The sequence below is a fragment of the Castanea sativa genome, chromosome 6 (assembly GCF_040712315.1).
Source record: "Castanea sativa cultivar Marrone di Chiusa Pesio chromosome 6, ASM4071231v1".
Classification (NCBI taxonomy): Eukaryota; Viridiplantae; Streptophyta; class Magnoliopsida; order Fagales; family Fagaceae; genus Castanea; species Castanea sativa.
In genome coordinates, this window is record NC_134018.1 from 62,177,112 (window position 1) to 62,249,200 (window position 72,089).

The window sequence follows — 72,089 nt, forward strand, 5'->3', positions numbered from 1 at the left end:
AAAAAAAAATCAAATATTTTTTATTATATTTGTACAAAAATACTTTAACTGACAAAGCTTTAATGATATTATTATATCAGTAGTACAATTATTTATTATGCTAAAATTTATTATTAATAATGATAATTAATAAAATCAATTAAAATTACCATTAGACTATTTATACATCAACATATTTTTATTTTAATCTTACATGATTATTTTCCCTTTATACATTAACGCTTTTCTGTAGCTAGGATGATTAGATCTTTTGCATAGTAATTTTTTAAAAGTAAGTGGATGAAAGAATATAATAAACATCATCTGTTTTGTTATTTTGCTTCAAAAAGCACCCAGAGATTGGTAAAAAAAATACTTGGTTTTCTATTGTATCTTAGTATATATACTAAGATAACATTAGTGTATTACTACATGGAATACAATTGTAAATAAAAAATTATATGATCTTTAAATTTTTTTTTTTAAATGTAAATGGAATGAAACACATATCATATATTGCTAAATATGCTTAATTGTTTTTTGATGAACACTAAATATGCTTAATATACATTGTAAGATCATCATTAGTTATACTGGTATTATATTTCATAGTCTTTTTTTTTTTTTGAGAGTTTCAACTTCTGACGTTTGCTCCAATCAGTTTTTGGTGTAAGCGGAGATTGAATTCTAAATCTCTTATTTCATAGTCTTATCTTTAGTAATGATAATATATTTTAATAGGTAATTTTTAATTTATTATATCTATATGTGTGTGGATAAGTATATGCAATATTTTGAGAATTCCCGAAAAAAGTTCCCAAAAAAATTGTAAATCAATAAATACTAAAAAAATGCATTGATAATTTGTAGAATGAATTCTCAAAAAAATTTATAAATATAAAAAAGAAAATATTTGATAATTCGTCCATATATTTTTAGCTTATATTATCAAGGAATCTAAGAATAGAAAAAATTTCACAAAATTTTTATTTATCATTAACACATTCAATTATGATTAATGTATAATAAAAGTAATATGAAATTGATTTAATTTGTTCTATTCACAAATCCCACATTTAATTTGAAAAAAAAAAAAAAATTGGCCATCCAAATGTAATGTTGATAAATATATGGTGGGTGAGGAAAGGTGATAAGAATCATAGGCATGCGACACCCAAATGATGTCATTAGCACTAGGTATTACTTGATTCCAATGTTGATTTATATTATATATCATTTGCAATTATTTATCCAAATAGAATTGTAAATGAATTTTATGAATAGTTTGAGCTTGAGTTGAGAAAACACTTATTTATGTTCATTTTTTTAGTAAATAATTCAAGTTTAAGCCAAAGCCCAAGCCCAAGCCCAAGTTTAGGCTCAACTTTAAATGAGCCAGCAAACTCAAATATTATAATGTGTTTGTGAGCAAGTTTGTGAACATGAGACTTGATTTAACTATATATAATATATGCATATTTGTCTAAAAATATACTTATGTAGACTTGAGATATAATTGCGTAATTTTGTAAATAGTTCATATGTATTATTTGTAATTTATTGTTAATATCAATAGTCTATTTGTAGTGAAAATTCATAGAATTGCGAAGGGTAAATAAATTTAGTCATGGTTTTATTATATATTGAAAAAGAATAAATTGACCCCCCCAAAAAAAAAAAAAAGCTTGAACATATAATCTTGTTTGGTAATGAGCACAAACTTAACTCACATTTGAAATAAAACTAAATGAATAACCCGGAACTTTTAATACTTGGAATGATATGGCTTGTTTATAGCCCTAAATCTATATGTCTCATCTAATAGCATTTTTATTTGGTAAGGCATATTGATAGATATTACCGTTCACCAAAAAGCACAAAAACAAGCCAACAACCGGTGAGGCATTTTTGTAAAACATTTACAACTTGCTATTGTGCTTATATAAATATACACAAGCATTGTAGTGTAGCAACATGTAAAACATTTCCTCCTTTTTTTTTATTTACCCCCTCTCTCCTCTAAAAAAACCCAAACACTTCTCCCTCTCTCTCTCTTATCTTGCTCTTGATAGTTTGTGACTTTGGATGAGACGGCAGCAACACTCTATGGGTTGCGATGGTGTGGTACATGGCATGATTGTTCAAATCAACTTGAGTTATCTCTTTCATAAACAATGGTTTGTAGTGGGTGGTGGTTGGTGGGTTTGAATTGCGCGGTTGCATTTTGAGTTGCAATTTGGGTTGCAATGATGATTTTTGGGATGCACAATTACATTTTAAGTTGCAAATTTGCCTTACATAGTTGAGTTTTGGGTTGCGAGGTTGGTTTGTGTTAGGTTTGAGTTTTGGATTGAGGGGTTGACCAATTTTTGTGATGGATTGATTGAATTTTATAACAAGTTTTGGTTGTGGTTGGAAGTGTTGGGCGGCGATGGGTTAATTTTTCTGTAAAAAATGGAGAAAAAATTCTATGTAAGAAAGGAGAAAAAGATAATTTTATTATAATATATCTAAAATGAATAATATTAAAATTCAGAATGTGTTGTAAAGCAAGTAATGTAAAATAGATCAAAGTAATATTTTGATAAGGTTTTTTTCTTTTCTTTTTTCGTTCATTGTGAGTACGCTCTTGCTTGCCTTTCTACTAATCTAGATTTTAGGCGGTTTCCCGCTATTTATTAACAAATTATTATATTTTGGTGGACGTAGGAGCAGCTTTTTTTTTTTTTTTTTTAATTTTAGTTGTTCTCTTCCCATTTATTTTATTTATTTATTTCTGACGCACGTGTTACGTCGTGAGAAATGAGAAGCGACCGGTCTTGGATTCTTGTGTGTTTTTTTAATATGAATGTGTCTGAGACCCTATGGACTAAACGTGCTTACAGAGGTGCGTAACAGCCACTTTCCAGTTTCCACCCACTTTGTACTTGTATCACGTTTTTCATAATTGCTATTTGCTGACCAATTTTTTTTTTTTTTTTAAACTATTAATTTCATTTTATAGTCTCAGTTCTCACCATCTGCGAAGCTGAACAAAATCCTTTGAAAGGTATTGACTAGGACTTTCAAGCTTTGGTTTTTTTTTTTTCCCCCTTTTTCTTTGTTTTCTGAATACTTCTCAAGCTTTGGGTGGTTAATGCATAATGTCTCGTTAATTTTGTTATTTTAAATCTTAAATAATTTGTCTATAGGAAGACATTCCATGAATTTTATATTATTTAACCAAATTTTAACAAAAAAATTAGGAAAAATGTACAATAACTTATCTTCGTTTTTGTCAGACTCTAATTCAATAATATGACATATTAATGACTTTTTTTTTCTTCTCACGTGAATTGTAATTTCAAAATATTAAGTCCAAATTGAAATTCATATCTTGATTGGCCTAAGTTAGATCTAGGTCGGAGACTCACTCCAAGGGCTTTAGAGGATGGCCTAATTGTCACTAGCAAAGAAGACACAACCAATTTAGGCCAACTTGATACTCACAATAAAAACAGAAAAAACATTAATGAGGGCTACGAGAGACTCATGAAAGGGGGTGGTGGGTGGGGACCAAAAAGCCTCCAATCGCAATCCCCGATCATACAGACCTAAGTATTGTTTTATGGGTAACATAAGAGTTTTGTGTTACATTCAAAAAAAACTCATAGAGGTTAGTTACATAATTAATAGTTTACACATAAAACAATATTATATTATCACATAACGATTAAGTAGTATACAAAGGAGTAAGTATTAAATTCAAAACCTAAAAAAGGTTCTATGTTTTAGAGTAAAAACTATAAGGAGTTTTTGTGTATTTTTCCCTAATAATAATATTTGCTAACAAAAAGGTCATGCATCATATGTCAGCTTTGAGGCTCTACACAATAGCAACCTTTCCTTTTGGAGGAATGAGATGATCCATCCTTTTTACATGCAACTGTACGTGATGAACAATAAATATACTTTAAGCCGAGCATGAGAGAGTTTGTCGTCCATTATTGTGTGAACAATAAAGAGAATTTTTTCTGCAATGAATATAATAGAGCTCCCTTAAAAACAGGAAATGGTTTGTAAAAGTTTTTCACTCCCATAATCGAAAGCTAGCTATAGCCTATAGTTAGGTTTCTTACCTCTTATGGCTTTATTACTTTTATCTTATTGGTGAGGTTTGCTTTACGTAATGTTTATAAAATCCCATCAAAAAAAGAAGAAGATAATATTTATAAATTATATGGATCCTGCAAAAACCATGTCCTCAAAATTTCCATTTCTGTCAAATTTTTTCAATTGTTTCGCGGGTCAATCGTATCGAGTGAATCGTGGTCCATTATTGTACTCTTCTGCATTATATTATATTTATATATTGCCTTCCAAGTACCAACCAATAATCCAATTAACCTAGCCTTGCTTTTAATTTGTATGCGGAAGAGACTTTTGTTGGGAAGTTTGGTTAAAGTATCGTTTAACGATTCTGAAAAATCAACGTGCGTGCTTCAAAATTCAAATCTCCATTAATACAGACAACTTTTTTTTAAAAACGATAATATTTTCACCTGTTAAATTTTATTATGAAGTATATAGGGATTTTTATAAATGTTATCTTGAATTTTGACCTGACTGCCAATCTAGTACTCTTTGGACTTTCAATTTGAACAATTAAAATTCTGGATTTATGATTTATGACAAATTAAACATTTAATCAATGTAAACATTTTGAAGAAGGAATTCAAAGTGGTAAAGACATCTTTTTGGGGAAGGAAATCTCAATCACAGTGCCTTGTTCTATAATGTGGATTTGGTATATATACCAGCTTGAAATTAAAAGAAGCAAAGATATGCTCCCGAATCTATGGTGAAATTTTCTAACTAAAATTTTTAGGCACCCCACCTGTCATTTCTTCATATCCACTAGTCCTTCCCCATTGTATTCCAATTCCTAATGTCTAAATTGAAAAACAAAAGGGGTCAATCCAAAGCAGTATAGTCTGATGTCAATCTCTTATATGCCTTCTTGCACCATTGGCTTTATCTTCTTAGGCTGTCTATACATGTTATATTCTTGACAAAATTTGATCTTCTTGTGAGTAACAATGAAAGATCAATATTAATTTATCTTCGATCTTCTTCATAGCAAACTCTATATCGAGGAGATATTTGAGAAAATGTTTCTTAGCGGAGCTGTGATAAAGGAAATAAGTCTTGCCCTCTTTGGGTAATCCATGTTTACTCTTTTTACTCTTCTTCTTCTTCTTTTCAAACATGTTTGCTTTTCCTTAATTCAAATTTTTTTTTTGGTTGAAATTATAAAAGGAATGGTATATCAAATATATTTCCTGCATGACAAAAACAATCCGCTAAACCTAACACAAAAAATTAAGAAAGGTTTATTTTAATAAAAACCTAAAAACTTGGGGTTTAATTGTTTAAATTGAAAGTTTAAAAACTACATGTATGGTTTAGACCCCTAAACGGCTTAACAACCAAATTTAATCAGTTGATTCTCAAATATTAACCCGGCAGTTAATTATATAGTCAAGGTTACAATGATGATGGACAAACAAGTCAAACCACAATAAAGAACATAAGCTATAACCGAACACAATCAAAGACAACATATGTTCACAAAGTGAAAAACCCAAAACAATAAAAACACTCAAAGGATGAAATCTAAAAATCAAATCCACTCTTGAAGAATAATGCGGTACAAAGAATACACAAATTAATTCTCTTATATGTAGTCAGACATTGTACTTGACTACTTGAGCTCTCTTGCTCCTGCTAGCAATTGCAAACTTCTATCTTGTGCCTTCTAAGTTATTTATTGTGCAAGACAAAAAACCACCTACAAACCGGTCTCTCAAATAGTCCATTACTTTTTGAAGATCAATTAATGCAGTCTTTGTGGTTTCAATAGCAACGTCTAACACACATATGACGATTGAGAGGTGCTACGTCCACAACATTTTTACAACAAATCATAGGTGGTTAGTTGTTATTGGTTCAAATTTAAACCTAACACTAAGATTACTTTTTTGCCCCAACAATAACAACCAGTAACATCTTGCCACTTAGGATTTGTTGTAAAAATGTTGTAGACATATCATTTCTCTATGACGATTAGGTGTTTGGAAAAATAAAATGCTTTTAATGATGAACAATCAAAGAGGTCAAAAGACAAAGGATTCTTGGATCTAGTTTTTCTTGTGAAAGTGCAGTCTTCTTCCTCTCTTGTGAGTAGGGTTTAATATTGGCTTATAAAGGTTAAGAAGGCTACAAAAGTTGCCATGGAAAAACTAAGTAGGTACTCTCCATAGCAAGCCTCTAACGAGACTTTCTATCTAAATTCTAGTTTTTCTCGACCCATCATGGATTCTTGCTCGACTAAGGTCTTTAGTCTTGCACAGTCAACTGAAGCTTCAAACTTCAATCCTTATACCACCCTTATATATCAGAATTTTACACATCCCAAAATTACAACATAAATTCTGTCATAGAATTAGCTAACATAAAAAAATCCTCACAAAAACTAAATTAACACTCATGTTAAAATTTATACAATGGGGGAGTAAAATGAATTTGTTTACATTATTATTAACCTTGAGATGCTAAAATGAGTTGCATTATCTCAATATTTCTCCACAATACTTTTTTGCTTTAGACCACATAATGTTAAGTTAACATCACACCACTCAAAGTTGCTCCGATCTCATCCCCTCTCCAAAAAAAAAAAAAAAAAACAAAAACGGAAAACAAATCAAATAAAAAAACGTTTATCTCCAATCCCAACTCACATTTCACATCCTATTCCGTATCCCATGCAAGTTAATTAATTGATTCCATCTTTTGTAGGATGATTCCTTTCTTAGACTAGGTGGCCTCATGCTGGTGGCTTTGTTGGTCCAAGAATAAACTAAAGTTTCCTAGTCCATCCTAAGGTCATTTATTTAAATTATCATGATGAGCATTGTTAGGACTATAATTCGACTTTTTACAATCACTCTAAAGACAAGTCTACAAGACATAACGTTGAATGTCATAAGAAATTTAAGTGTTTTTTTCATCACCGATTAATTTTAAGATAGAATGACACAGTTTACCGTCGAACAAGTTTATATTATTTGCCCTCTTTTATAAGAATAATCAGGATTTGTATATAACACTAGAATTATTAAAAAGAAAAAAAAGTTATTTATATTCTAGAATGAATTCTCTGTAGTTTTTTATCTAAAAAAACATGAAGTTAAAGAATAATTACTCAAGCTTTACCTAACTAGTAACTACTCTGTCGGCACAAGCAAATTTGTACACAGTTTTTCTTCATATAATGAAGCAGTTCTAGCTAGCTATGTCAAAAGGAAAATAATAGACACCAGTCAGTACCATTTGTCGGCTAATTTAAATTTCAACCTAGCTCTTTGATTAATTAGCTATAGCTTTAGCTTAGCTAGGGAAAAAACGATCGTGTGTTGCACGCACCATGAGCAAGTATAATACTGGAAGAGAAGCAAGCGGTATGATCATTTGCTTAGTTAATCGGTTACTTTAACTTGGAGAGAATAAACTGTTGAAAACTCCAAGGAAAAGAGGCTCTCCAACTTGCACGTAAGAGGAAATGTGTAAAAAAGGCAACAGACAACGAGATCGTTGTCCCTCCCATTTTCCTTGCCATTTATCTCTCATCTCTGTTTTTTTATGAGAAATATACTGTTGCTTCTCTCTCTGATTCATTACAAGTAGTAGATTCTTTTTTATAATCATTACAAGACTAGTAGTTACCAAACAAAAGTAATAAATAACGCAATATAAATCATGTGGTTCTGTTTTGTTGTACGTGTGTTTGTGTTCGACGTAGTACTGGCTATATATCCTTGTCTCCAAAACTATGAAAAGGGATCAAAACAATTACATGAGCTATAAATTAATAATATGTTGCAGCTTTCGGTGTGCAGGAAAATTTGTATTAATAGAAAGACACAAACTTAATTATAAGAAAGTATGATTAATGACTGGTCTTAATTCAAGAATACTTGTTTGTATGTTTGTCAAAGAAAAATTGGATTCTATCTAGTCAGTCGTATTGATCACTCATTCTGAGGCTTGCTTGCGCAAGTATTTTTGACGTGGATATATAGCTAAGTTTGGTGGGCAGGTTACAGCTTTTCTTTGACAGTTGAAGTAAAATAGGTAATGTATTTTAATGCAAGAAAGGCAGGCTAGCAGAGTAGTAGCATGTAGGCATTTTTGTCTATATTCCAACTACTTCCAAACAGGCTTTTCTGCTTGATTTGAGACTTGAGACATAAAGTTAAATCAGTACATGCAGAGGCTAATCCTCAGCAGTGTAACTAGGTTTTCAACGTTTTGCTTTCTCTGTGTTTAGTCCATTATTTCAGTTCTGCTTTTATGCATGATCACAGTCTTAATTTTCTTGCATGCACTTGCCTTTCATCTCCCTCTCTCTCTCTCTTCACAAGATTCACCCCGGTTTCTTTGAAATTTCTGGAAGGGTAGAGTGAAAATGAAAGAAGATTACTACAAGAGCCAATTTTCAGCAATTCTTCTAACATATTGATATACGTAGAAGAGTTTTCTAACTTGAGGTTATTGAGACAATCTTTGTTTTATGGATACTATTTCTTGACATTGTTTAGCACAAGAACTATATTATAAAAATCTCTCCTTTGTTTATCAAAAAAATAAATATCTCTCGGTTATTGTTATTGTTATTGTTAGGAATGTGTTGACAAATCTATAAGAATTAATGTAATATGTTTTTGATTGAATCTTGATTGATCAAGAATCAAGATTCTCAACAGACCCATTAAGTCGACTATTTAAGTGGGATTCTGAGCCTTAAACTCAAACATATATATAAGGGCATAAGAATCGACTAAATAGAAGTTTTTGCAAAACTTAATCATACCATCTCAAAAGAAACCCTAAACCTTTGTATTCACCACTATCGATTATTTTTCAAGTGAATTGGGCTTTAGTTGTTTGTGTTGGTGATGTAAGCTAAAGCATCGATACCTTCCCTGTGTTGCAACTGAGACAAATCTTTAAGGTGGTCCTTGAAGTCACAAACGCAAGTCCATATTAGAAGAGTCCAAAAGTGATTGTAGCAATGTGGGATCACAGTTGTGACTTCTACTAGAGATAGCAATTAGATATAGAGCTTTATTTCAATTGTATAACTTCAATTCTAATAGTGAATTTTCTTTAGGGTTGGTGGAAACTATTGGAGTTTTTTTTTTTTGGATTCGTCCATTGGTTTTTTACTTCCTCAGCAAATCATTTTGTTATTTATTTTACTATGTTTTACTTTATTAGTGTTATTTATTCTATGTGGCTTGTTAACTAGAAATCAATTAAATAACATAATTGGTTAACTTAGAAAGTTAGCTTAATTTCATAAAATCAATCAACAGGGTCTTAATTGTCCTCTTAATTATGATTAGAAAAGAGGAGAAATGACTCTTTATTTTGCTTGAAAGATGAGAAAGTACTTTAATACCATAGAAAAGATGAGACATGACTCTAATACCATATCTGAAAAGGCAAAACATAACTATGATACCATAATAAAGTAAAACAAATCATTGACAATAAATATATAAACCGAGATTATAATACTTGAACTACAAGTAGGATTAACTGTAATTACTTTACTTGCACTCAAAAAAAATTATGATTATTTTACTTGTACTCCGGATAAAATTCGATATAGAGTTATAGAATAGACTTAGATATTTAAGTAGGGTTGGACCTTGATATTTTTAACAATTATTAATATTACATCTGGTTATTATACATGTTAAATTTAATTCAAAATCTATAAGAGTATTGAGAATATAGGGATTATAAATAAAATTACAAACAGTTCTTAAAAGGAGTACTTCAACTCCCAAGAATAGCCATGGCAACTTATAAAACGGATCATAAAATTAGTTTCACACTAGCTCCTTAGGATTTAGGAATAGGAATGATAATGAATAATGCTCAACTAACTCAAACGTTATGATACTCCTTTCAACCATTGTCTCCTCCATACTTGGCAAAAATAAATGCTTACATGAAATAAGAAGAAAAAAAGAAAAAGAACACACATGCCACAAGTATTACTTAATAGAGTATAAAGTAGAACATTAGCTCAAAATAGGGCAAGACAGTTTTTAATTCGTGTATATGAAATGTATAAATATTATTTTCTCTTTATATTAGCTCATATATTTTTATATTTTTTGGTAAACAGCTCATATATATATAATACATGCATAAACCTCCCTTGGCTTATTGAGTCATTGACAACATCTTTGGAAGCCAATTAATGAATATATCATACAAGTTATTAAGAGTTTTGACCTTTTAATTTCTATATGTTGATCTTTAATGTGTTAGAAATAAATTGGGATGTTTATGGATATTAAGATAATATTTAACGAAATGCTTGGGTACGTTCAACATGTTTCTAGTCTTCCTAGGACTCACAAGTCACAAGTCACAAGTCACAACTAATGTTTTGCTCAAGGCCAAAACAGTTAAAATCAGTCAACGGTAACTTTTACTTTCCCCAAAAAAAAAGTACATGTTAACTTACATTAAAAAAAACATATTTGTTACCCCATTCCAATATAATATTAAATACTAATTGTTTTTATAAAATATGTATACGAAGATACAAACGACAAAGATGTGTGGTTCAGACATGTACTTATAAAGTCGAACATTTCTTTTTGTAGTTTTGCAAAACGAGGTGTTAGGTTTTAAATCAATGCCGTATGCTTCGTCAAACTGTTCGGTGGTTGAAAAATAATAGTAGAATTGATGATTTTCATGGTGGCTATAGTTAAGGGGACATGCTGAATCGATGCATGCATGGAAGAACTATATTGACGAAGAAATGTTTCTCTCCTTATCTTCACTCACCAACATTTGCTAAACTTAGATTTTCTATTTGTCATTGGTTGATCATTTTGAGAAAATATTTGGGATTACGATACACGGCTATGATTGCTACTACATAATTAATTAACGAGATTCTTTAATTATCACATAATTAATGTGTTGGCAATTAATTTTTCAGTAAGATCCTCTTGTTTTTTGAATCTTTGGTTTTGCCTCTCTTCATACCAAAGTTGTTATATATATATATTAAAGAAAAGTTAATAGATACCTAAGTGAATTAGTTTAGAAATTTTTTGTGAAAAAAGAAAGAAAAATAATTTTTTTAATAACTTTTTTTATTTTTCATGAAAGTATAGTCAAAATTTTTCTAAAATAATTTATTAACAATTGCAATATATATTTCCTAAACCAATACCCTTATTGCATTCTCTAACTTTTCCCTTTTATTTTGTATAAAATTTTTTATAGTAATAATGATGAAATTAAGTTACAAATACAACTAATTTATGTAGCTTTTTAAGATAATATGTTATTAAGTATTATATCAACTATTTTATTATACATCATTATTACGAAAGATGTGTAGTAATAACGATTTTTAGAAAAATAATTAATTAGTTAAATTTATCTCCATTACAATCGGGAAAATCACAAGATTTTTGAAAAAATAAGGATATAAAAAAAATTTCAACTAAAAAATTCAAAAAAAGAATTTTCAGTTTTGATTAGAATTTATGTAGAAATAACTTCATCTGACCTTGAAGTAATTAAATATAGGGATAAGATTCATACCCGTTAAACCCTCAATTTCTCTTTAATTTTTAATCAGATGGGAGATGCATGCCATTTATTTAATTTTGTGTAGTTTACTTTGAATATTTTATGATCATTGAATTTTATAAATGTCACATGTCTTACATCTAGATTAGAATTAATTGGAATTAGGGCTTATAAAAAAAAGGAATTAGGAGATTTAAATAGGAAGGATCTTTCTATAAAATATTTAATACATAGAAGTTGAAGGCAGAGAGAACTTAACGGAGAAGAGAAAATCTAGTTGAGAATTTTAATCACGTGGACAAAGCCCATGTTAAAGTTTGATAGGTCCTAATTGAAAAAAAGAAAACCTATTAGTCTAAGTTTCAAATAAATGTGTATTAAATTTACGTTCATAAGTTTAAGATTGAATGTAAGAGGGGTGGTTCTCAAAAAAAAAAAAAAAAAAAAAAAATATATATATATATATATATATATATATATATATATATATATATATATATATATATAAAAGAGGGGTCATCCCTAATAAATAAAAAAGAATATAAGAGGAGCCAAATCAAGGAAAAATTATTAAATACTCTGAAAGTACCATAAATACATACCACTTTCTTATATGAATTGTGGGTTCTACTATAAATTTAATTAATAAGATCTATTATTATGTGAGAGAAGAGATTATGTATTTATGATACTCTAAGAGTAATCTATATTCTACTCCCAATCAAGTTACACCTAACTTAATTTTCTATTGATAATATAATACTTAATAACATATTATCTTAACTTCACCTTGGATTATATATTCTCTTTATTATAGAGGGTACAAGGAAAAATATAACTTAACCGTTGACTTTTTGAAAATCACATTCAATAAAATGTTTTTTTTTTTAGTAAACAGTAATACTTATTAAAACATATAAAAAAATAATAATAATAGTGTTTTAAACCGGGTTTATAATAAATTACATAACCAGAGTACAACTATAAAATGACCTAACCTTTATAGTATTAAGTGATATAATATTTACTAGGGTTGTAAACGAGCTAAGCCAAGTCGAGTATTAAAAGTTCAAGTTTGGTCATGTAATTAAATTCTTTTTGAACACGAGTCAAGCTAGAACTCATCACCAAACGAGATTTTATATTCATACTTGGCTCATTTTCTTGTCAAGTAAGTTTGAGCTTGTTCACAAGCTACTTGATAAACTTATTATTTTCCTAAATATTGTGAAACCATGACTAAAATGTTTTACCTTTTCACAATCTATGTATTTTTACTATCAATAGACTATTTATATCATCAATAAGCTACAAAAGAATAATTTAATATCATGAACCTGTTGAAAAACTTATACAATCCAATTTCAAGTCTATATAATTATATTTTTAGACAAGTATACATATAAAAATATAATATAATATATAGTTAAATCAAGCCTTTCATGTTCATGAGTTTATTCATAAACAAATTATTATGTTTGAACTTGATTTGTTTTCAAAACAAACAAACATAAACAAGTTTTTTTCCGAACTATATATTTAATATTCCACATCTAAAATTGTGGTCGTCTTGATTTAAGGGATCAATACATGGTATTAACAAAACATTAATTATACTATTATTATATACTTTAACATTGTATTTATGTACTTTTGTGCTCATTACTGCCTATATCAAAGTACTCCTTGTACAGTTCTATATATACAGATTAATATACATTCTTTCAATCTTTATTACAGCCATAGTGAGAAGACTTAATCTATTGAAAATCAATATTTAAGAGGAGTATATGTGTTTTTTATTCTCACTTCCAAACCTAAGCAATGGTATAGTCTCTTGAAAAATATAATATACAAGCTACAAAGAGAGTGCCCAGTTACTTCAGCTCCTTATAGCTAAAAAGTGCTTGAATGTAAGCTTAATAGATTATTTCGCCATTAAAATAACATAAATAAATTATGTCTTAGGTTGAAATTTCTCACTAGTGAGAAATTTCAACCCAAGACATAATAGTATTTATAGCTCAAACTTTCAAAGTTTGAGCTATTAGGTTTGAGTAATTTAACCTAAGACATAATAGTATTAAGTACTATTTAATAACATAATAGAAATTTCAACCTAAGCCATAATAGTATTTATAGCTCAAATTTTGAGCTTTAAAGTAAGTAGTACTACTTAATAGCTCAAACTTTCAAGACAGGTGTTGTAAACTATAAATACTATTGAGTCCCACGAGAAGAAGAATTAGTATAAGATAAATAATCTTCCAGCATTCTAGCTTAATCTTTTATATATATAACATGTTAATTTATCATTCTCAACACTACTTTTTAGAAGGTTTACCACCATCATCAATAAAAAGCATTCTTATAAGTTTTTTACCATAGGTAAACATGAGGCAAACTGGCACAAGTACAACCAATTCATGCTTAGTGCCTATAAACACATTTTACAAAACTCTCAAAAGTGTAAAGTCTATATATATAGTCTATACTATATAATTGTAAACTTTCTCATAAGTTTTTTACAATGGGTAAACATGATCGCAAACTGGTACAAGTACAACCAATTCGTGCTCAGTGCCTATAAACGCATTTTACAAAACTCTCAAAACTCTAAAGTCTGTATATAGTCTACATTCATTGTAAACGTTCTCACAAATTTTTCACCATAAGTAACCATGAGGCAAACTGGTACAAGTACAACCAATTTGTGCTTAGTGCCTATAAACACATTTTACAAAACTCTCAAAAGTCTAAAGTACGTACGTCTATAGTCTATACTCATTGTATACGTTCTCACAAGTTTTTTTGCCATAGCTCATAGGTAAACATGAGGCAAACTGGTATAAATACTAGTGAGTCCAACGTGAGGAAGAATTAAAATAAGATAAATGATCTTCCACCATTCTAGCTTAATTTTTATAACATGTTAATTTATCGTACTCAGCATTATTTTTAGAAGGTTTACCACCATCATTCATTAAAAGCATTCTTACAAGTTTTTTACCATAGGTAAGCACGAGGTAAATTGGTACAGTCAATTCGTGCTTAGTGCCTATAAACTATTTTACAAAAGTCTCAAAAGTCTATGCTCATCAGAAAAGTATTTGAAAGTTGAGATGATTGGTACTGAGAGATATAAATGCATGTGAGAAATGAATCAGGAATTTATTTTTGGAAGGCCAAAAGATGAACAAAGAATTTTGATTTTTTTTTTTTTTTTTTGAGAAGGAGAATATTGATCATTTAAGAATATGAAATATTCTAAAATTAAAAACTAAATTGATACATAAAAAATAAAAATAAAAAGCTAATATTTGTTTAGAATTAACAAAATTAAAAGACAAAAATGATTGTTTTTAATACATTTCAACTCAATCATCTATGCTATAGTTAAATAGAACGTGGTGTTCTTTTGAATGCTGACAATAGATAATTTATGATTAGTCTTTTTCTTTTTTGAGAAAATAATTTATGATTAGTTATGTACTAGATTTTGCAATATTTCTTTTTAGATGTACAAAATTAAAACAGTCCATTTTATGATTAGTTCTGTACTAAATTTTGCAAAAATCTCTTTTTTGATGTACAAAATTAAATAGTCCATTAGAATGTCATCTTTTATTTTGTTGCAAAAGCCTATTTTTGAAATTATTTATTATTGAAATTATTTTCTCCATGGTTGCAAAAGAAACTAGAAGAGTAAACAATCTCTCTACAAACAAATTGATCAGCTATTAATTTTCTAGTTCTTACCATCGATTAGCACATTGTACAATTCAAAACTATTTATCAATTTATTTGAATTTCAGGTGCCGAACTATATAATGCTAATAATGAATCAATGATGAAGATCCATTAGGCAGTTGCAAGTTGCAACCAAATCCCAAAGTATGAAATTTTTTATTTTGGGTCTCAAATAAAGAATCACAAAAAATGTCTTTTTTTTTTTTGATAAACAGAATCACAAAAAATGTCATAAACACCTAGACATAGTTATAACGAATAAGACATTTATATTTTTTTTTATCGGAGATTTATTTATTTTTTAAAATGGATTTCTCTTTGCTTTGTTAGTAAGAAATTATTTTATTTTTGTTTTGGAATGGGGCCCTTGGCCACATACTTTTTGTGCGCTATGTTATTCAGGATTTTTATTTTTATTTCCTGCAATGAGGATTGACTAATTGTAACACAACTAGGTTCTTCTTAGTTTGCCACTAATTTTTTTTTTTTTTATATAGAGAATTTCAACGTATGACATTTTCTTTTGATAATAACTCTTTATTATTAGATCAAGATATCAGTCGATTTTTGGTGTAGAAAGAAATTGAACTTCATATCTTTTATTCAACCGTCAATAATTTATATATTTTATTCAACCATAAAAAATTACTTTTTTTTTTTAAAGAATAAACGGCAACCATAAAAAATTACTAATGTAAGTAACAACTTAAAGAATGAAAAATTCTAGTAGCAAAAAGTGGAGGAAGATTTGCCAAGATATCTTAAGTCTATTTGAGAATTGTGCTATTTTTTAATTATTAACCTAAGTTTTGTACATTGTCACCTATTAGTTACAAGCCCATGGTGAAAGGTTGATACTATCCCATCGTTTAAGGTTGCTATTTACTATCCATTAAAAAAAATGTTCGCTATTTACTAAAGAACCTCCACAATTTTTATCAACTTAAAATTGGCAACAAATTAAATACAATCTGCTCCATAATGAAAGTATAATTGTTTTTTTTTTTTGTGTGAAAAGTTTCAACCTATAGCATCTGTTCTTAATGATAGCTCTTTATTACCAGACTAAGACACCAATCAGTTTTTAGTGTAGGCAGAGATTGAACACCATATCTCTTATTCAACCATCAGTTGAACTAACCCGAACCTACAAAGTATAATTATTTTAACTATTAACTACGTGCCTTCCATAGAATTAAACTGTTCGTTCTTCTTCTTGGGCCTGAGGCTTAATTTTTGGTCCAAATTCAAAGTTAGCCATAGATATTTGATATTTCCCACCCTGCAAAAGCTCAAACAGTAACTGTAATAGTAAGCCCAATGACCATTGGACATCTTTAGCTAAAGCCCAAAGAGTAGTACTACACGCATGAATATGATGTAGCTTCAGAAAGTCACGACTGTTTTATTTTGGGTAACATCTTGGAAGGCGTTTCTCACTTCCTCTTATGGAGGTTGTTTTGTCTTTGCCAGTGCCAGATAACAGCGATTTTGTTTAAGCCTTGGTACCAACACAAAGCCAAAGCCACTCAACAACTCTCTTTTCCATTTACCATTTGGTAAGACATCTCTCTATTATATTACATCTTCTCTTTTGGAATTTCACTTTGCGCTTATATGCAATAAAAATCCCATTTCAGTTCCAAGCTATGCAATTTCATCTTCATGCTATATGCTGCATTTATAAGCTATTATCCTCAAGTGAAAAAGAACCTTAATTTGGCAAAACCTTGAAGACCCAGATAGGGAATTGCAAGAAACAAAGAAAAAAAATTTAGGTATGGGGTTTATCACCACTGCAATGGCTGCATACAGATACTTTAGCACCAGTAGTATTGGGAAAAGCACAAAATTTGCACAAAATAGGTTTAGGAGTAAAACCAAGACCAAAAACAGTGAACCCAGAAAACCTAGGACCAGAATCAAGTGGACTGACCAACAAAAACAAATCATATCTGCCATTTCTGAGGGAAATTCAGTGTTCATCATGGGCTCGGCAGGAACTGGTAAAACATTATTGGTTAATCATATTATCAAACTGTTGAAAAAATGTCATCCCCGATCTGGGGTCTTTGTCACAGCGCCCACTGGCGTTGCTGCATGTGCTATTGGTGGACAAACACTGCACTCGTTTGCAGGCATTGGGCCTGGAGTGGGGGATCGCCACACTTTGCTAGATAGGGTTCTTTCAGATAAGAAGGCTTACAATAGGTGGAAAAAAGTTAAGGCATTAGTTGTTGATGAGATTAGCATGGTTGGTGCAGAGTTGTTTGAGAATCTTGAATTCATTGCGAGAGAGATACGTGGTGAAGATGAGGTGTGGGGTGGAATTCAGCTTGTTGTGAGTGGAGATTTCTTTCAGCTACCACCAGTTCTTTGTAAGCGGAATGCATCAGGCAAGGAGTTTGCATTCGAAGCTGACTGCTGGAATGCGAGTTTTGATTTTCAATTTGAGCTTACTGAGGTTTTTAGGCAATCAGATTTGCGATTTCTCAAGATGCTTCAGGGTATAAGGAGAGGGGAATGTGAACCTCAGGACATAGAATTTCTTGAACAATCTTGCTCGGTGACTGAGTCTGAGTCAGATCCTTCGGTGGTACAGCTATATCCATTGAATAAAGATGTGGAAACAGTAAATCAGATGAGGATGGAAGACTTGGCAGAGGAGGGTACTATATATTTAGCTGTTGATAGTGGTAACAATCCTTGGAAGAATCAACTCAAACAGGGAATAGCACCTGATGAGATTTTCCTCTGCGAAGGTGCAAGGGTGATGCTGATCAAGAATCTGAGTACTTGGCGTGGACTAGTGAATGGTGCCACTGGTACAATTATAGGATTTCAGGAGCCAGAGAATATGGATGTGACAGACATGTGTTATGATAACCTGCTACCAATAGTCAAATTTGATTCAGGGCTAACCATGGTGATTACACCAGCAAAGTGGGTTGTGATGGAGGGAGATTCAGTTGTTGCTGAAAGAAAGCAGATACCCCTCAGACTGTCATGGGCTCTAAGTATTCACAAGTGCCAGGGTATGACTCTTGATAAACTTCAAACCAATTTATCCGGTGCTTTTGGCTATGGAATGGTCTATGTAGCACTTTCCCGTGTGAGAAGCTTAGAAGGCCTTAAGTTACAAGGTTTTAGGCCTTCGAAGATTAAGGCACACCCAAAGGTTTTGCAATTCTACAAAGTTTTTGTTAGTGAACGAGATACAGAAGTCAAGCATGATGGTGCCAACAAGATCAGTGATCAGAGCAGTGAGGTAGCTCATGTTACAGACACGAGAAGCAATGGGGCAACAAAATATCATTTTTCTCTTTCTGAATTCCTGTCTTCGCGCCAAAAAAGAAAATGATAGTTTCAGATACTCTGATTTTTTCTTCTAATTTTGAGGTTCTTAGTAGGTTAGTTTAGTTGAGTTTACATGGTGGTAAATAATTTTGAATGCCTGAGTGACCAATTACAGCTTTTCTGTGGGATCTTAAAAATTACCTTTAGTCTTTACCAAGCCTCAGATTGGGGAATGCATCAATGTTTGTTAAAGAATAAGATAAATTGTGATTATTTATCCTTTGCTTTGGCCCTCAACTATTGATTACTCAATCCAATTGCTGGAGCGCATAAGGTATGCAAGGAAAAAACAAAAGGATCCCTCATTGCTACCATGATGAATGTTACTGCACAAACTTTTTAGCAAATACGTACACTGTCTTCCGTCAATCAATATGCAAATGTTGGATGTAATATTTTCATTATTGTTCAACTTGACTGTGCATGCACATAGGTAGTATAGTACAAGTATCTGCACGTATTCATGTGCACATTTATGCATGTGTGTGTTAGGTCAAAGGTGCAGGAGGGGGAGGGAGCCGAGGGACTTCAAAAATGTCTTCTATTGTTGCTGAATATGGTGGATGTCCTACAGTAATGTTACAGCTTAAAACTACAATCACTAGACCTTGATTTATATATATATATATATATATATATATATATATATATATATTTTTTTTTTTTTTTTTTTTTTTTTTAATTTCTCTGTTGCATTTTTCCCCTCTATAAAACACATCGCTTGTGCACTATAACTCATAATAATACTTGGCTACTACTGCAAAACTACTACTATTGTTAATTTATTTGGTGGATTTCCATTAAGTGGTGATCAACTTGCCTTCCATTTGGGTTTGTGAAACATGAAAGTAGTGTATTTCTTTCTCATAATTTGTATGACCTTTAACAAAATAGATTATAGGGTTTGTTATGGCTATCTATTTTACACTAACAAGATATTTGCAATATGCACCCTAAACTTCAAAATTTTACATTTAATACCTTAATTCAACATTAATTTGCAATGTCCACTCTACCATCAAAATCTATGTTTTAATTAGCATATTAATAGGTAACTATTAATCCTAAATTATGAGGGTTCTTTGTAATGTGCAGCTTCAAATATAAATTGATATCTTAATTTGAGACTAATTAACTTGTTAATAGGATAATTTAAAAATGAATAAAATGGTGGATGAACATTGCAAATTAATCTTGAATTGAATTGCTGATTACAAAATTTTATAATTAAATAGGCACACCTCTAATAAACACATAGTTTAGGGAAGAGGGCTTCAATTAACTCAAAATTATAATTCTTTCTTTTTTCCAATTTTCTAAATTCTTGTTGGACTCCGTGGTGCTGCTCAAAAGCAATATGCATTTTGTCTCAAACTTTCCCATTCATCCATCTTCTGCTGACAATATAAGATTAGCTGCACGGTACTTTATACTTTTACATTACCTGACTTTTATTTTTTTGGTTCAAGTGGTAGCCTCTAGGGATTGAAAAAAAAAAAGAAAAAAGATTGAAGCAAGAGCAGAAGTAGGAGCCTGCTGTGTATTTGGTGTATATCTCTATGGGTTAACAAAGGAGGGACACACATACACACCTATGCACGCAGATGAAAAATGGGTCTCTAATCATGTAGCATTTTATTTTCATTTGACCTGTTAGACTATTAGTTAATTGGGATATGGAGAAAATATCCCAACTTTTTGATGACCAATATGCAGAAGATTTTGAAAGATGCCCATTCCAATTACCTATAGGCCTGATGAGTTTGTCTGGCTAGGGGGTAAAGGTGGTGAATTTTCAGTAAAGTCAGCATATAAATTGGACCTACAGCATAGACTCTCTCAAGTTTGTGGAAGAAGATATGAGCTATGGAGCTGGAAGTTTCATAAAAGACTCAAGATGTTATAGTAGAGAGTAGCTTCAGAAATCGGAAGTCCTGCCCCTTGGAGCTGGACTGGCAATTTTATCATAAGTCCTACCCCTTGAAACTAGATTGCAAATTTTATGAGATGAAAGTTAAAGATGTGTGTGGATAGGGCAGACGGCAGTATACAGGAGTTCTCTCCATTGATCATTGAGAGTGATTTTCAAACGGTAGTACCTACTATCATAATCTTGTTTGCAGTTGACATGAAAGATCTGGTTAGAACCCTCTTATCGGCTTGTGAATGCAATTTGATTGTTCATGCCCATTCTAAATGGGGCTTTGTAATAACCATGGTGGCTCTTTTATGCTGTAAGATTTTCCTCAGCGATTGTTGCGCTTTTGAGATGGCTCTTTGCAATCAACCCCCCCCCCCCCCCCACACACACACAAAAGCTTCATTGACACTTGGTTTACAGGACGCATAATGTGGCCTTTAAGTTTGTCACCTGAGCACCTATGCAACCAGACCACCTTAGCATGGATGCAGCCTAAACTTACTATATAGTGTTAATTTACGAAGAAAAAATGTGATAAGATCCCCAAATTCTCAAATTCCCTCCAATTTTTATTTAGATGTAAAACATGTGGTATTTAAAAATCAAATAAATACCGCATGTCACACATGGCTAAAAATAGGAAGGAATTGGAGGGAAATCCTTTCCCCGAAAAATGTCAAACGTTCCTACTTCCCTTGTTGCATTGAAGAGTTGGAGAAACAACTGTGAGACTTGATATAAACTTTATTTATTCCCGAATTGGAAAGCTGACATTATTTAATGACAATTCTTCCAAAAGAAGCTTATATCCATTGTGGAAGCAGGAAGGTATTTAGGTGGTAAAAGTTGACATCCAATCAGCTTAATCAAGTCTTGTTGGTCTGTCACCTATGCGTACATAATATTTCTGGTATAATGCACTGAGATTGGAACGTAAAGGTAGGGCTCTTCATTCCGATATATACTACCTTGGAATTGAAATAGGTAGTTATGAGAACAATTTAGAAGTTCTGAATAAAAAAAGATTCCAATGACATTGGACAGAAGATTTTCTTTTTTCCAAAACAGTGCACATCGACATGAATGTACATATTTAATTTACCAAAGGAGAAAATCAACGACCTGTAGTTAAATGAAGGAAAACTCAATGCCAAACCAGCAGAAAACAATATACAAATTATATATATTGGAAAATCTCATATTATCAACTTATCATACATTCAGCTTTTGAATCGTTCAAGTCACTCATCACTGGGAACACTTATAGCAAAATTGCACCAAAGAAGAAGATTGATAAAGGAACACGCAAAGAAAGTGGGGCTCCTGATGTCCTGTGCTTGACTTAGATTTTTGTACACGGCTCTGCCTTACCATCCAATTGAAGACTCTGTACCAAAGTTGAACAATCAAAATCACCTGAAGCATAAGTTTCATTGGACAGATCTCAGAACTTCTACACCTTAATTAACATCTAGAACCAATTAAAGTAACAAACTTCCAGTCAACCATAAGTTCAGATAGATTCATGAGAACATAAGAAAAGTCGGGTTCTTCAGACAAGTAATCGAGTAGGTGGGATCCAATATGTAACAACTGTGAACCTGTCATGCATCTATGTCTGTCCAAATTGTAGTCCTTGGCCCATAAGAACAAACTCAACATCCGAGAAAGACATTGTTTAACAAGTGAGATGAAATCAAGTCAAACCAGTATGTACTTTTGCACAACAGAAACCTGCCACAGAAAGCTTCCGAGCTTCAAGCTGGTAAAGAACTGAAATTCTGCACACATTAAGGCAATTATTACTCATCTGATTGTGGAGCTAGATGATCGGCTGCTTGGATTTAAACGATTCCTCTTCATAAAGGCCTCAAGATTCCGAAAACAGTTAATATCCCCAATCTGTGGATGATACAGGAGAATTCCAAAAGCTTAAGTGCAATAACCACCAATTCTCAGGAAAAAAAAAAAGTGCAATAATCACCAAGATTGCCTGATAGCCCTGATAAAAAACACACACACACACACTACAAACATGCAAATCCACCACTTTACATGCACCAAGAAAACTAAACATTCCAGAAAATTTTGATAAGGAAACTCAAGCCAAGCCGGATTGGATTTTATTTAAAGAAGAGTTCAAAGTTGTTGGATTTAAATTTTTTATGCTTTTATGTTAACTTGTTAAAAAAAAAAAAAAAAACTTTTTATTAGTAAGTTACACATGCACCTGGTAGGTTTCGAACCCACAACCTCATCCTCTACCTTACTCTTACAAAGGAAGGACGTACTATATGACCTAGAGCTCATTGGCATAACAAAGTTATTTCTATTACAACTATTACAAAAATGACATTGACAGCCTAGTGATAAGAGGGTTTGAATGAGCAGGTTCAAGTCCTCCCACATTTAAATTTTAGCACTTTTGTTCAGAAGTTAAAAGAGGGGCTAACAGCCTTATGACCTGCCACAAGTCATGCAGGTGAGCACCAATCCAGTTTTTGAATCAATCTGGGTATAATGGTATGACCAGACTGGAATTTAGGCCAGTTGACAGTTTGACCAGTACCACCAGCTGGTCCAATCTATTTTCTAAAAGCATGATTGTGGCTCTAGAACATTCACAAGTTCTAGACAAGGAGTAGACCATTTTTAGTGTATTGACTTATGACTTATCCATTGATTAGGAAGACAGTCACAACCAGCTTAATAAGTGCATTTGTAATTCAGATATTCATTTTCTTAACAAGTAGTTCAGGATTTTCCTATTTCCAACAACTCTACATGCGCATTTCAACTTCCATTCGGCAGCAATACATTTTCCTATTTTCATTAAGTCTTTGACACTGCTATGTCAGAAACCTCATAAAGACATCAAGGACCAACCATGACATTTTCCTCATTACAAGAACATCACTAGAAGTTAAGGTAAAGAGCATTTATCATGGTTCTTACTTCTTTTGTTTTCTTTACAATAATGTGTAATGACAAGCTTCAAAAATATTGATAAAATTCAGGCTCACACAAACAGAGATAGATACACACAAAGAGTTCACACCTTCCAGCGCCTATTTTGAGCAAGTTGGTTATTAATGTCATCCAACCTCGCAATTATTTGCCTAAATGTTGGTCTCTTGAATGGTTCGTCTCTCCAACACTCCTGAATTAACCTGTAGACAAATCACAAGACCATGCTATTTCAGAGGAATAGTAAGAGAAAGGGAAGGAAATAAATTATTCCTAATGGAATGATACCAAGAAATCACATGTTCCTTGACTCCGGAACTGACAACTCAGAATTACAAAATAAATAAACAGGAAAAATTTATTTGTGGAGGGGGAAAAAAAGACTACCCCTTTTGGAGGTACATATCAGCAACGAGCGTTGCATACAAGAAGATATTAGAAGATAAGAACAACAATATTTATTGATAATTACCCCTTCTTAATTAGTGTATGACTCAACATCTATTATTTCCTGGAATTCATTCAGCTGTTATCAAATGAACTTGAAGGACTTACTCTTTTAATCCATGTGCATAATTCTTGTTAGGAGCTCTAAATGGCGGGCGCTCATTTGAGACGTATAATTTAGGAACTTCGTTTTCTGGCTTTGTAGAAAATGGTGGGCACCCTTCAATCATCTAGAATAACAGCAGATGATAAATATTACTTTCAAGCCCTAATACTGAAATCCTTTATCAAAATTTGTGTACTTAGATACCACAGATGTTGTTCTTGTGCATTTATCACATTGTGTAGTAAATTAGAGTCCATTTACAATGAACGAAACAAAAATGAATGAAAAGATCCATAAAATTTAAATGAAATGAGGTCAGATTATAATTCTTATGATTGGGAGTCACTAGAGAGCTAATATCGAATGAGTGGTACTTTTGTGTTGTATTCTTCTAGAAGAGTGTGGAGATGAAGTCTCCCAACCAGCTGTCATTTACAATGAACGAAACAAAAATGAATGAAAAGATCCATATAATTTAGCTAAAATCGAATGAGTGGTACTTTTGTGTTGTATTCTTCTAGAAGAGTGTGGAGATGAAGTCTCCCAACCAGCTGTCATTGTCAAGAATATTCCTTATCAATTTGTAACTAACTCTCGTTTATAAGTGGATAGGGGCTAAGGGCTGTATAATTTTCTCAGCTCCTCTCTCTAAATTTTCTTCATTCACGTGGTACCAAATCAGGGGATTTGATATGCCTCTAGCTCTGCTCAATGCTGTCATCTTCTTCTTCAATTCTTAGTTCTGGTCCTGTTCATCAGTACTCTGTTTAGTTGAGTTGGGTTAAACATGTGTTGACCATACTGAGGTTGTGAGGTGTACGCAATCTTCATCACCATCGTCCCTGTCAAGATATAGTGGTGGAAACAGCATACCCATGTTCATGGCGACTATGTAGATTGTTTCCTAGTTGGTTGGTGGGGATTCCCAGCCATTTCCAGTCGTTTTAGGCTGTTTTTTTAATCTATTTTTGGCATTTCCAACACAATCATGGTTGTTCATGATGAGATAGGTTGCATGTTTAGGTGTTTATGGACATTGGTGACCTACATCTAGCACAGTGGTCATCGACACTTGAAGAACTCCAATTCGAGACACATTATTTAAGAAAAATGGTCATCTCAGGGTAGAAGACTTCACTGATGCAAATTGGGCAGGATCATCTTCAAATAGAAGGTCCACCACAGTGTGTTGCACCCTTTTGAGAGACAGCCCCGTAACACGGAAATGTAAGAAACAAAATGTAGTTGCTCAGTCAGGTGTTAAAGAAGAATAATGGATGCATGGCTGTAGGTTTAGATACATATGAAGGTATGTAGAAAGGATACATAAATCCATATCAAGAAGATTAAAGAAAAGAAGTCCTTGAATATGACACAGCTTGATGCAAATTATTAGCAATGCTATTATATTATGTATGTTTTCTAGGGAAGGGAAGAGAGGAAAAGAGAAATGTTACCTCTTGCAAGATCAAAGCAAAAGAGAATACATCCACTTTTGTATCATATTCCTCATTTTTATAAACCTCTGGAGCCACATATCGCCCTGTTCAAGGAGATAGTTACTCCATTAAAAACAGTTATACCTGTCAATTAAAGCTACAACAAGTACTTATGATAGAACATAATGTATTGCATATAACACAAAAGACATCTTAAAGCGCTTTCCATTAGCATAGAGGAACTTTTCAGATTTCAACGCATTAATCTAATTGAATTTGAGATATTGCAAGGGCTTTGGGAATTTTCTGTGTTTAGGGACCATTTGGCAAAACCCAAATGTGTAGCCCTACTCTCTTTTGCAGAAAATGGCAACATACTGAAAAATTTTACACAATTGCCTAGAGATACAATTCACTTTACACTCTTTTTGTAGGGAGACAATTACCAGAGTTACAAACTGGACTCGGCCTTTTTTGGGGGGGGGGGGGGGGGGGGGGGAAGGATACGTTACTCAGCCTTTCTCATTAAAAGCCAAAATTAAATGACTGTAATTTCCCAAACTGCCCCTCCAGACCAATACATAAAAGCAACAAAGGGGGATGCAAAGATTCAGAATTAGAAGAAAAATACATACAAGAAGCGTCTTGACTAGTTATAGGTCGGTTTTCTTTAACAGTATTTGCAAATTTCAGCTGCTTGCTGACCCCGAAGTCTGCAACTTTCAGATGTCCAGAATCATCACGCAGTAGGTTTCTGTTATCTTACTCGTGAACAATCAAGAAACTTTTCAATACTTTTGATATTAATAATGCATATTTTTCACACCAATATTATGGAAAATGCTTAACATGCAAAGCGGACAAGAAGTTAAGCAAACAAAGAGAGAGGGAGGCAGAGAGATAGAGGGGGGTGGGGGGTAGAGAACATACGAAGGCTCAAGATCTCGGTGGATTATTGCTTCAGGTTTATGCTCATGCAAGTAATTCATTCCTCTGCAAAAAATATAGTGTATATTAGGATTCGGTTGTTAAGATATAAGAAAACGTCCAATAAGCATCAGCTAAGTCAACAAATAAGGGTCAGATTCTAAATTCAAACTATATCTATATAGGGAAAATTCAATAACATAATGTTTGCATTTAACAGCAGAAAGAACAATGAACCAATAGCTGAATCTGAATACCAAGGCTACAAAGTTGGCCTTCAGGTACAACCCATGGCAAGATACAGGACGACACTTCTAATGCTGATTTTGTCGGCTTAAGTATGTGGGTTTGCTAATCATATGATGGTGCCTAACATTTTACTTCTTTCACTATTTGGTCTTCCAATAATTCCATTTCAATCAAGAATTATGGGTCACTTTACTAATAATAGATTAACCAGCTTGTCTAGGCTGCTCTTGCTATTGATACCTCAGCAAGTAGAGGCTACTATGCTTAGGTAGGGTTCCACAATTGTTCTCCACCCCTCACTCTTTTTTTCAAGAAAAAATAAAATATTAGGTCAACAAGCTTTTCTTTTTCTTCCTTTAGTTTAGAAAGGGAAACACCACTTTTCCATTGTATTATACATCTCTCCTGCTCTTATATAAGTATCCTACAATTTATTAAACAGATTATTTAATTACTTCTTTGTTTTTAGTTTATTGAGAATAGGGCAATCCCTGGGGCAAATAAAATCTTTAATCCTGAACATCCTTGTTCGTAAGATCTATAAGAGTGTCTACAAATAAAATTGGTTTTTGTTTTGTGATATCAATTCCCAATAAAATTCTTGTAAAATCCAAATTCAAATTAATCGGAACATCAGATTCCATGTCAATCCCTGGGGTCACAAATCTTCTCAATGTCAACAGAAAGAATTTGCTACAAATTTTAGCATGCAAAACATTTAACTGACCTAGCAATGTCAAGTGCAAACTTCACAGCTACTATTGGCTTTAAGGAACGTTTTCTTTTCAAATAAGAACAAAAATCCCCCTGCAAAAGACAATAATTGAACAAAAAGTATGAAAATCATTTCCACATGCAAATGATGTGGTGTAAAGTGATTTTAATACATCAACAAGTTTGTCTGATGAGTATCACACCATCAGCCAGATGACAAGTATGAGAAAACAATAAAACTGCCTCTCTCTCTCTCTCTCTCTCTTCCCCCCCCCCCCCCTTTCCCCTTTTTGGTTTTATATGGTCCATGTACATCAGGAAAAAACATCTCATGAAACCATCTAAGCTATTCAATTTGCTCGATCGACCCCCCGATTTGAAAGAATCGTATCATTGCGTATAATTGGGTATAATTTCAAAACTACCCTCATTTTTTTGCAATGAAAATCCATAATGACCATCTAATTTAACTCTAAATTTAATCGGTAAGGGGTATATGGACACAATTCTCTCAACTTCAGGTGTCAATAAAGCAAATTGATACTTTTTCTTTGAGGAGGGAGGGTTGGGGGAGGCAGGGAGGGGCATTGTAAATGGAGTGAAAGGTTAGGGTGGAATAGTATAGTTTTCCCTTAGTTTTATATTGAACACATACTTACAATTTTTGCAAATTTAAAAAATAATAACAATAAATAAATAAGAAGAAAATTTCACCCTAAAAGTAAAGGAATGTTCCAATAGCCACTAGATGTATTGAAATAAGCAATATCAATCATTGTGTTTTGTCTAGTCTTTTATTCATCAGTATGTTTACTACAAAGTTTCTATTGGAATATTCATATGCGAGTAACATGGTTAGTTAAGTAGCAAAGTCCCACATTAAATACTATTGAGAAAAATGAATGATTAATATATTATAATTAGACCCAAACCTATTGGCTTAAGCTTCTAGGTCAAGTGGTGTCCCTATATGTTATATTAACTACCCAATTAGAGTCTCCCCAATGAGTTATATCTCCGGAACAAGTGGTATCAAAGCCAATGGTTTGAGGGAAAGTGTTTGTTAATGAATTACACCAAGAAGAACAAGAAATACTTTCATGTTCTCTCCACCCATTGTTTAGTAAAGGTTCTACTAGGTGCATGTTGGTGACTCCCATAGTTATGCAAGGAAGACTCTCATGTTCGCCCCATCCATGGTTTAGTAAAGATCACCAATTATACGCATGCACTTGGATTGTAAAGAAAAGGCTTTTGTTTAAGGGGGAGGAGGCTCGCAAATGAAGGGGGAGATTCATTAGAATAATCATGTGTGAGTAGCATGGTTAGTTGAGTAGTTAAGTCCCACATTGAATACTAATGAGAAGAATGTGTGGTTAATATAATATAATTGGACTCAAACCTATTAGAGTCTACTCAAGTAATATACCTATATGTTATATTAACTACTCAATTGGAGTTTTCCCAAAGTATTCTCTCCCCAATATTTTATTTTGCACTAATCTCCACTTCTTTAAAATGTTATCAGAATCAATCTTAAATTCATGTTTCTTTAAGTTTTCTGTTTCTTTCGATAAAAGTAAACATCAATCAGTTTCACCTAGACAATTCACTTCACTTTGAAATACTGGTGCAACAAAAAAATGACATAAATGGGTTTTTTTGGGGGTGCTGAAGACAAGGAGGTGGGTTGTACCAACTACTTGCCAGACAGTTCATTAAGGTAGATGCTTTTTCAAAAACAGATTAATTTGGCAATTGGACATGTACCGTGCCAGACATTCATCAAAGTTCCACATACATTAGACATCGATAACTCCCACCTAAGCATTGAAATCCTTATGTAGGATGCCTAAAAACACTCACATCTAGTGCATAATTATTAGGGTCTAAGTGTGTCTCAACTCAATATCTATCCAGGAATCTCACATGGTATTACTAAAAAAGTTTGAGAATTTCCCAACTGGTTTGTTAATTGTCATTTCTAGTGCAGGCAGAAGTTCTCCAAATCAACTTTTCCTCATTATTTTACCAAACCAGTTGGTGCAGACACGATTTATTTCAGAGTTTATCACTTCAGAATTTTCTTATTTGAGAATTGTATGGGATTTAATTGTTTTTTTATTAAACTTTTGTTATTGACGATTTGACGTAATCGTGAGGCAGTGCTCTTTGGATCAGAGAGTTTATCTATAATTTGGTGGCAATTCCAACCACCGCTAGGTGGTGAAGCCTTGGGTCTCATGATCAGTTCCCTATTTTCCCTGTTATTTCTATTTGCTACACTACCGGTTCAGCATCACCGAAAAAGCAACATGCTAATAGATGATGACACCAATAAATAGCCAAAGAAAAGACAGCAAATTTACAAAATGATAAAATAATAAGGATTTAGGAACAAATAATCAGAATATTCCAATAATTCAGAAGCTAAACTTTTCCTTGTTATGGTGGATATAAAAAGAGGAATAACCTTGGGTAAATATTCCGTGACAATCATCATTGGACTGCTTTGGGTTACAGCACCCAAAAATTGGACAACATTCGGATGGCGCATTTTCTGAAGTAGTGCTAGCTCATCCCTAAATGCCTCCCTGAGATGCCATAAAGATATTGAATATCCAATCATTATAAAAGATATTTGTGAAGTTAAACTCTTCTATCTAAATTGGAATGAATAGTAAAAGAAACAACAAAGGAGAAATAAAATCCACTTGTATAAGCCAACCCACACTTTATCATCATCACTAAAGACTTCCTCCCCAAGAGTTTTAACAGCAACTTTAATTCCACGCCATGATGCAATGCGAAAGGTTCCCTGTCATATGTTAAAAATAGAAAATATGCAATAGTTTTAGAAATAAAGAAAGCAGAATTCCTCAAGTCAAAAAGTAGGTAATTTAGATCACTATTGTTGAGAGATTAATACATGAACTTGCTAATTTGATGCCACATATACAGCTGAGTCATCTTCAGAATTTAAGGACAAGATCAATATCATGAAAATTAGAAATAAAAATACAGCCAAATTATTAATTCCACAATAGTGACTAGATTATTAAAATCATCTATTTCAATTTGTATGAATAACATATTTTATCAGCCAAATCACATGATAATAACATCTTTGAACTAACAAATCCCACATGTTTAACAGTCCTAAAATTTTACTCACTCAAGATATTCTACGACTACTACAAAATGTCACAAAAGACATAGATTGCTAAGAGTTTAAACAATTAAAGGAACTATTATCCAAACCCAACATGTTATACTATTTCAGGCACAATTATTGAGGTAATGAAGAGGAGAAGAGAAAGCATGCATGCATACATACATACATGTGTGTGTGTGTATTCAACAAATTCCAAGCATATTATCAAGTAAATCGATGAAGATAAGAATATCTTGCAAGGTTTTTGCGTACACACATTGTGTACACTAACTTCTCGTCTCTTTTTTTCTTTTTCTTTTTTTATAGGTAGATAGTAGGGGAGGGGGAGGTGGGGTTCAAACCCACAGTCATGAGGCACCACAAAGAATACTATTACCACTAGACTATCACTTTAAACCCTCCTCTTGTTAAATTATATATATATATATATATATATATATATTAAAAAAAGATAAAATAAGAAAAATAAGAATATTAACTACCAAGAAATGAAAGCTTGACATGTTACCTTTGTTAAGTCAACACTGTTAGAAAAATCAAGCTCACTAGGATCAATCTCATATTCCGGGACTTCACGAGCATTTTGCACATGCATGGGAGCCATCTAAAATGAAAAATTCAAGGTGACTATATACATAAGCATATAAAGTGAATGTTCACAGCACCATAAAGAAACAAACACAGCAAGGTTATTAGGAACCCATGGGTAGAACTTATCCTTGAAATCTAGCTTACAAAAGGAGGGTACCCAAAAGCTTATAAGCACATGGTTAAGCTTACACTTAATCCATGTGGGACACTAGGATCATAACATACCACCACGCTTTGTAGCCGACGTCCACGAATCTAGCCTCTAAGTCGCCCCCTCCAAGATTCGACCACAAAGCCGTAACTCATTTGATCCCATACTAAATGGGATCAAATAAGTTATGTTCAATTACTCAACGTGGTGGTTGGTTCTTATACCAAATGCTAGGAACCCATGGGTAGAACTCACCCTTGAAAACCAGCTTACAAGGGTAGGGTGCCCAGGAGCTTATACACACATGGTTAAACTTACACTTAATCCATGTGAGACACTAAGATCATAACAAAGGTAAGGGCTATAAAAGTACACAATAAAATAAGATTTAAACACAAGAGAAGACAAGTAAGACACACCGGAGGCTTTGCGCCATGTTTCTCCAAAAGTTTGATAACACCATGGTTTTTGTAGTACACTGCATCTGCAAGAGGCTGTAAGATAAACCAAGAAACATTTTCCAGTGAGAAGATCTGCAAGCTAAAAATGATGATGAACTACATTTCATAGCATAAATGCTGTCTCAACTTATTATCAGCTTTTCAAGTCCTACAAACTTAAGGAACTAAACTGGTAAACAACATATCTAACTTTTTGTACACACACACACACAAAATAAAAGAGGAATTGTGTGTGTGCCAAGCCAAGTCGAGTATTAAAAGTTCAGGCTTGTTCAATTAGTTTTAATATCGACCACAAACCAAGCTTGAGCTTCTTACCAATGAAGACACTCCGTTTGGTTTGTTTTGAAGTAAAGTGTTTTCAAATGTAAAATGTTTTCAGTCGTTTGAAAATATTTTTTAAGTGTTTGGTTTGAAATAAAAATTTTCAAGCACAAACCACCAAAATTGGTGCCTCCCAGCCACCAGACCGACTATACAACCACTAGATGGAGGGGAAAGCTATTATGCGTTTCTGTAAAAAAATTTACCAATTTTTTTTTTTTTTTATAAAACATTTAACAAAATTTTTTTTATTTTCAGATTTGACCAAAAGAAAATAAATACAATAAAATTCGTAACAGTAAAACAAAAACAGACGGCACTCGAACTTGTTCATGAGCTGCTTAATTAACTTGAGACCATGCCTTCAATAATCTGTGAATTCTTACTACGAATGAGTTTGTTTATATTATCAGTAAACTTCAAATAATAAAATTTGCTATCATATGGAACTATTTTATTTTACAATCTTACACAATTTAACTTTATGTAAATATACATATAAAAATGTAACTATAAATAAACACAATGTTTTTGTCAGCTCAAACTGTTCATCAACCAAACACATTGTTCAAAAAATGGTTAAAAAGAAGATTAATAAAAAAGGCAGCAAATTACCGTGCTGCCCCAGCGGTCCATGGCGTCAACGACGGCCTTGTGATCAATCAATAACTGGACGACATCGGTGCTGCCTTGGCAGGCAGCGAGGTGCAAAGCGGTTCGCTTATCGATGTCTTGGAAATTGACGTCGGTGCCGGAGTTCAGAAGCTCCTTGATCCCTTCCAGGTCACCCTCGTTGGCCAAGTACATCAGTCTAACTCTAGAATCAATCGCCTCCGCCTCCAACTCCGCCTCCGCCTCCGCCGCATTTTCCTCACCCTCCGGCGCCAGAGACGACTGCCTCAGCATCTTGGACCGAACTGGCGGATTAGAATTAGGATTAGGATTAGTCTCCATATACGAGTACAAAGTACTCTGCGCTGTGGTGAGTTATTTGGTTATTGTTTGTAATGGGAAAGACAGAGAAAAAAGAGGGAATATATGGTGGCGTGTTAGAGAGTAGGTGGATAAGAAGAAGGAGTAGGAGAAGGTGAGTTGCCTTTCTTGATTGTCAGTTTCTTTCCTTCTTTCTTTATCATTACTTATTACTTGCTAGAGACAGAGAAGATTCTGGTCGATAGTGACGGAAGAATCAAAGAAAGACGGAGTGTATATTACTGTATACGCCTTAAAAGTCTACGCGGGGTCGCTTCAGTCATTCCCCCCGACTTTTCATTTTAAAGACTCCCCCTAGTCCTGGGGTGGGGTGGGGTCCCATCCCATCTCTCTCAACTGTATTTCTGCCGGCTTGCACCTTTTTTTGTTTCCTTTTTGGAATAATGATAAGAACCAACTCTCTTGTTATCTCACTAGATACTTGAACCGGGTTCTTGCTCTTCACAAACGCTTATACTTATAGAATAATTATTATATTAAGGATGTGCGGTGATAAAAAATAAAAAATAAAAATTACCTACTAGTATTTCTTTTTCTAGGAGGAAACTGTTTTTTTTTTTCAACCTGTTTAGTGTGAACTGTGAACTACTATGGATAAGTCTGATTTCTTTTTCTTTTCTTTTTCTTAATAATTCTAACATCACTTTTTTTTTAGATGATAATTCATTTCCTTAATAATACTTATCATTTTTTTTTTTGCTGAATAATACTTGTCACTTTTTTTTCTCAATAATACTTATCACTTTATTGTATTGTCACTTGTATTCTTGTATCTGCAGGGGTATATGGTAGTAAAAAAAAAGGGACAAGGGTCCACCTGATTATGGGCATTGCATAGGACACTTGAATGCATGTTCATTTCTTTTTGTTAACACATACTTTTGTATGCAGCATTTTAAAAATGTTGAATTTGTGTGTGTGTATATATATAATAATTTGATAATTGCAAAATAGAGTAGAATTTATAATTCTTGAAAGTTGGCATTTTCTACTCTTATTTAAAAAAATCTTAAACTATCACTTTCTAAGCTCCTGAAATTGATGATGGTCTATCAAAGTTAAAGGCCGGGCCAAACACAATTAATGACCCGTTGAATGCTGAAATTTCAATCAATGAGCACGTGATCATTGACGATGCAAATGAGGCGACTAGGGTTTCTCAAGTCCAAGGACCCGTAACCCATACAAGCACACATGCAACCACAACTGAAACACATAGAACACAATCTCCACGGCAACAAGGATCATGGAAATGTTTGAACAAGGCATATTCACCCAGTAAGATAGACAGAATTACAAGCACAGTAGAGTTCGTGCTATCAACCAAAAGAGTTTATGAGGAACTCTCCCATCCTAATGGTTTACCAAGCAAAAAACGTGCAGTTTCTATTGAGATTAATTCTTCTACTTTGTTGGAGGCTGATTCTCAGCCTCACCCAACACAATGAGTCTCTTAGTCTTAAACTGTCGTGGGTTTGGGAACCCACATACAGTAAGGGAGCTTGGAGATTACATCCGGGCAAAAGATCCTGCTGTTGTGTTTTTAGCCGAGACATAGACAGATGATGCAAGGCTAGATCAAGTGTTAACACAATTTTGATTTTAGAAATAAATGCTCAGTACCTAGTGGCCATAGAGGCGGTGGTTTGGTTTTGTTATGGAATGAAGATATTCGAGTCACAGTGGAAGACTCATCAAAGTATTGTATTGATGTACTTGTTAAGAAGAATACACCTCAAGAATGGCGTTTCACAGGTTTCTATGGTGAACTAGTGACAACTAGAAGGCATGAGGCATGGACAAAACTCCGAACCCTAAATGATAAGCCACACATTCCTTGGCTGTGTGCTGGGGATTTTAACGAAACCACAAGACAAGAAGAAAAGATGGGAGGAGTAATCCATGAAAATAGTCAAATGCAAGCCATCCAGGATGTTATAGATGAGTATGGTTTTATGGATTTGGGTTTTATTGGCCCAAAATTCATATGGAGCAGACATTATACCGATGGAAACTTGATTTGGGAGACTAGACCGAGGATTAGCTACCACCCATGGTTCTTGAGGTTCCCTGGCACTCGAGTTCACCATCTACCTTGTCTTTCATCAAATCATTGCCCATTACTTATCAACCCAACAGGAATAGAAATTCCATCCTATAAAAAACCTTTCAAGTTTGAGGAGATGTGGTTGTCTAATAGTAGATGTGGAGAGGTGGTTGAAGCAACGTGGAGATCATGTGTCTCATTAGACCCAGATAAGGAAATCCTTGGAAAAATAGAAAAGTGCGGCAAAGATTTATCATGGTGGAATTTTAATGTCTTTGGAAATGTAAGGAGGGGGTTGAAAAAGAAGATGGACATGCTAGTTAAAGAGGATGTCGTGGCATTGAGAACTGGCAGCAATGTACGGATCAAAGAATTGCAAAGAGAGGTCAATGAGTTGCTAGACCGAGAAACAAGGATGTGGAATCAACGCTCCCGTATTCTTTGGCTGAAAATATGAGATGGAAACACAAAAATTTTCCATAGTTGTGCCTCCCACCAGTATAGGAAAAATGTGATTATGGGAATAAATGACATCCATGGAGTATGGAAGGAAGGGCCGAATGATATAGCAGATGTCCTCATCCAATATTATAGTGAACTTTTCACTACCTCGAGTCCAACCCTTCACCAAGAAGTTCTACACCAAATTCCTCAAGTGATCACCGATGACATGAACCAAGAATTGCTAAGTAGATTTGAGGAATGGGAAGTAAACCAAGCTTTGAAACAAATGGCACCAATGAAGGCTCCTAGGCCAAATGGAATGCCCCCTTTGTATTTTCAACATTTCTTGCCTATGATTGAAAGTAATGTTGCTCACTCAGTGCTATCTTGGTTAAATTCAAGTACTCTCTCACACCCACTAAATCATACCTTTATTACTCTAATCCTAAAAATGAAAAACCCAAGCTTAGTATCAGAATATCGCCCTATTAGTTTATGCAATGTGCTATACAAAATTTGTGCAAAAGTCCTCGCTAATAGGCTAAAAAAATTCCTCAATTCTGTCATAAATGAAAATCAATCAGCTTTTGCAAAAGGCCACCTCATATCGAATAATATCTTTATTGCCTTCGAAACTCTACATTGCATAAAAAATTATAATTCAAGTGCAACTGGTTTTATGGCTTTGAAGCTTGACATGAGTAAAGCTTATGATAGGGTTGAATGGGCGTTTTTAGAAAATGTGATGAGGAAGATGGGTTTTATGAAAAGTGGATTGGGCTTATTATGGTGTGTGTGAAAACAGTCACCTACTCTATACTAGTGAATGGAAAACCAAAAGGTTTGATTCACCCTTAAAGAAGTCTTAGACAAGGAGATCCTCTCTCTCTTTTTCTCTTCCTCCTATGCACCGAGGGCCTTCATGGTCTAATCAACAAGGCAGCAAGCAATGGTGATATCCATGGATTCAGTTTGTGCAAAAGAGGACCCAAACTATCCCAATTGTTTTTTGTGGATGATAGCCTTCTTTTTTGTAGGGTCAATTCCGAATAATGCAGCAAGGTGTTGGAACTTCTATCATTGTATGAAGAAGTCTCAAGTCAAAAAATAAATAGGGGCAAGATAGCCTTATTCTTCAGCAAAGCAGTTACTGAAGCAAACTGCCAAATCATCAAAGAGATTTTGAGGGTTCGTGAAATCTACCACTATGAAAAATACTTGGAGTTACCTTCTTTGACAGGAAGAGGAAAAAAAGTAAGCTTCAATTATCTTAAAGAAATAGTGTGGAGGAAGTTGCAAGGGTGGGAAGGTAAACTCCTTTCCCTAGCTGGAAGAAAGGTACTCATTAAGGCAGTCATCTAAGCCATTCCAACGTATGCAATGGGATGCTTCAAATTACCATTGGGGTTGTGCAATGAAATTGAGGTGATGGTTAGGAAGTTTTGGTGGGGACAACGAGGGGAGAATCGAAAGATTCATTGGCTAAAATGGGGTGAGATGACAAAAGCCAAAAGTGAGGGTGGTATGGGCTTCCATGACTTAATCTTGCACAATGACTCCCTTTTGGCTAAACAAGCTTGGAGGTTGATGGAGGATAAAAATTCACTATCCTACAAAGTCTTCAAACCACGTGTCTTTCCAAATTGCATAATTATGGAGGCGGCAGAATCAAGTCAAGGTTCATATGCTTGGAAAAGCATACTCCAAGGTCGTGATGTCATCAAACGGGGAGCATGTTGGAGAATAGGTAATGGGCAGAAAGTGAAGGTGTGGCATCATGCATGGTTACCAACTAAGCCCCCTACCCGTGTATTATCACCCATTTTGGAGGGGTGCGAGGAAGCCATGGTTGACAAACTCATTAAAGAAGACATAAGGATTTGGAATGAAGATGTTATTGATGGTATATTTGTTCCTGAGGAAGCTACCCTCATAAAAAAAATTCTACTGTCAAGATTTCCAATCGAAGATAAACTGTATTGATCGTGAACACAAACTGGGAAATACAACTACAAATCCGGATACCGATTTTTGAAGTGCAAGGTTGAAGAAGCAGGGGCAGTGGAAACACAGGTGGAGGACAGGAAATTCTGGCATAGCATCTGGGATTTGAGAGTTCCAAACAAGATAAAAAAAATTTATGTGGCGAGCTTGTCGTGAATCTATCCCTACAAAAGCAAACCTGAGACGACGACACATTACAGACAATCCTCTGTGCAAACGGTGCTTGATGAATGAGGAAACCACTTTACACGCATTATGGTCATGCAGCAAGCTTAGTTTGGCATGGACATCTTTGGAGTGGAGTTCTTGCTAGAATATAAGCCCCACAAACTTCAAGGAGCTCTTATCTTGGATACTCAACAACCATGGCAATCCGGAGCTTTTTGTGATGATGATGTGGGGCATATGTTACTGGCGGAACTAGGTTCGACTTCACAAACCGTGCTGCCCATTGGACCTGATCACAGTCCAAGCGCAGGAGAGGCTAGATGAATACAATGCCACAATTCCACCTCAACCACCAACGATGCCACGAGCAAGAATAAAGTGGAAGCCACCTGATGCAAGTTGCTTCAAAATAAATTTTAACGAGGCAATCTTCAAGCAGGAAAACAGGAGCGGTATAGGAGTGGTAATCCGAGATCACACAGGCGTTGTTATAGCATCTTTAGCTCAACTCACTGCACCAGCACTTCAACCAATTGAGATAGAAGAAATAGCAGCAGCATGGGCTTTGGAGTTTGCACAGGAAATAGGCATCACAGAAGCAGTACTTGAAGGCGATTTTGAACTTATAATTAACTCACTCAAGGTAGGTGGTCAGTCAATAGCTTTAATGGAGCCACTACTTCAGGATGCCATTGTTTTTTCTAATTGTCATTCAAAATTGTTATACTCTCATTGCAGAAGAGAAGACAATAGATTAGCACACAGTCTAGCAAGATATTCTAATAACATCTCTAACTATGTAGTTTGGATGGAGAAAGTCCCCAATCCATTATTCACAGTTGTTCAATAAGATGTAGCCAATTTGGCAAACCAATTCCAATAAAGTATCAAGTGGTTTCTCCAAAAAAAAAAAAAAAAAGCCTAATTTTTAATTTGGGCCAATTCGGTTGGGCCCAAATCAAATTGAATGTGTCCACACTCCACTTTACGTCGCCACTTGCCAAGTGTCATCGCCAGACATTCCCGAAAATACCCCCGCCGCCCTTCCTAAAAGTTTTAAAATCCCAACTCAACTCAACTCATGTCTTTTTGTAATACTAGATTAGATAGAACAGTACATTTTATCCGTAAAGGCTTAAACCCTGCCTGGAAGTGGAGGTTTAGAGAGAGAGAGACTTAAAAAGAGTTTTGAATTTTGTGAGTGGAGAAGATGAAGATACAGATACAGTTGTAGACGACTAAATTTCTTAGTTCGAAATAAATCAAACAAGTAAAATAGTTTCACAAATATGAATTTGTATTGATAAATGTGTGGTACAATTCTCTGTAATTACAAAAGAGTGATCCTCTGATTCGATCTCCTTGAAAGATTTATTGATTGGAATTGTGGTAATGTGATTTTGATTTGAACATAAGATATTCTTCAATTTGGCTGAGGAATGGATCGAAGATCTTTGAAACGGAATTACAATGAATCTCTGGCTATGAGCTTGTTAGAAATTCTTTGTTCTTCGTGTTCTTCGTATTCTTCGTGTGTTCTTCGTGTTCTTCGTGTTTGAGGGTTTGTGGTGGAAGTTCTTCGGTGCTTTAGAGGCTTGATTCCGTAGAGCTTTGTTGATTTATGGTTTGTTGAGGTTTCTGGAGGCTTTTGAGCTTGATTCCAGTGAACTTTGAGATCTGGACGAGTAGTTTGGATGATTTTGCTTCGAATATTGTTTGTATTCGAGGTTGAAGTTCTTGAATTGCTTGGAGGCTTTGAGGTTTGATCCTGGCAGAGCTTCTGGGTTTCTGAACTCAAGATATCTTCTTCCTTCTCTCTGCTATCTTGTCCGTCTCATTTCTCTCTCTTCCTAAATGTCTTAGGAAAGGCTTCTATTTATAGGAGTTTAGGGGTAGGTGAGCGACACGTGGCGGAGTTTGATTGGTCCGCTTATGTCATCGCTTACACGTGCGAGTGCTTGTGTCACTTTGCTTACACGTGCGGCGCACTGTGTCATCGCTTACATGTGCGAGTGCTTGTGTCACTGCTTACACGTGCGAGGCTTTGTGTCATCGCTTACATGTCTTGAGTGCTTGTGTCACTGCTTACACGTGCGGAGGCTGCTTGTGTCATTGCTTACACTGTTGATGCGGTTTCATGCCTTTATTTCAATGACACTTGGCAAATTTCTATTGGTTTTACGAATAGCGATGGCAAAACCTAGCGGCAATACGTGGCGCTTTGTAATTGGTTGTATTTTGTGGACTTGGTAGTATGATGTGTCGGCTTGTGATAGGTCGGGAATTTTCCCTCTCTACAAATGCCCCTCGAGACTCGTTCATGCACACGAGTTTTAGAGTGTGGTGAATGAATGAGTCTTGAAAGAAAGTGGATTCCTTTTTATACTTGACTCTTCTAGTGAAATAGTGAAGGTGGTGGAGCTTTTAGCGGGATGAAGTAATTGCAGAAGAGTAGACCCACCCATATGAAAGGTTTTGATGAGGCTGAGAAGGGTGCCCGTATTTGAATGTACTCGTGTGACCGAGCTTTCGAGCAAAGGTTAAGTCAAAGTAATTTCAGAAGAGTATTCAATGGTACTTGGAGGGGGTTGGTGGGGCTGAAAGTTATTTGCAAGACGTTGGAGGTACTTGCAAGATTGAAACCTTTCGGTAGATGTTAAGGCTGAGGTAATTTCGGAAGAGTATTTTGGATCGTTGGTGGCGATCACGGGGTGTTGAAGATAGAGAAGAGGTGAGTATGTTGGCATACGGCATGCGAGCTCCGGAGCTAGCCTCTTATTTTTAAGGACTTCCTGGTGAAGTTATATGCGAAGGGTATACTTCGGATTACGAAAGAACAGGTGGGAGTGTGGTTGAATGTGCTTGCGTTATCGCATCACTCGGGTTAAGTTGGGGTAATTTCGGAAAAGTGTTTTGGGTTTGTTGATGTTGATGGTGAAGAAGATAGTGATGAAGCAAAGTGGATGGGTGAGACATACGACACCATGGCCCTACGACCACTGCATGTTGGGGACTCTCTGGTGTAGATGCCTCTGGGAAGTACACCTTCGGATGTGGGGCATTTGCATCTTGAATGATGTCCGTCGACAAGTCGTTGAATGCGCTGTGTGTGGACCATGCCGACGGACATTAAGTTGAAGTAATTTCGAAGTATATTTTCTGAAATTCTTCAAGCTGATCTTAAGTTGGAGTAATTCCGAGAAAGTGTGTTTTGTGGTACCGCAATGATGACCTTTGGACCCCGTGCTTTGGTGGAAACATGGAATGAGGCTTTGGGGACCCTTCTTAGACACCAAAGGCTAATTTCGATAATTTGGTACCTTGGAGGTCATCACAAGTGTTGGATGGGAGACAATTTGTAGGATACCCCAACACTTCTTACCATCTTCACTTGATGCAACTTTATTGGGAAAGCATAACAAATGAAAGATGGAGCTAACTTGTGATCCTGGTTTTAGAAACCAGCCAAGTTCTTGTTTGTTCCGAACCACCGCTTCTATTGGGAGACCAAACGGTTGAAGAGAGCTATGGAAGCTCTGGTCTCAAGAACGGGTGTCTCTGGCTTGGACTTGGATTTCCTAGTGAACCAAATCCAAGAAAGCATGGAACAACGATGCCGACCTTGTTATGAATAACTCTATGAACAAACGTGGTCATTATGTGAGGAAACAAAATTTGTTTGAATCCTAAAACGGTGATGATGTTGTGAGAAGGGTTACTGAACCATGAAGGGGTTGATTTCAAGCTGATCATGAAGTGATCTTGGTTGCTCGGTATTGAGAATGACGAGACCATAGTGAGAAGCCATTTGTGAGAAGGAGGATTTGAAAATTTGAAAGAAGCAAATCTTCATTTCATGACTCGGTGTATGTGTTTTTTTTTCTTGATGGATTTAACGAGATCCCGCCCTCACTATTTATAGTGAAGAGATGAAGAATGGTAGGGGTGGTTTAAGAATGGCGGATGAGACTTCTCGGTGGGAATGGTGGACGAGAATGGTAGGCGCTAGAATGGGAACGGCGGATGAGAATGGTAGGCGCGAATGGGAACGTTAGGTTGAAGAGGGTAGGCAGGGAACGAAAATAATAAAGTGAAGTAGTGACCCGAATGTAATTTCAATTTTGAGACATACTTGTGAGAGTTCGTCTGCTTTTGAAAGGGGAGCCTTGATCAAGTCTGGAGGATAATTTTGAGGGAATCCAGACCAAATGGATGGGTCTCAAATTATGATCTTGAGAGCTTAAATTTTGGACACCGCTAGTACTTTGGAGAAGCGGATGTAGTTTTTGAGTCCAAAACAAATACCTAGATTTCAAAATCAAAATCTTTGCGAAAACCTGATAGGACAAGTTTTGCTTGAACATCTTGATTTTTGGTCAAAGTTTACATCAAAGCCAATAGGCTTGTAGAATCACGGTATTTGAGCAATTTTGGATTCTCAAAATGAATAAATAGACCCAAAAATTGGAAAGTACATGAAAAATTGAACAAGACGGGTCAATCTTAAAAATTTTGACTTTTGGTCAAAATTTATGCAAAAGTCAAATTTTTAGAAACTGGGATATTTGTGCAATTTTCGTGTCTCGGTTGAATAAACGGCCCCCAAAATTGGAAAGTACGTTAAAAATTGTGTGGGACAGGTCCATTTTGAAAATTTTGACTTTTTTTTTTTTTTTTTGGTTAAAGTCTTAATTTGTCAAAGTTTTTTTTTTTTTTTTTTTTTTTTTTTTTTTTTTTTTTTAGGCGGTCGGTCCGGTCCGGTCCGGGTTTCTCGGGTTGAACCGGGTCGGTATGATGATGTCATCCATGACGTCGGCGACACAGGGCGCGTGTCACGCGTGGCGCGTGCGAAGCGCGTGAGAGCTGCGGCGCGTGGGATCGCGTGGGATCATGCAGCGGCGCGTGGGAGCGCGTGCAACTGAGCCCGGCCGGGCTTGCGGACCTTCGGCGGCGCGTGGCGGCGCGTGGCTCATCGTTTGGGCTTGAAATTTTCAAATGTTGTAGTTACAAGGCCGTAGAAGGCTGCTATATGGTCGGTTTTGTGAAATTGTGCATAGATTTGCTCGGTTTTGAATGAGAAACCCGCGGGTCAGCGAGAATTTGTGGCGGCGCGTGGTGGCGCGTGGCGGGTATTCGGCCTATAACTTTCGGGTTTGGCGGATCGAAGGTGTAGAAGACTCGTGGTGTCAGATTTGTGAAATAAGGTCCCTGGATTTTCACAAACTTGGACGAGAAAGTCGTGGGTCTTTGTTGGAACTTATGGCTTTCTTTTTCTGCGGTCTTATTTTGTGGTGGCCGCCACGGCAGGATGCGGGAATTCGGTGGCCTCACGACGGGATGAAGACATTATGGTGGGCTGCACGACAGGGATGAAGACATTAGGGTGGCTACGACAGGATGAAGACATTAGGGTGGCTGCTCTGACAGGATGAAGACATTATGGTGGCTGCTCTGACAGGAGATTTGAAAATTCTGGAAGGGAAGCTTTGATTTGTTGAACTTTGTTACTTCTCCTCCTTTTTCTTGTCTGTTTATCCTAGAAATTTTCTATATAAAGCCCTACGGGCATGCATACATTTATTCAAAGTGTAATCTTCTGAATAAAAGTGTAGATATTTCATTTTTTTTTTTTTTTTTTTTTTTTATTATTATTATTATTTTTTTTAAATTCATTATTTATTTGTTATTATTATTAAAATTTTCACTGATTTTTTTTTTTTTTTTTTTTTTTTTTTTTTTTTTTTTCAGGGAATCATGATGCTTTATTTCAAGGATTCGAAGATCGGGAAATAAACAGCCTTATTTATTTGTAAAGAGAATGACGACAAGGATGCAAAGGCTACAACTTTGATTGTTCGTCATCACATTATTGGAAGATTTTCAGAGAGATGGGGCCGTAACTCTTATCCTCTCAATTTGCCAAAATGGTCACAAATTATCCACTCTGATGGCGACTCTAATCCGGAGATAGTTACTCTTCTTGCTTCGCATCACAAAAATGTTGCCAAGTCAAAGTCGTACAACACTTTGGGACGAGAGATAATTGCAAAATGCGCCAATTGGGATTCTTCCTTTAGCATGAATGGAGGGTTTTCCTATTTTTTTCTTTATTGGGATTGGCTAGAAGATGTGCTTGGTCGGTGTAAGCACCTTCTTGATGCGGTCCACCTCTACCAAATCTTTGTCTTTGCCTCTCTATTCACATATGATCATGATGAGAATCTCATGAAGGCGTTGTGTGAATGTTGGAGTCCGTCTACCAATACCCTCCATACCTCAGTTGGGGAAATTTCTATCACACCATGGGATCTTTGCATTCTTGGCGGACTTCCTTGCACCGGTGCATTTTATGATGAAGTGGTACCCAATGCACAAGAGCTAAATGGCACAAATGACGAAGGACGACCCTATCTACCGCACAATGCTTGCCGCTACCTTTTCATGGCGTATCATCACCTTCAAAACCGGATGAAAAGGCAAGGGAAAGTGAGCGTTCGTACTGGATTACTTTTTGGTACGAGGAAACAGCAAGTACCCGGCTCCCGAAAACCGTGAGACGGGCAACCATTCCCGAGTGGAGTCGGAATCCCTTTGGCGAGATAAACGAGCACGGACCATGGTCGATAAAGAACACGGGGTCTTTGCGGATCTTCAAATTGAGGGTGACTCAAAGGAGGAGACTTACCTATCGGCACTCCTTTCTGTGTGTGCATATTTGTCTTTCCTAACAAGGATGCGAATAGCATCCGTCCCGGCACTTTCAAGATTGCTAGTTCTATGGCCAATGGTCGTTCATTTGGCCTTGCCCCCCAGATGCGGCTAGCATTTATCGTGGGCTTAACACCATTTCTTCCTCTTCTACTCGAGCAAGTACGGAGCTAGTTTTGCTATTCATTATGTTTATGCTTGGGTGGGTCATTTTTTCAAAAGCAACGCATCGTTCATGCCAAACTATCCCCTCCTTTGATGACTAAATACTCGGGTGTGGGTTCTGCACGTATACGTGAATTGTCCGCACGAAAGCGGCCGACCCCGACTTCTTTTGGCAAGGAATTGCTTTTAGTAGAAACTATGACCAGACATTTGTTGATAATGATCGTTTATCCATTCGGAGGTTCGGATACTTTATGAGCCTTCGGGGTATTTGACATTTCGATGTGAAGACCAACACATTGTAGAAGCATATAGCCCCCACCGATTCGGTCGGCGCTTTGGATTTCATCAAGACATTCCAAGTGACTTAAAGGAAGAAATTCATACGAGGTTCTTTAAAAGGATACGTACCAATTCTACCAATCTTTCACCTCCGCAACACGAGATTCTAAGGTACTCATTTTTGGCTTTTGCGTCGGACTTTGGAAGCCGAGTCAGACATAGCTACCAACAATGGTGGGAAGGAGTATGTAAAGCTGATTTTACCAACGGAACAAATTTACTAGTTGAAATTGCCTCCTCTGTTAAATTAGTGACGCCCGACAAGCCTCGAAGGGAAAGGGGGATCTTCAAGATTTAGACATCCCACAACCCTTGTCAAAGTTTGCACCAAGTCAAAGCATCAAAGGTTCGCTTGGCACATGCCGAGTTAGGGATGCCATTGAAATTTACGAAAAGGAGGTGTGTGACGACTTCAATCCTAGTTGGAAACATTCGAAGAATCCAATGAAAGGTGTTGATGCGGAGACTTCTCTTGATCATGCACATCTTTTTACACATAGTCGGTCTTCTACCTCAAAGCCATCTACGAAGAGTTCGGATCTGAGGCGTAAGTTTGCTTGATGCGGCACGTCATCCAAATTTTCAATTGAGACGAAATGACACCTCTTTCTCCCTTGCAACCAATCGACCTTCCCGGAAGCCTCATATTCCATGCCAAGGTGCATATTTCTTGTGCGTAGGACGGGGAGCTTATCTTGGGAGATGTTCTTTTAAACGAGGCTTTCGAATCTTTCTACCAGACAATATCCTCCCACGAAGCCGAAGCACATGAAATTTATAGTGAGATTGCCATTCTTGGAGTGGACCCTCAATACTTGCGCGAAAATGTTGACAAATATTGCAAGGGTGTTGCGGACTATTTGAAGATGAAAGAATCTGCGACTACACGACCAAGTTCGCTGTCTTAATTCAACGCGGGACTAAAGTTGAATTCCTCCTTATTTGAGGCATTACATAAGAAGGCATCTTTGAAGACCGAGCTTGATACTGTTACTTTGAGGATGGCTAATTTGCAAACCGAGCTTGGCCATTTAGAACAATCATTGTTTCAAATCGAATCTCATCAAGTTGAACAAGACGACGTTGTGCAAGCTTTGGAGGAACAACTTGAAGAAGTCAAATCCACTCCCGTTCTTGAAGACCAAGATATAGAGGCTTTAGAGAGGATACGAACCTTCTTTGGAAGATCGTCGTTCCAGTTTGAAAGACTTAAAATGGATGTCGTAATCTTTTGTATTTCAATTCCTTTCATACGTGTCATCATGCTTTCTCTGTACCATTTTCCTTTAATCAATAAAGAAGACTTATTCCTACTTCTTTTCTTTTCATGTTTTAACAATGAAACCATTTTTTTTTTTTTTTTTTTTTTTTAGTGACTGAACTTAGCAAAAAGGTACTAAGTTGCCTACGTACCCTCGAGAGGGATCAAGTCATTACGTAGTTCAATGATTTTTTTTTTTTTTTTTTAGTTTCACAAAAAGGGAGGGCTCACGTGTGTAATCCTTGCCCTACACCCCACGGCATTTCATGGGTACCAATTGTGCAATAGTGGGTATCATCTCTAATCGAACCCGAGACCTTGGCCTTAAGGGTGACATGGACATCCAACCACTACGCCACACTCACAAATGGTGACATAAAGTGGGATTAATTTCTCCTTATTGGTGCACTTTCAAAGGTAATGGAAAAAAACATCATGTACTCTTGTAGTGCTGCAGTGGGTAGTTTAAGCTCTTACCGAGGAGCAATTCTTGATTTTCAAGCATAGAAGCGTTTGAGGAACTTCCCATTGATGGGGCCGATCCTTACACCCTCTTGGTCAATCAACTTGTAAGCTCCATTAGTGTAGACTTCTTGTACAACATAAGGTCCATCCCATTTCGAGGTGAACTTACCGCCTGTACGATGAGTCATGATGATAGGTCTTCGAACAGCGAGGACTAAGTCACCAACTTGGAATGATCGTGGTTTAACTTTTTTATTGAATGCGCTTGACAAACGAGCTTGATAGCACTCAAGGCGTTGTTGGGCCTCGAGCCTTTTCTCATCCAGTGCCTCCAACTCTTGCAACCTAAGCTTGGCTTTTTCCTCTTGATTAATCCTTCTTGAATGGCGTCCGTAGTGATGGGATGCGGCGTTCTAAGGGAAGGATAGCTTCTACTCCATAAACGAGAGAATACGGGGTTGCTTGAGTAGGCGTTCGAAATGTTGTTCGATATGCCCGTAATGCTTCTCCAATTCTTTCATGCCGGTCTCGCTTAGTTTTGGATACCACTTTCTTTAACAAGCGCCAAGAGTTTTGTTAAAGGCATCGGCTAATCCATTTCTTTGGGGCATTGTACATAGAAGAATTGTCCTGTTTGAATGCAAATTTCTCGCACAACTCTGTCATCAACCTATTACTGAAACGGTTTGCCATTATCGGTTATGATATATCGAGGGACACCATACCGATAGATCAAGTGAGTTCGGATAAAATTGACCACCGTCTCTTTCTTTACTTCCCTAAGAGGCACGGCTTCTGCCATTTCGAGAAGTAATCGGTCCAAGCCAAGATGTACAAATGGCCGCCGAGATGATTTTGGTAATGGTCCTATTGCGTCAAGTCCCCATGCATCAAAAGGCCAAGAAGCTACGGTTGGGTGTAGAGGTTACAGTGGTTGATGGATGAAGTTTGCATGATATTGACAAGCTTCGCACTTCTTAGCATACTCCATGGAATCTTGCACCATCGTAGGCCAATAGTAACCCATTCGCTTGATCTGTGGTGTAACTTAGGACCTCGATTGGTGTGCACCACATATTCAGAATGAGCTTCTTCTAAGGTTTGTTTAGCCTCTTCCTCTCCTAAGCAACGGAGAAACAAACCATCGAATGAACGGCGGAAGAGAGTTTCTTTATAGTAAATAAATCGAGCAGCACCTTGTCGAACTTCGGTCTTGTGGCGTACATCATGCGGGAGTCTTCCATGTTGAAGGTACTCAATGATTGTTTGTCGCCAATCTTCATTTTCGACGAGGCATACGAGATGACGTTGGCTTGCTTTTCTTCTTTTTCTTCTTCAATCACGGAAGGCACCACCCACCTTTGGGAAACGACGAACTTTGGTGTCTCTTCTTGAGATAATGCTAAGGTGGTAGCCAAATTGGCTAAAGCATCGGCTGTCTATTCTCCTTCCACTCGGTATATGCTCCAATGTAATTGCCTCAAAATTTGCGAGCAACTTCTTCGCATATTTGCAATAAGGGACAAGGTTCTCTTTCTTGACATCATCTTGCTTCCAAGGTTTGGTTGATAATTAATTTGGAATCCCCAAAAGACTTCGAGATGCGATATGCCAATTTCAATGGCCATTTGTAGACCAATGATCAATGCTTGATATTCGGCTACATTGTTGGAGCAAAGTTCACTTAATGAGAACGAATATAGAAGTATTTGTCGTTGTGGAGAAACAAACACTACACCTGCCCCCGCTCCTTCTTGACGTGCGGCCCATCGAAAAACATCATCCATGGTGGCATTACTTCAATGTAAAACACATCCTCGTCCTGGAAAATCATCGAGAACTCCAATCGGATGGAACTGGGTGAATCAGCTAAGAAAGTACGCCAATACTTGTCCTTTGATGGCTTTTTGCGGAACATATGTAAGGTCGTATTGTTGCAGCGGACCCGCCCATCGTGAGCTATGCGACCCGAAACCACGCGGCCTGGAGAGGACATATTTAACCGGATCCACTTTTGCTATCAAACGGACCGTATGTGCTTGCATGTAATGTTCCAAGTTGTCTACGGCAAAGAAAAGAGCGAGGCACGTCTTTTCAATAGGAGAATAATTTAATTCGGCTCCATTGAGAGTCCGACTCAAATAATAAAGGGCTCTTTCTTTCCCTTCTTTATTTTCTTGTGCCATAAGAGCACCTAGAGACCTTTCTTGTGCCGCGATGTACAACACCAAAGGCTTTCGGGGATAGGAGCACCTAAAGCTGGAGGATTAAGCAAGTATCTTTTGATGCGCGCAAAAGCATTCTTTGCAAGCCTCATCCCATTGAAAGTGTGCATCCTTTTTCATTAATCTATTGAAAGGTTGACATCGACACTGCCAAGTTTGAAATGAATCGTCGTATGTAAGCTAGTTTTCCTTGCAAGCCTCTAAGTTCTCGCAGGTTCTTAGGCTGCGGCATTTTCGGATGGCTTCAATTTTGGGACTGGTCAATTTCAATACCGCGGTGCCTAACAACGAAACCAAGAAATTTCCCGGATGATAAACAAAAAGCACATTAGCGAGGGTTCATTTTAAGCTGATACTTTCTTAAGCGGTTGAACACGGATCGCAAATCTACCGGATGGTCTTCCTCCTTTTTGATTTAACCACCGGATCATCGACATAACACTCCACGTACTTATGAAGTACATTATCAAAGATCTTTTGCATGGCTCGTTGATAAGTAGCACCAGCGTTCTTTAATCCAAAAGGCATCACTTTGTAACAGTAAATACCTTTAGGGGTACGAAAAGCTGTGAACTCTTCATCCTTAGGATTCATTCGAATTTGGTTGTAACCAGAAGAGCCATCCATGAAAGATAAGGCTTCATGACCAGTAGTGGCGTCAACCATGATCTCAGTGATAGGCAACGGAAAATCATCCTTGGGACATGCATTGTTCAGATCACGGAAGTCAACGCACACCCGGATTTGTCCATTCTTCTTTTTGACAGGGACGATATTAGCGATCCACTCCGGATACTGTACTTCACGGATGAAGCCTGCCTCAATTAGCTTATTGACCTCAGTTTCTTTGCGGCTTCATCATCTGACAGTATATCTTCTTCTACTGTAATGTGAAACGAGGATGATACTTCTTCATTTTGCTCATTGTGGACGAATGACTGACTTGTGTGTACAATCGTTCGCCTTTTGATTTTGAGAGCTCCTTCAGTGCTGATATCCAAGATAAAGTTACGCTTCATGCGTGAAGGAATACTACTACGTATCTCATCATTAGTTTTCTCCTCCTTTTGGTCCTCAAAGTTTATTAAACTTTCAGAGCAAGTATCAATGGGCCTTTTTGTTGCCCCCAATCGATTAAAGACTGATCCACACGCAAAAGTGTCCCGACTTTGCGTTAAACAAGCCGTATTCAACCTGTCGAACACTGTAACTCGTGACGATGAAGCCTTAATGCGATCGAATGCGAGATGCGTGATGAAGAGTGATCTTTTCTCGATTCGGACTTTCATCAACCTCTCTGTTATGTATTGGGAACTTGAAGCATTGTTTCTTTTATTGATCCATATTTAAGCTGGTGGTTACGGAGTATAACCTATTCCGGTCTTTGGGATAGGAATTTCATGCCCTTCAAGTCGCATTTTTCCTTGCGTTTTACTAAGGCCGTGCATCTTTTCTCCAGGTGGCTTTGGAAGATTAGTTTCCCTAGGCCGCTTTGTTTTGAGAAATCATAGCTGCTTTGGCTAATAGCCTATATGCCTTTGGGTCGAAACCATTCTTTCGTACGCTCACTTGGTAGAATACCATGCTCTGTCGGACTTTGTGAAGACTTCACGAATCCATTTAGTGGCCTTGAGGGCAAAGGATTTGTGGATGAGGTTAAAGGCATTACATGATTTTCTTTCAACATGGCTACATCCTTCATCGTGAGCTTTGTAGGAGGTCTTCGCATATCTATTGTAGATTGAAGGCATTCCGTGAATGGTGATTGTCCGTTTTGCGGCGTGACGGTGGTACATAACGGAGGAATGGAGGGTTATTGGAAGGCGTAGAGCTTTCATACGCTTTCTGAATTGCTTGGTAGACTCGCTAGGACTTGGTTATTCCCATGTCGTGGATCTTCCTTTGAGGAAGGAACATCCTTTCTAGTGATGAATTTAACATGCTTCTTTTCACCACCTTGCTTTTCATGGACGGGACTTCATTTGGGAGAACTTCTTTAGGGATATCATCTTCTACATAAAACTTCGCGTCAGCAAAGTGAGCTTCAGTTTCAGAAAAAGGCTTCAAGTCGGCATCTACTTTCTTTATTCCACCTTGAAGATACTTGAAACATTGATGCAAAGTTGACGGCACTATTCCGTTCCCATGAATCCACGGACGTCCTAACAACATGTTGTAGGTTGTCTTGGCATCAATGACATGGAACAAAATATTACTTGTCAATTCTCCAATGATTAACTCCAAGTGTATCATGCCGATGGCGCGTTGTCCTCCTTGGTTAAAACCTTGTATGACCAAGCGACTGTGTGATAATTCCTCCATAGCAAGACCAAGTCGTCTCATTGTCATTTTCGGCAGTATATTAATAGCGAGCCTCCATCGATGAGAATGCGATCAATTTTTTGTTCACGAACATAACCAGAGACATAAAGTGGACGATTGTGAGGCTTAGGGCCTAACAATAGATCTTCGTCAGTGAAAGTCAAGTCTGGGGAGCACGCGAAACATTCCTGTGTTTGTTGAAGTGTATTGGCACAAGGAGTGTAAATCTTTGGCTTTTCAAGAGCTTGGGTGATCCCTTCTTTCGGTGAGGTGGAGGATTGTGAGGGTTCCACTTTATCAACCTGAGTTTTGAGTTGTTCTAAAGGCGACAAAGTCTCATTTGAACTACCATGGTCAACACCTTCCTGTTTTTCATCAATCTCACAACGAGAGCCGTGTGAACGGCCTCGTGACTTGTTTTGAAAGAATTTTATGGGGAAAAATTCTTCCAATGTGACAAGACTTCGAAATTTTTGGGTTTGGGCCGAATCATCGCACATTTCCGTTCTTAGTCTTTCTTTCCTTTTATCATTCTTTCTTCTTCGATTTGCGGCTGAATTTGGTTTTGTGTTTTTCTGGACTCTTGGGTGATCAAATGAAGAGGGAATACTCGTCTCTTCTTCCATCTCTTACGAGTAACCAACGTCCAACCCTCTTCCTCATCCATTGTTGACTTTTTGTCATCATTTGAATTATAATCGGATGCTTTTTGTGAGAGTTGAACTTGAACGGGTTCCAAAGAACCAAATCGGATGAACGTGGTATTCACCCTCTGCTTAGTAGTTAGAGACATGCAACTAGGCGACTCGCAAGCAAATGTTACAAGGTTTGACTGAGCAACATCACCAACATCTAAGTCGATTTTCCTTTCCTTGGCTAGCTTCATGATGAGTTCTTTAAGAACAAAGCATTTTTGGATCGGATGACTTATGATGCGATGATACTTACAATAGTTCGGGTCATCAACCTTTCCTGCTTCTTCCGGTCGTTTGCATTATGGCAATTCAATTAATTTCAAGTTGAGCAGTTGTTCTAGCATTTCGGGTATATCAGCGTCAAGGAAAGGATACACCTTTTGTTCCCATTCCTTGAGTGATGAGCGACGCGTCTCACGCCGTTGACCCCCCTCGGGTCTCTTCTCGTTAGCCTTTTCATTTCCTGTCGAAATTTTGGGGGGGCGGGGGTTAACATTCATAGAGTGTTTGACATTACTTTTTGTATTCTGTCATTCCTCCTTATTTCTCGCCTTTCTTTCTTTTCTTCGGGTACGGGAGGTTTCACATTTTCATGGCAAGAGATACTCGATTCCATGTCGTGCGCACGAGTTGCCAATTCTTCGAATGTTCGGGGTTTTACCCCTTGTAGGATGTACGAAGTCCCCAATGCATGCCTTGGATGCACATTTCTACGAGCGGATATTTCGGACGGTCTATCCTTACAATCTAAACTCAAAGAACGCCACTTAGGCGATGTAGTCAACAACGGGTTCGTCTTTCCACTCGCTTAGTATTGGTAAGCTCCATCATGTGCTTACCGTGCGGCGCGTCTTGTAAAACCGGTTAAGGAACTCCCTTTCCAACTGATCCCAACTATCAATTGACTCGGGTTCCAAGTCGTATACCAATCAAAGGCATTCCCTTTCGGTGAACGAACAAGCACTTTACAAAGAGGCCTCGCGAGTTCCCTGCGTTCTCACATGTTTCTACAAAGTGAGCAATGTGTTGCTTAGGGTTTCCCTTGCCATCGAATTGCAAGAACTTGGGGGGTTGATACCCATTTGGCATTCTCATATTGTCAATGCGCTTCGTATATGGTTTTGAATACATGAGAGAATGTGTGGAAGAACCTCCATATTGTGCTCGTATGGTGTTTGTTATCATGTCCTGCAGTTGTTGGACAGATATCGAGGCCATTGAGGTGGAATGTCCTTGTTGAGAAGTGCCTTCACCTCCTTTTCCCTTATCACCCTTAGCGTTTTCTCCCTTCAAGGTAAAGCCAGGAGGGTGCTCAAGGTCTGGATTTGATTCACCCGAATTTTGGACTTCTAGTTTGTTCATCAGAGTTGCAATTTGGACGTCCTTATCTTCAAGTGCTTTTGTGAGAAGGGTGACCCTTTGTTCCATTTCAGCCATCTTTTCTTCCACAGTAGAGGTGTTGGTCATCATTACTGGCATGACCTCTAGATATGATGGAGAAAACGATGAGACAGGATGAGTCAAAGGCATTTTGTTCCTTAGGCTTCTCATCACAGTTGAAGAGTTGATAGAAAAGGTCTACGTCGAGGATGATTCATCATTGATCTCAAGATCCTTCGAGCGAGATGAATCCTTAGCAGTGGCTTTCCTTTTTGCAAGAAAGTCCAGAGAGATGATGTTATGAAGCTTGCTTTCTTTGGTTGATTGGGGTTGCGGTTGATCAAGAGCTTTGGATCGACTACGAGTGATTGGGCCGATATAATCATCCGCAATGGAAGCATCCATCACCGATTTTTGAGCATTCTTGTTAGAAGCCATCGAAGCTAGTAGCAGATCGAATTTCTTTTCTTTTGAAGGAGAAAGAGATGAGAGCGAGAGAGGTCCCACGGGGCGTGCCGAAATTTGTAGACGACTAAATTTCTTAGTTCGAAATAAATCAAACAAGTAAAATAGTTTCACAAATATGAATTTGTATTGATAAATGTGTGGTACAATTCTCTGTAATTACAAAAGAGTGATCCTCTGATTCGATCTCCTTGAAAGATTTATTGATTGGAATTGTGGTAATGTGATTTTGATTTGAACATAAGATATTCTTCAATTTGGTAGAATGGATCGAAGATCTTTGAAACGGAATTACAATGAATCTGCGGCTATGAGCTTGTTAGAAATTCTTTGTTCTTCGTGTTCTTCGTATTCTTCGTGTGTTCTTCGTGTTCTTCGTGTTCTTCGTGTTTGAGGGTTTGTGGTGGAAGTTCTTCGGTGCTTTAGAGGCTTGATTCCGTAGAGCTTTGTTGATTTATGGTTTGTTGAGGTTTACGGAGGCTTTTGAGCTTGATTCCGGTGAACTTTGAGATGCTGGACGAGTAGTTTGGATGATTTTGCTTCGAATATTGTTTGTATTCGAGGTTGAAGTTCTTGAATTGCTTGGAGGCTTTGAGGTTTGATCCTGGCAGAGCTTCTGGGTTTCTGAACTCAAGATATCTTCTTCCTTCTCTCTGTTCTGTGTCTGTCCTCTGTTCTCTCTCTTCCTAAATGTCTTAGGAAGGCTTCTATTTATAGGAGTTTAGGGGTAGGTGAGCGACACGTGGCGGAGTTTGATTGGTCCGCTTATGTCATCGCTTACACGTCTTGAGTGCTTGTGTCATTCTTACACGTGCGAGGCTGCTGTGTCATCGCTTACATGTGAGTGCTTGTGTCACTTTGCTTACACGTGCGAGGCCGCACTGTGTCATCGCTTACATGTCTTGAGTGCTTGTGTCACTGCTTACACGCAGTGCGGAGCTATCGTCATTGCTTACACTGTGATAGCTGATGCAGTTTCATGCCTTTATTTCAATGACACTTGGCAAATTTCTATTGGTTTCTGAATAGCGATGGCAAAACCTAGCAGCAATACGTGGCGCTTTGTAATTGGTTGTATTTTGTGGACTTGGTAGTATGATGTGTCAGCTTGTGATAGGTCGGGAATTTTCCCTCTCTACAACAGTGCAACGCTTGCGAGACAGCGGAAGCCACCGTGGTCTGCTGCGCCGACGAGGCAGTGCTCTGCTGCTCGTGCGACCACAAGATTCACACCGCCAACAAACTGGCCAGCAAGCACCAGCGTATCCCTCTCTCCTCCTCCTCCTCCTCCTCTTCCTCCTCCACCACGCCCAACTGCGATATCTGCCAGGTAATTTCCCAGCTCTCTTTCATATATAACTTCAGTTTCTCGTTTTCATTTCCAAAACGCCAGAAAGTGAAAGTTGAACTACAGTACAAGGCTCGCTCTGTAATTAATTTTAATTAAGTTTCATGCTGTGAAGGCATGGTCGATGAATCTAAGAAAGTTGTAGTAATTTTAAATTCATTGACATGGTTTCCTGCATTTGATATCTAATTAATTGATTTGAGTTATGAAACAAAAAAAATCTAAAAATGCAAGTGTTCAAAGTCATTGAAAAAGTAAAAAGTAGCTAATGATTAATGCTGTAAGTTTTCGGATCTGATATATTCTTATCAGTAAAATTAATGTTGCTGTGCTTTAAAAGTTCAATTATTCGTTATGGTGTCGCTCTAAGCAGTTCAAACATAAGATTTTCCTGAATTAGCTTATGTTTTTAAATGCTTACTTAGCGTGCGTTTGCTTAGAAATTAATATGCGTTTTGGAGCTGGGTCTCACGGCATTGTTCATAGGCCAGCCCAGGAAAAAACGCAGCAATAAGTGTTATACAGTGTTTTCAATTTTAAAAATTATTTTGCTATAGTATTTTTAATGATAAATTTTCAATTTTCAACAAAATAAACAATATTTAAACTGACTATCTACTGTGTAGGAAACTGTTGGCTATTTCTTCTGTCTAGAAGATCGAGCTTTACTCTGTAGGAAATGTGATGTTGCAATACACACAGCAAACTCCTACGTGTCTAGTCACCAAAGGTTTCTGTTAACTGGGGTGAAAGTGGGGCTTGAAGCAACAGAACCATGCGCGTCTTCTACCAAGGAGAAGTTGAGTTCTGTAGAAAAAGTTTCTGAAGCAATGCTATCCCAGCCAATGTCCAAAAGGGGTGGAATGGTTTCATTCACCGTTGAAAGTGAAGAACTTATGCCCAGACAATTAAGTGGAAATGGGACTCTTCCAACAAACGAGGCACCATTAGCTGGAGGAGGTACCATTCCTGGGGGTGTCCCAGAGTGGTGCTTAGATGAACATCTTGGATTGACAGGTTTTAGTCAGAATTATGGGGTTATGGACTGCGTGTCATCTATGGTATGTTTCCTTCTTCTACTGCAATTTTATCATGCTCCAACCTTGAAGTGCTTTAGCCCTTGTTTGGCAACCAAAACAGTTATTTACTTCTTTTATGGGCTAGTGTGAACCAAAGACTGAAATATGAGATTTTTTTAACCATGGCCCAATAGAGAGCTCTCACAATATATTTATTGATTATGATATAGCAATGGATCTGCACTGTATGCATGGGGCTTACCTTCTGAAAGATCACATCGCCCACAATCCCCTGAAGCAATAAAATAATGATAAATTCATTATGTATGGAATTTGTCCTTGAAAGAAAAAAAATTTGTTATAATTTTTTGCAAGATTAGAAGAGGAGTTTTCTTTCTTTTTTCTTTTGATGAAGAAGAGAAGTTTTCTTAGTTTTCTTTAAGTGCACTAGTAGATTATATCTTCCGAATTGTCAACTATTTGATATCTTTGTTCAATTTGTAGATTTGGAAGGACCTAAAACAATGTTAGCTTCTTACAGGTTTATGGCAGATACTGTGCGTAATTATGTCTCACCCTTAGCAGGAGCAATGGAATTTCAACTGCTCTGAAATTCTACTAAACAATAGAAAAAGAGTTCTATGAAAGAGTGCTTGGACTACGTACCGATGTCTCATGGGCAGTGCCATGGCCCCTTCTTCACCCGCAGCCTAGAGTATACACTGGTCAAGAAACACGGGAAAGACTTTATTGGCACCATTTGAATGCCATCTACTTATCACAGGGAAGGCATTAGAAATCCAAAAGCTGCTTATGGGGAAAAGATAGAGGGGAAAGTGTTGTAATTTCATATAGTTTGCTTTGGCTTTTGAGTTCACCTAGTTATACATGTTGGTTTTGGGTTCTTTTCTTAATGTAGATTTGGTTTATCTCTATTGATGACAAATTATGAATTTCAATAGCTGATTTATTCTTGGATTTCTTTATATGTGTGATTTTCTTCATGAAAGGCAACCATATTATCTACTTGCTAAAGTCTGAAAAGCAACAAATAAATTCATAAAATAAAATTTGTAACCCAACTTTGTTAGCTTAGAACTTGTATCAAAGTCTAGAAATCCAAGAATAAATCAGCTATTGAAATTTCCTTCTACAAGTAGTCAAATAGTGAAGAGTTTTTAAAAAGATAAAGCCCTACTCAGATCCACTCTTATAATATGACTTGATTGAGTGGAAATTCGTGATCTCTTGTTTGCTTGCTATTGGAGCCCCCAAGGTTTGTGCATTGCTATTGGGCTACTTTAGGGGTGGCAGTAAAGGTTTCAGGCAAGGGGTTCTATTATCCTCTTACCTCTTTGTTCTAGCAAAGGAGGATTTTTCGAAGTCTCTAAAAAAAAGGAGTTAAAACAGTTTGGAAACTTTTAATTACCTAGTGTGCTCCATTTTATCTTACGCATCTACGTTTTGCCGAAGACCTAATAGTTTTTTGGGAGCTGGTCCCAATCTGTGATAAGAGTGGTACATGAAGCTCTAAATTGCTTTACAGGACTTTCAGGTTTGAGAGCCAATTATGCTAAGATTGAAATTTTTATTGCTTCTGTCTCATCTTCCTTAAGCAATAGATACTGAATTTGCTAGAGTTTATAGTGGGAAAATTCCTTGTAACTTGTAAGGTATCTTGAAGTACCGCTTCAAAAAGGATTGTGAGCCACTCATCGATAAAATTACGGTCAGAACCAATCTGTGGTCTTCCAAAATGCTATCCTATGCAGGCAGACTTCAGCTGACTAAATCTGTATTGTTCAGCCTTCAAGTATACTGGTCGAGGTTGTTCATCTTGCCAAAGATGGTCATAAAAGTTGTGGAGCAGAAATTGAGTAGCTCATTGTGGAGTGGCTCTAGGGCATCAGCAACTATAGCAAAGGTCAATTAGGAATTGGTTTGCAAACCAAAGTCTGTAGGAGGCTAAGGCCTGATGAGTGGAACACGGCTGTAATTATTTGAGATTTGTTTTCTCAGCCAGATTCTATCTGGGTGGCTTGGGTTACGGGTACGTGTAAATCTTCTCAAGGGTAAGAGTTTCTAGCTGGTGAAGACCCCTCAAGAACGCACCTAGTAATGGAGAAAGATTCTAAGTCTTAGAAATATCACTAGGCATCCCAGCAAATTTGAAGTTGGCTAAGGTGAGAATATGTCTCTATGGCATGATTGGTGGTAATTCTAATGGCATTCTCTACTTGAAATATGATCATAGAGTAATGTATGATGCAGCTAGCTCTATTGATGAGTATTATGAATAATTAATGGTACTGAGAATGGAAGCATGCTCAATTTAAGGAACTGATTACTATCCAAAGTTGATTGTCTTTGGTAGAACTATGAGTTGAGGACAAACCAGTATAAGTGCCACGCAAGACCGTACAATTGTCATGTGTTAGTGCTTGGAATGATCTAAGAAATCAGGTTCCCTGAGGTAAAATGGTAAATTGCTATGGTTCCCTCAAGCAATCCACAAACATGTTTTTACTGTGTGGCTTGTAATGCATAAGAGATTGGTGACCTAGTATGTTTGTGCAGTGTGATATCAACACTGATTCTCAGTGCGTTTTGTGCAAAACAAGATTAAAAAGATGGGAGCAACTCTTCTTTGAGTACATTTTCTCTCAAAGAATCTGGAAAATTGTCGAGTTTGTATGTTATCATAAACCTTAAAGAAAATGTTAAAGATACTCCAAATTTTACAACATAACTTTAACAAACTAAAATGGCAATTAATGTGATTGGTGAATCTCAAAAACATAATAAAATAATATCAAAATTATTTTTATAATTGGTGACTTGTAAAAGCTAGGTAGAAAAACTTGTAGGAACCCTTGCATTACTCAAATCCTAAAGTCAAATGGAATGATATAGTGGCATGGGGTGAAGGAAAAAGTTTGAGGGCTGTTATATGCAAACTAGCTATATGGGTTATTGTTTACCATGTTTGGAGACAAAAAAATGCTATTGTTCATCAAAACAACAATGGAAGTGTGATTGTACCATCCTAGACATGGTTGTTCAGGAATACACCACCAGCAAGTGGGCTAAGGTGGAGAAATGGGAGTCACCACTTGTTTAGGTCTAGGAATTAAACTAACCTCTATGTAGAGGTCTACACTCAAAGTTTGAGTCCAACGAGTTTGGAAAGGTATTAAGCATCCAAGCTCGTCAAGCCAAGTGGGCTAGTCTCTATCTTTATATTTGTAGCCACATTTTAATAAGGACCCCTCCAAACTTCCTAATCATACAACAATTAAGTCAATCAAGAGGGCACGTAAGGAAACCACATCAAGCAAATAAGGTGACTTAGTAAAAAATTAAATTTAAATTATAAATCAAGTTTAACCAAATCTGATTAGCACACAAGGAACCCACATCAAGCAAAGAAGGAAATATTTAGAAAAACCTTATGTGAAAGTTTTTTATGTTTTCATGTGTTTGATAGTATCAAAATAAAATGGGTCAGAGAAAAATTATCTTTTTTAATGGAAAACAACTTTACCTCACACTAAGTTAAGTGCTACCAAACGTAAAAAAATAAGATAATTTTTTATAAAATGTTTTTTTTCAAAAAAATGATTCTTTTTTTAGAAAATGTCAATACCGTAACAAACAGAGCTTAAAATTCAAATTGAAATAAAAAATCAAAGTCTAACCAAGTTAAGATCTTAGTAAAACTTAAATAAAATAACTTTTTTTTTTTAGAGAACTTAAATAAAATAACTTAATACGAATTGTGCATATTATTAATGACACTTATTTTCCACCTCTATGGGCCATAACGTTAGCTGCTAATCTTTCACAGCCCAAAAGTGACAAACCCAACAAATAAACTTCATTTCTTCAGGCTCAAAAAGTTGTAGCAGTCTGTTTCTGAAAGTTGACCTGAAACTAGGCCACGTAAAGAGCATTAGCCTCGGCTCTTCATTAAAAAAATAAATAAATAATAATAATAATAATAATAATGAAGCACTAAAAGTTTACTTTATTATTTTATCACATCATTTTACACTGTACTATATCTTCTATTTTAACATTTTATCACATTAAAATAATAATAAAAAAATCTTAGCTATATTAAAAAAATAAATAAAAACTAGCCTCATCGCACGCACTTTGCGCATGCGATGAGGCTTTTTTTTTAGTGGTAGTAGCAAAAAAAAAATCTATGTTTTTTATTTTATATATATAATTTTTATTTTTAGATCGAATCTAATTTATAAGTGGATAAATAAATTTGAAAACCAATAGGAGAGTGGTCCTATTTTTTAGGCAATATTTTAGTGAAAGTTAAGGTTGTATTTTTACTAGATTGTCATTTAGTTTTGTCTCTACTTAAATATAGGAATATGAGGGTATTTTAGAACAAAAAAAAAATTCCGGATTGCCCTTTAGTTTTTTTTTTTTATATATATATATATTTAGATTTGTTTTTGGATAAACGTGGGGTGTTTAACTTATTTTTCTATTTAAAAATAAATAAATAAACATATAATTACTTTGAAGAAGTGGGTTAGTGGAAGAGTGTTCCTATTTTGCAGGCAATGTTTTAGTGCAAGTTAGACATGTATTTTTACCAAACTATCTTTTAGTTTTGTCTCTACTTAAACCTAGGGTACAAGGTTATTTTGGAACAAAAAAAATCCGGTCTAAACAGGGAAAACCCCTTAAATAGCAGTAGAGATAAAAACCAAATTAACCACTACCGTCCATCACCCACACATCCTACCACCACCGGCCATCACCCTCACAACCCTCCACCACTACCATAAGAACCCACTACTTGAGACATCAAAACCACCACAAAATCCATCCCAAAACCAAAACACAAACACCATCAGACAAATAAGGGAAAAAAAAAACGAAAAAGAGAAATAAATAGAAGAGAGAGAGGACGGCGGCCACTGGTGGTGGCTTCACCGGTGTGCACAGGAGAGGAACACCACCACAAAAGCCATAAATCCTAGCCCCACACCATTTGAAACGCTGATCTCAAACCCAAATAATCCCAGCCCCACTAGTCTACCTCATCGGTGAGGCCGATCTCCATGGCAACGGCTGATCTCAATGGCAATGGCCGATCTCAATGGCAAGGAGGAGAAAAAAGAAGAAAGAGAGTGTAACATGAGAGAGAGAGAGAGGTGTAGAGAGAGAGAAAAAAGAGAAAAAAAAAGAAAAAGAAAAAAGGAATGGAGAGGTGAAGCTTTTGGAGAAGAAAGAAGAAGAAAAAAAGGAAGAAAGTGACAGAGAATAAGGGAGTGGCGGAGAAAAGAAAGAAGGAAAAGAAAAAGAGAAAAAAGAAAGTGATAAAGGAAAGAGAGAAGAAAGATAGTCAAAAAGGAAGAGAGAGAAAATGAATAAAAAATTAATTTTTTGTAGCATTTTCATCCGTACCGTTCTATAGATGGAATGGTATTGTTCATGGCAAAAATTATAACATTTAAAATATCTTAGGAGAAGAGTTTTTTGGTGTTTAGTGTGCCATGGTAGTGATCTAAGGAACCCATTACCATAGGATGCTTATTTTCACGATTCAACAAATTTAGCAAGTTTTGGAGAATTTATTGTGCGATTGACATTGGCTTAAAAAACTTTTTATTTTATTTTACTATTTAGATTATTTTTGTTATTATTTATGGGTTTCATTTTACTTTTTGATATTATTCATGAGTCTCGTACTATTTCAGCTAAAAGTTTATTTACAATACTTTCAAGAAAAAGTTTTCAGTTTCAGTTATATAAGTTGTTCCAAAACAGACATTTAGGGTCTGTTTGAGATCCGCTTATTTTGTTGAAAATGAAAACTTTTTGTTGAAAGTACTGTAGATAAATGTAAAAGTTAACTAAAATAGTACAGTGAGACCCATAAACAGTACCACAAAGTGCAATGAGGCTCATGAATAGTAATAAAAATAAGTTGAATAGTAAAATAAGTTGACAAAAATAATTTTTGCCAAACACACACTTATTAATATGAGCTATGCAGTGCTAAGTCAATAAAATTACTCGAAACAGTAAATTTGGGGGAACGTAGAGAGTAGTGTTATTGTAGGCTATGTACAGTTTGGAGCAGTGTTATTTTTATTATATCATGTTTATTCGATAAACTAAATATGTGTGCTAAGTTTATGTGGCACTAAACAAAAAAAATGGATAGGTGGTCTGCTATTGCAAAAGAAATAGAACTTCAATGGGTAAAATAAAAATTCTGAAATTTTATAATGTAAATTTCAAACACCCTCAAGTTTTAGGGGTGTAATTTGCAATTTAACAGAAAATATAATAAAACTTCATCTCTTTTTGTTAAATCCATTTTAATTCAAGTAGCTCGAAACCGTTGGGTGATATTGTTGTTAAGTTATAATTACACATTAGATAAACTATGTTCCATTGTACACTTTAAATTTTATTTTATTCATATCATTTCATAATTTAATATTTTAGATAATGTTGATTTTATTTGTAAATATTTTTTAAATTTGAATGATTACTAGAAAATATCAATTTGGATATGAATATATAAATATATATATATATATATTTATTAATTAATTGAATCTTAAATCAGAACTCTTGATAAATTTGTTATTAGCGATATAAAAACATATAAAAAAATTGTAGATGAAAATCTCATAAATAAATAAAATCATAAAAGAGTTAAAAGATAACGAAAATATATATTATATAATTAATCAACGAAAAAAATAATTGTAATGATATTCAAATGTAATATAATGATTATTGGTTATATAAAAAGAAATTTCTAGATTATTTTCCATATACATATGTTGCTAAAAAATATTTACTAGCAATACTTGTTATGATTGTTTTTGCAAAAAGTCCATTTTTTTTTTCAAAATTAAAACTGAGAAAATCATCCAAGATATAAAAACATCATCTTCGACACTTTGACTTGTACCAACTCATGAGCTATCTCTCCTCTTCCTACCACAATACCATTCACTCATATTCTTCTTTACTATTATGCTTCTGTATGGATTATTATACCTCTCTTGCTTTGCATTGTGGTTATAAAAATGGTTGGTTGTAGCTTGAAGACGCAACAATGGGGAGCCACAAGTTTAACCATGAAGGGAATGTATGATCCGACCAGTACTAAGCAAAGTGAAGCTTTATATGTCTATTTCAACAACAAACCATATGGTAGCAGCTACAAAGCTCATCCTCAACATATTTCTCTTATATTGTTTTGTTTGTAGTGATATTGGGTTGTCTTTGAATATACAGGGCTGTTGTAGGTGATTGAGTTGTGAAACAAGTATGAGTGTTGATAAATGAATTTCCTTGTTATTGAATGGGTTGCTTAACCGCGCGCTATTCAAGCTATCCTAAAATGATTAAGAATGTGTTTGGATTTAGCTTCCACATCCAACGTCCACGTCTGGCCTTCCTTCTTCTTCTTCTTCTTTTTTTTTTTTTTTTTTTTTTTTTTTTTTTTTTTTTTTTTTTTTTTTCCAGCGTGTCTGTCACTGTTCATTGGTCATGAACAGTGTATGCCAATGAACAGTAATTTTGGCACATTTAAAAATTATTTTGCTATAGTGTTTTCAGTTTTCAGTTTTCAGCAATAAGTTCTATCTAAACAGACTCTTAGTCCATAGCTAAGCAACCCACAATGAGTCACTAAATGTTGTACACAAAGCCTTGAAGTCGCATGAGTAATATGCTATGGGCCAAAGCACACCTAAGCTAAGACTATCAAACACCCTCTTTGTTAGTTAATTTTCTTATACTATTTCATCCACTTCATTTGTTATTATTCCATAAAACATATAATGTTCTTGTGCTAAATACAACAGATGCCATAACAAACTTCTTGGATTCTTGATCAGTTGATCACATCCTCTCTCTCTCCCTTATATCTTCAATCTTCCAAACATATCACCAACATTTTCCTGTAAGTTTTATGTTATTTTCAATATATAATTTAGCCATGATTGTTGTTTACTAATACAAAAAAACATTTTTCACTAGGGAACAAAAATGATAGCATTCTCAGAGCTTCTAACAACAAAGGAATTCCAAACTTGAATCCTTTTAAGGAACCCAGGTTTGAAAGCCAAGCCAAACGAAGCTTGGCATATAACGAGGCGATGAAAAGGATCTCAACACACTAAGAAGTGAGAAGGATTTTTTTTTTTAAAAAATTATGAATTATATATAAAAATGTCCCACTTAAAGTTATTGCCTTATCCTCAATTTGTATTGAGCTAGCCCTAAACGATGTGGTGATATGGTAGATGAAAACATGTCAATATATTGGTTAGTGAGGTCTCCCCTTATATAAGCGTGGATTAATTGTTGCCACAAGAGGGGTGGCCTGGTGGTTTGGGTGAGGTCTTTGGTCACTCTAAATTATAGTAGTAATGGTTCAATCCAATATTCTCTAACGGGAAAGTGTCTCTATGGTCACGCCTAGGGGGATGAGTCATAATAGTCGTTTCTGCACCCCTTTTCATTCAACAAAAAGAAGTGTGGTTTAATTGTCAACTTGACATTTTATAACTACATCATTAATGGAATTGGTCATAAAGACGACATTAAAAACAAATATAAATGTTATGGATTTAAATTAATAATTTTAAACATTACGAGCAAAATTACTTCAATATTAAAAGATTTAGTTTGTACTTTAATACTTGTACTTTAATATTTTTTTTCCTCTTTGTTTTTTTTTTGAGAGATTTTTAATCTATGATGTCTGCTCCTAATGATAACTCTTTATCATCAGGCTAAAACACCAATCAGTTTTAGTGTAGATGGAGATTAAACTCCAAATCTCTTTGTTTTTCTCTTTGTTTAAATATTGTATCGGGAAAATATCAAAACACACTATAGATGTCATGGAATTATATGATATTAACTTGTTGAAAAAACAATATACAAAAGAGAGGTGGTATTATGTGCAATTGTTACATGCAACACACCTCTTATATGAAGTCGATCTCGCAAGGCACGTGCTGCATTTAATTGTTTATTTACTCCCAAAATAATATTTCCAAAAATAGGGCAACCCACATGGTCCTCATTTTAGTAATTAAAAAAAAAACGTACGTATCTTTTTATATTTGTTGATTCAATTCACAACTATTACTAAACCCTACAATAGTAACAATTCCATTGCCACTAAGCTTGGTTTCTCTATAGTAGTAATCACTTTTGATCAAGGATAACTCTCAAACCATTAACCACTCCCATCCTTCAAATACTAGATCTTTGAATGAATTCAACATGTGCAATCCCTTTTTTTATTTTAAAAAAAACCCATGTGAAATCCATTTCACTCTTATTGGGAAGACAAACAATTTTTTTTTTTTTTTAAATAAAAAATTGAGAGAGAATTTGTAATTGCCTTCTTTTGTGCTAGGAGATCAAGGAAAAAAAAAAAAAAAAACCCAATTTGTATCTTTTCTATTATAGGCGACTAGACACTTCCAATAATATTCAAAGTCTTCAAGACCCTTCAAGCCACAAACAACAACAATTAGTGGTACTATGTAGTACTTATACTTGCATTATTAACTTCGGGAAAACTAGGGTTTTTCAGTTCCGTACTTTTCCCTCCAATCCTCTCTCTCTCTCTCTTTAGAGATCGGCTATTCTCAGCTAATGCAATAGCTTCTCTCTCTCTCTCTCTTCCTCAGGTTCTCACTGTTGTTCCTTACTCTTTTTTTTGTTTCTTTTCTTCCAGTTATTCTCTGTTTGGTTTATAAGAAAAAAGCCAAGGAAGATAAAAAAAAGGTGAAATTTTCATTTCCTTGCATTGTGTTTTCCCGCGAATTCTCGGGAATCAAACAAGGGGAAGCTGCCCTTTGGTTTCTTAGATTGAGAAATGATAGAAAGATTAGATTTTGAATCTTACGGAGTTGTGTTGTTTTGGATTTTTTCCTGTAAAAAGCCGACTTGGGCTATTGTATCAGGGTTAATATGTTTAAAAGTGTTTATTTTTCCAAGGTCCCAAATAATAAAAATCCAAGCTTGATTTTTTTTTTTTTGGGTATGTGTATCTATATTTGTAGCTGATTCTTGGAGCATTAGTGCACAATTTATGTCTAGTTTGAATTAGTTTTGATTAGTGTTTTGTTAGTGTATGAGAATTGTGTCATGCAGATTAAATTTGGGCACCAATTTTGGGTTTCTTTTAATAGATGAAAATTTGACCGTTTTATGTGCATTTATGTGATTTTTTGGATTTTTGTAAATTATGGATTTCAGCCTTCATTAAGTTTCACTCGTAGTACATGTAAAATGCAAGTGTATTGCAACTATTTAATCAGAACTTCTTCTGAGGAAAGCCCTTTAGTGTAAGGGCTTTGGTGTGTGTTTGGCACATTTATCATGTTGTTTCTGGTCTAATGCAGTTATTTATCATAGGTTTTGGTATACTTTTTTTCATAGTTAGCATTCCTGGCAGCTTGATTTCGTTTGTTCATTGCAGTTTTGTTTTTGAGCTAAATTGTGTTTATTAGATTCAACATTAAATAGAGGCCTTTTGTGTGTGTGTGCGCGCGTGCGCCAATAAAAAAATGGAAAGAAAGGTGTGGGTTATTAAGTTCTTCACGTTGGTTGTTATACGATTGCACAGTGAATTTTTGCAACACCAAATGCTTGGGGTAAACTTGTTTCCTGAATATAAGTTACTTTCTAGCTTGTGCCCAGGATGCTAGCTTTCTTAGGAGTCAACTTTATGATGCTAACTTTCCTTAGCCAGTAATTTCTTATTCTTTGAAAATGTTTTTGTGTATGTACTTAAAAGAGGAAGTCTGGTTGCTCACATATATGGTATGTACTACTTTTATTAGTCCTAGTTCATACGGGTAAGTTAATTAGGGAAGGTAATTGCAGCTACCATGCTGGGCTTTAATAATGTTAAATTGGTAATTGATAATTTGATGGGCGTTCTATATCTTTTCTAAAATGCTATTTGTCACTCCAGTATTCCCTGGTACATAGAGAAAAGCAAAATACTTAGCTAATTTACTGTTTCTTATTTTTCTAATGGAGCAGGTAAAAGTAAAATATTGTAAAAAGAGGGTAATAGGATGTTCAAGGAATCTTTTTATATACTAACATTCAATCTGACTTCTTGTAGAAACTAAAGGTTATGCCCAGTATGGAAATTGAAAATTCTAGCATTTCACACGCCGAAGAAATCAAAGTCCTAGCAAATGAAGCATTCCAAGGTAATGTTTCATCAATCTGTTTCTTAGGTATATTCTTTATACGCATGTGTTGAGTGTTATCCTCCCCCCCCCCCCCCCCCCCCCCAAAAAAAAAGAAAAAGAAAAGTGGGTGTGCTTCTGTTAAAGCATTGCACCATCCTCTTGATTTCTTCGTTTTAATAAAATATAATATCAAGGAAATCTAAAATTTTCAAATTGGATTCAAATATGAAGAGCAGTCACTTTAGCATCACCTAAATATGGTTTACTGAATTTCCGGCAAGTAAACTGTATACAATAACTCTTGGGAAAGGTATTTTAGGTTACCTATTTTCTTTCCCTGGTGAACACTCTTTTTTGCATAATTTTTCTTTAATCAGTGTTGTGTTTGTCAAGGACAGTTTGCTGCCTTTATCATGCTGTTTTCTGGTGGCATCTGTGTTTGGTTTCTAGGAAACAAGTGATGTGGATGATTTTCTCCACACCTTGGGTTCAAATCTACCTCCCATTGTGAATGGAGATTGTATGCGATGGAAGTTGACAAAGAATGGAGATTTTTTTGTCTGATTGTTTTACAATAAATTAAGAAGCCCATTGCCCATTATTTTTCCTTGGAAAGGTGTATAGAAGGTTAAGGCTCCTCGACGTGTCTCCTTATTTGTGTGGACTATGGTTTTTGTTGACTGGTGCATTATGTGCCGTTGTAATGGGGAGACGGTGGATCATTTGTTATTTCATTGTGGTAAGGCTATTAGGTTGTGGAGTTTGGTGTTTAGATCTTTTGGGATTTCATGGGTCTTTGCGAAGAACGGTTGCAGATACTCTCATTGATTGGTGGAATTGGCTTGGAAAACATTCGTCTAGCATTTGGAATTTAGCTCCTTTGTGTTTAATGTGGTGTTTTTGGAGGGAACGCAATTGGAGGATGTTTGAGGACTTGGAAAGCTCGGATGACCAATTATTGGCTTCTTTCAGTGGCTCCCTTTTTGACTGGTCTAGGGCTTGGGAAATCACCTCTAGTGACTCTTTCCCTATGTTTCTTAGTTCTCTCCTTTGTATTTAGTATCTTTCCCTTTCTTTTTTCTCTTTTCTTAATCTTCTCTATTTGTATTTTTTCTCTGCCTTTTGTTTTTCTACATAAGGCAGTGTTCTTGAATATGTATTCTTATTACATATCAAAAAAAAAAAAAATCATGCTGTTTTATCATATCACTTCACTTTTCAGCCCGCAAATATGCACAAGCTATTGATTTGTATACGCAAGCAATTGAATTGAACAGTCAGAATGCTGTATACTGGGCCAACCGTGCATTTGCACACATTAAACGGGAGGAATATGGTAGTGCCATACAGGATGCTTCAAAGGCTGTCGAAGTTGATCCTAAATATTCAAAGGCATGTTTGTGATCCTAAATCATATGTAATAACTGTGCAATTTAAAATTTATGATTTTTTTTAATGGTTATCTGCTTTTAACAGGGCTATTACAGGCGAGGAACAGCTTATCTTGCCATGGGGAAATTCAAAGAAGCACTTAAGGATTTTCAGCAGGTATTTTGTTTGCAGTGGTTGGCTTCAATGCGTTTCCTCTCCTCCTTTTTTTTTTTTTTCTTTGTTGACAAGTATGGAGATAATCATTTCAATATTTCCCCTTATAAATATTTGAAAGGTTTTTTTTTAAATTAAATTTGATACATTTGTGCTCAATTTTTTGAAATTAGTTAAGTTTCTTTCTATCTTGAATATTGTACAAGAAGTTGAGCACCTTTGTCCAACAACCAGTTTTTTTCCTGGAATGATATCTATAAGTCTTAACATTTTTTTGATAAGTAATCTACAATTTCACTGATGTAGAAAACAGCAGGCTTCACCCAATATACAGGATGTGTTTTTTTAATAAGTTAGTATACAGGATGTGTGCTAGAGAGAAACCAAAAAATTAGTTGAACCTTGAAATATTCTTTTCTGTATAACTCCTTATTTCATAGTTGAACTGTTGAAATGTTTTCATTTGGTACTTTTCAACATCAACATCGGGAAATTTTGCTAAACAATACTCAGACAAAGCTTCAATGCATTTATTGTTTCTTATAATTATTTTTTATAAGTTATAGAATTTCATTAAAAGGCACAAAATAAAGTGTTAGGAGTGCCTTTTGCAAAGAAGACACTATAGTGGGATGTAGTATATGTTTATGTGTTGTGCAAATATTTAATAACTTTTCATCAATTCTGAAGCTTGTTTGCATCAATATTTTGACACTCCTTTCTTTACCAAGTAGAAAAATTTTTGGTAAAGGAGAAAGCATATCCAAAAATGGAGGTTTCTTTTCAGAAATGCATGTTTCTCCAAGTTGCTGTTCTGCATTCAGCCCAACAGCACATCCCACTTAAATTCTTGAGGCGGCTAAGGCCCTCCTTAATCCTTATATTGTTTTTGTTAGGACCTAGAGGGAGAAATTAGTGGTAGTGTGATTTCTGAGGATATTTGGCAAGGTTGAGTTGTTTTAACCTAACTTAAAGAAACATGGCAAGGTTGAGTTATTTTTTTATCACTGATTACTATTCCAAGTATGTGGAAATAGATTGGAGAAGCTGTAGTGGGATTTTCTATGCGGAGGAATAACAGATGAATTTAAATTTTATGTGGTCCTTGCATCTTACTGTGTCTGGGGTACATTGGGTGATGCTTGGGACGGTTGTAGATTTTCTTTTGGGTGGAGATTCTTATTGGGTGAACATCATAACATCATAGTTCTTTTGTTTGGAATTGGAAGATGGTTCCGTTATGCTCAATGTGGGCAATATGGAGGAGAGGAACAACAAAACTTTAAATGGACACGCAGTTAAGAAGGTGACATCATTGATTGTTAGATTTTTTTTGAGTGTTCTTGCACTCTTCATAATTCATGTAATTCTTTGGGGGGAAAAGCTGTACATAAGCAAAAAAGCTTATCATTTAATTTTTTTTATTGCATAAATAATTAAGCAATGCAGTATTCTCACTCATCTCCCCTCTTCCCTTCCCTGCAAAAAAAAAAAAGAAAAAAAGAAAAAAGAAAAATAAAAAAGAGAGAAATTATCGACACATTTAAAAGTAAATTTCCAATCTAGGAACTTCATTGTGGAGGAGCTTTGGTAGAACAAACTGCTTTGAGAGGTAGGAGGTCTGCACTTTAGTCAACACAAACACACTAATAAATGTAGCATTGCTGAACATTGCAGGATGAAATGCCAGACACCTTTTTTTTTTGGGTCATCTACCCCTTTGACGTCCAAAACATACATCCTTGACTTAAAAAGTTCTATATCAAAGGAGAGCATTAAGTGAGTTTTAATTGAATACTTACCCTTCATTTTGTGAAATCTTATTGCAGCTTAGTGGTGTTTTGTGGCCTGTAATAAATATACATTATAATAAATATACATGTAGATCTTAGGTAAGGTTGTGTATATTATTTATGTATTTATTTTATTAGGAACCATGCCAAGAGCCTTGTCGTTCAGCTAGTTGGCACCTCTTGGTGTTTCTAATTTAGACATTATAATTTTTTTTAAGGAACCATCTTTATGTGTTAGTGTATCATAAAAAATATAAAGAATGAGAAAATTTTTCTGTATTTGCACATATGGTTGTTATTATATCATGTGTTTCCTGTTATGTAGATTTTTGTTTTTTTTCAAAGATCAGTAAGTTGGCACCCGCAGGGGTGGGGGGGGGGGGGTGTGAGAAGACGTTCAAACTAGTGACCTCTGTTCTTGAAGTGTGGTCCCTAGCTGATTGCGCTACCCTTTGGGGTGCAGTCCGTTTTTATTTTGTCATCTGATTTGTTTTCTTTTAATTCATTAAATCAATGGGCACATGCATTTCTGAAGTTACACAAAAATTAGTGTATAACTCATTTTTCTTTCTCATTTCCATTTTTATTTATTCATAATGCAGTTCTATCGTCTTTTTATAAGGGAAAATAAATGCAAGCCATCCAAGAACATACTTTCTTTAACTAATATTATTTGATGTACAAATATATATCTCACATCTTTCATTCATTCATTAAAATTAGGTCAAGAAATTATCTCCAAATGATCCTGATGCTGCCAGGAAATTGAAGGAATGTGAGAAAGCAGTGATGAAACTTAAATTTGAGGAAGCAATTTCTGTACCTGAGTCTGAAAGGCGTTCAATAGCCGATTCTATAGATTATCGTTCCATAGGTATTTTTTTAATAGTAATTTCAGTTTATCTACTACTGCATATAGATCATGGTCAATGGATTCAAATTGTTTCCTAGTTCAGAACAATCACTGCTATATTGCTTTGAATCTTGATATGTATTTATGCCTATTGTTGCCGGATGAATGTGTAAATTTAAATACATTCTGTTTGAGGAGTAAATGAAATAGGATCATAGGAGCCTCATCTGTGTCTTATTCTCTTTGGTTGGAATATGAAAACTGTAGGCTTGGCTCGTTGCCTATTTAGGTGTCAGCTCCTAAAGAATGTATGCTGGCATTGGGTTTCAACACATCCCTTTTGTTCCCCATCTTTCCCGTTTTATTGTATTTCAAAATTTATTCAGAA

At 35.7% G+C, this 72,089-nt stretch overlaps 5 protein-coding genes across 9 annotated transcripts in view; 4 read left to right on the forward strand and 1 right to left on the reverse strand.

The window, feature by feature from the left end:
* The first annotated feature begins 16,809 nt into the window (after window positions 1-16,809).
* Window positions 16,810-18,979, forward strand: LOC142638647 (uncharacterized). The gene is made up of 2 exons (XM_075812693.1): window positions 16,810-16,961; window positions 17,043-18,979. Exon 2 carries the CDS (start codon window positions 17,183-17,185, stop codon window positions 18,761-18,763), a length of 1,581 nt encoding a protein of 526 aa, XP_075668808.1. The 5' UTR covers window positions 16,810-16,961; window positions 17,043-17,182; the 3' UTR covers window positions 18,764-18,979.
* Window positions 18,980-21,836: 2,857 nt separating this feature from the next.
* Window positions 21,837-33,363, reverse strand: LOC142641169 (serine/threonine-protein kinase 12). 2 transcript variants are annotated; one of them, XM_075815568.1, is made up of 12 exons: window positions 32,847-33,363; window positions 31,866-31,940; window positions 31,213-31,308; window positions 30,262-30,347; window positions 30,003-30,123; window positions 27,543-27,622; window positions 26,570-26,632; window positions 26,275-26,393; window positions 25,658-25,743; window positions 24,203-24,324; window positions 23,739-23,850; window positions 21,837-22,461 (listed from the first exon to the last, which is right to left on the reverse strand). In XM_075815568.1, exons 1-12 carry the CDS (start codon window positions 33,183-33,185, stop codon window positions 22,438-22,440), a joined length of 1,323 nt encoding a protein of 440 aa, XP_075671683.1. In that variant the 5' UTR covers window positions 33,186-33,363; the 3' UTR covers window positions 21,837-22,437. The 2 variants fall into 2 exon arrangements, with proteins under 2 accessions (XP_075671683.1, XP_075671682.1); XM_075815567.1 differs by having other exon boundaries at window positions 21,837-22,582; window positions 32,847-33,353.
* Window positions 33,239-35,728, forward strand: LOC142640320 (uncharacterized). The gene is made up of 2 exons (XM_075814380.1): window positions 33,239-33,318; window positions 34,831-35,728. The coding sequence occupies exons 1-2, from the start codon at window positions 33,239-33,241 to the stop codon at window positions 35,726-35,728; spliced, it is 978 nt and encodes a 325-aa protein (XP_075670495.1).
* Window positions 35,729-39,037: 3,309 nt separating this feature from the next.
* Window positions 39,038-57,340, forward strand: LOC142641064 (B-box zinc finger protein 22-like). The gene is made up of 4 exons (XM_075815435.1): window positions 39,038-39,111; window positions 55,056-55,245; window positions 55,890-56,324; window positions 56,824-57,340. The coding sequence occupies exons 1-4, from the start codon at window positions 39,098-39,100 to the stop codon at window positions 56,845-56,847; spliced, it is 663 nt and encodes a 220-aa protein (XP_075671550.1). The 5' UTR covers window positions 39,038-39,097; the 3' UTR covers window positions 56,848-57,340.
* Window positions 57,341-65,815: 8,475 nt separating this feature from the next.
* The window catches only part of LOC142639154 (serine/threonine-protein phosphatase 5), a 13,897-nt gene continuing 7,623 nt past the window's right edge, over window positions 65,816-72,089 (forward strand). For 2 of the 4 annotated variants that reach the window (XM_075813272.1, XM_075813273.1), the window contains exons 1-5: window positions 65,872-66,086; window positions 67,438-67,528; window positions 68,733-68,902; window positions 68,987-69,058; window positions 71,572-71,722. In XM_075813272.1, coding sequence (XP_075669387.1) covers window positions 67,450-67,528; window positions 68,733-68,902; window positions 68,987-69,058; window positions 71,572-71,722 — 472 coding nt within the window. In that variant the 5' untranslated portion in view covers window positions 65,872-66,086; window positions 67,438-67,449. Of the gene's footprint in view, window positions 66,087-67,437; window positions 67,529-68,732; window positions 68,903-68,986; window positions 69,059-71,571; window positions 71,723-72,089 lie in introns of all 4 variants that reach the window. The other 2 variants (XM_075813274.1, XM_075813275.1) reach the window with 2 other exon arrangements.

Coding starts and splice junctions, on each gene's coding strand:
- LOC142638647 (XM_075812693.1), top strand. CDS start 17,183: ATGGGGTTTATCACCACTGCAATGGCTGCATACAGATACTTTAGCACC.
- LOC142641169 (XM_075815567.1), bottom strand. CDS start 33,185: ATGGAGACTAATCCTAATCCTAATTCTAATCCGCCAGTTCGGTCCAAG. Junction 30,348..31,212: donor ACAGTGTTGACTTAACAAAG/GTAACATGTCAA, acceptor AACATATGACAG/GGAACCTTTCGCATTGCATC. Junction 24,325..25,657: donor TTGCTTTGATCTTGCAAGAG/GTAACATTTCTC, acceptor CTGTTATTCTAG/ATGATTGAAGGGTGCCCACC.
- LOC142640320 (XM_075814380.1), top strand. CDS start 33,239: ATGGGAAAGACAGAGAAAAAAGAGGGAATATATGGTGGCGTGTTAGAG. Junction 33,319..34,830: donor AGAAGAAGGAGTAGGAGAAG/GTGAGTTGCCTT, acceptor TTTTGATTTTAG/AAATAAATGCTCAGTACCTA.
- LOC142641064 (XM_075815435.1), top strand. Junction 55,246..55,889: donor CCAACTGCGATATCTGCCAG/GTAATTTCCCAG, acceptor TCTACTGTGTAG/GAAACTGTTGGCTATTTCTT. Junction 56,325..56,823: donor TGGACTGCGTGTCATCTATG/GTATGTTTCCTT, acceptor AGCTTCTTACAG/GTTTATGGCAGATACTGTGC.